This window comes from Thalia democratica, chromosome 3 (assembly GCF_965202585.1).
Source record: "Thalia democratica chromosome 3, ktThaDemo2.hap1.1, whole genome shotgun sequence".
NCBI classification, from domain to species: domain Eukaryota; kingdom Metazoa; phylum Chordata; class Thaliacea; order Salpida; family Salpidae; genus Thalia; species Thalia democratica.
In genome coordinates, this window is record NC_139167.1 from 100293496 (window position 1) to 100365584 (window position 72089).

The following is a 72089-nucleotide window of genomic DNA, read 5'->3' on the forward strand; positions in this document are numbered from 1 at the left end:
TTAATGTTCACTAAAAGTTTGATAGTAGAAACTTCAGCTTATAAATCATTTTCTTTCTATATAATAATACTTTTAAATTAAATAGGGCCACTTTAAAAAAAAAGATTCCGATTTTATATCATTTGTTATAATTTATTGACTATAATTATGTATGACCATTTTCTCAAGTATTTGACTTCTTAAAATATCATTTTATGAGACTTTTTTGGTTCCGTAAGCACCTTGTTCAAAACCTAATTTACTGAAGTTAAAATAAAAGGCTTTAAATAAATCAGTTGAACCGATACTAACACTAGTAAAAAACTAATATCTATATATATGTGCAAACAAATATAATTACTAACCTTTTAATTTTGTCACTGCTGTTTGTTTAAGACATGTGTTTAATATTATTATTTAAAGTAAAATTTTAAATAAAGAAGATCACGTTTTTGAATGAACTATAACAATTTGTACCTGTCAAATAGGAGTAAGTATTCATAAGTTTTCACTAAAATTTAGAGCAGTACCAAAAATACTTTTTAACTCTGTAGTACATGTTTTGTAATTTTGATAGTACTCAAACAGTTTCAGCATAACATTATAAACAAATCATTCAAATACTAATAAAACTAGTAATAATTAAGTACTAAAATCTATGCACAGCTTATTACTAACCACTAATTTAAAAATAAAACTCAAACCATTTTATAAATATTTATTAGTTTAAGTAGCGCATATCTGCTGTTTATAAAGTTAAATTAATATTAAAAAAAGCTGAATTTTGAAGTTTATTAGTAATTCCATTTGGTTACTACAGCTAGTCGACTTAAGAAAAGTAAAAGTTATGTAAAAAAAAAACTGAAATGGCAATAAGATAGCCCTGTTACCAATAGTAATGAGATAGATTTAAAAAGTAGGATATGAAAGTTAATAGAGTAAAGAAGTAAGTTTTCTATAAATTTTTGAATTTTAAAGTTACACTTTTTAAGAGAAGCAGGCCAGATTCAATGAAAGTTTCTTTGCAAGCCTCAGTTTTTTTCAGACTTATACTTAGAAATGAATAGTATCATATAAGATCAATAGATGGCAAATGATGTAAATGTTTCATAGAGTACTCAAAAAAAAACTTTTGAATTTGCTTCAATTTATTTATTTCTAAAAAGCACGTCTTCAACAGAAATGTTTGCAAATTCTGCTTGCGGGCCAATAATGTACTTTTTGACTTAAAAGGATTTTTTGAATAAATGGAAAGGTTTATTATAATAAATTTTATTTCGGCTCTAAATTTAAGTAGATACTTATGCTGTACTATTGATTACTTTATATTTAAACTTTGAAATAGTATTTGGTTTTGATTTATATATTATTTCAAATGACTGAGGCCCGCGAGCAACTTGAAGTAGCCCGCTACTTATTTAAGTATCATTTCCCATGACCATGAGAAATGATTAACAGTGATCGCAAGAAATAAGAGTATAAAAACTAAAAATGATTATTTAATAAAGATTAATAAAGATTCTATGCGCGGGCAGGAATTATTAATATTCCTATTATTTGAACCAGTAGTTTGTCGACCATAAGTGATATCATCAATAAAGAATCAATTCACTATTCATAATCATGTCTCTTATTTACAACTGGATGTTTTATTTACTAAATAATTTAGCAAAACTTGTTTCGATAAACATAGGCTGGTTTAGTGTTTCTAAATAGGGCTAACTTTAAAACACAATTACTCAATATTTTTGTATAATTTTCAAGTACAATAATAATTTCGTACAATTGACACAACTTCTATGTATTATTTTTATTCGAAAGTTTAGGAAATCAAATATATAGAAAGAGTAGCTACAATAAAGATGACATGCAGAAAAAATGCGAAAGACATGTTAAAAGTATAATATGGATGTAGTAGTACGAAATATAATCATTTAATTTTTCATTATTTTTGAATATGTTTTTATTTATAGCCTCTAATTTCTTTAAATGTAAAAAATTAAACTCATTACACAATTTAAAAGATTTTTAATGGTTAACTTGTACATTTTAAATAGTCAACTTTAGCTTTGAATGTGGTTCAGTTCAACATTTTAACTGCAAAATATTTAGACTTATGTGGGTTTTATTAACTTTAACAACGAAATCTTAACACTTACTACAACTAGACAGAATTTATTTTCAGTGAACTAAAAAAATACATTAAGAAATTCTTTTTCAATAGAACGAGACTTTTGTTTAAGATCAGCACCTATATTTTTAGTTTATATTTAAAAAAAAGCATTGTTTAAAATTCTGTATTTTATGGATGAATATTTGTTAAGTATGTTGAAAATTAGTGAAAAAGAAACTTTATTTAAAATGAAAAGTCTTTATTTTACTGATTGCACGAGTAAGTACTTACAAATAAAAATTTAAATCAAAACATTAACGTTTCATAGATTTACAATAACAAGTTGTTAAATAAATCAAGTCTAGTTATCAGAAAAAGTTCTTACACAAAAAAAAAGTAAAACTCTTCAAAATTTCCATAAATAGTAAAAATATTCCGCAAATATATATTTAATTGTATAATATTATGGTGTAAACTTGTTGAAAATATCTTACTTATAAAATGTCTTTTTTAATGCTTACATATGTATTTTATAATAATTGATGAAAATAATATAAAGTTAAAAAAAAAGAAGAAAAGTTTGGAACGGTGAAAAACCGCAACAATAAAATAGAAAGAATAAAAAAAGATACATAACTAATTTAATACTTATAAAATTTTAATGATAATTTTCAAGTTTGTCTTTATGTTTGAATATCTTTTTGCTTATACTTCAGTTAACTTTATTAACAGGCCTTGAAAAGTTTGTAAATAAAAAAAAACTCAATAACGCATCTTAACTACAAAAGACATTATTGTTAACTTTTTTAAATGAAACTTAAATTAAACACAAGAAAAAAATCCAAGCTTTTTAAATTCTATTTTTAAATGTGTGAAACTCCTGTAAATAGTAGGTGGTGATTTCTCCCGCCAATCAACATTTTCCCGCCAAAATTTTCAACGCTCCTGATTGGAGGAGGAGCCCCCGCAGCATGATTTTGATTGGTTCTCTCCCTGTTGGTTGCTGTCGCCCACGTTGATTCCCTGCTGTCTGCCGGACGGTTGGTCGTTCTTCGGCAGTTTCTCAGCTGTGAGAGGAAGATATTTTAATTTGAAAATGAAAATTGGTGTTTAACAAGTTTATTTGTTCAAAATTACAGGTTTTTTGTTGATGATTTTTGTTGAAAATTCCAGGTTTTTTAATGACTTCTGTTCGACATTCTACGTTTTTATACAGAATTTCTTATATTCCAGGATTTTTTCAGGTTTTTTTTGCCTAAATTATTTAATTCCAGATTATTTGGCAACCCTGTAATTAGTGGGATCTAATATTTAGAGTAGTGAAAATGACTAGGAAAGATTTTAAGTTGGAATCTAAATAAAACATATCGATATTTTTTTAAGAACAACTAGAATAGAACGTGATGCTACAAATTTTTTTAAAATTTTGAATTAATTGTTTTAACTTCCATAACTTAGATCTCCCAAGACTGAAAATCAAGTACCAAAATGAACAGATCAATATAAAACAAAGTTTCATTCAAATGCTATAAGTAACACAATTATTTAAATATAACTAATAAATTTAATTTAAACAAATATTATTGTCATCAACAATATTGTTATTTAAGAATATCGAAATTATCATTTACTAATTCAGTATTGAAAATATGTTAATTTAAATATGACAGATAAGGTAGAGCTAAGTATATAATTTATGTATTTTTCATAATTTTTAAAAAGGATTCTTTTCATACGTTTTGACATTTATTGATACTTCTGTTATATATTTGGAGTAAATTGTATACTTTACTTACTCATTATTTATGATATATATTTATGAAATTCAAGCTTTATATTAGGTTGGAAATTATCTTAATCTTATGATACTATAGTTAAAGTGTTTAATTGAGTAACTTATAATGGTAATAGGTCAAATATATCAAAACAACAAAGTTGGTTCGAGTTTATTGACTTTGATGTTAATTGATTTTCCACATAAAGTTGAAAATCTTAAGAGTCGCATTGTGTCAAAGTTTTCATACTAGAAGTTGTTTACTTTAATTCACTTAAAGTATATTTTATTTACTTTGGAGTTTAAGTGTTTAGCTTTTTATAACTTTTCAAATATAGTTTGTTACCTAAAAACGAATCTGAAATACTGTTTTTTTTTTTCATATACATTTTTAGGTAACAAATAAATATTTTCAAAATAAAACTTCAAACGTCTTATCCAAGTAAATGACACTCAGTTTACATGAATAATATGTTTTTAATTTACTCATGTTCTTAGTTAAGGTTAGCAAACTACCTCATACATACATTAATTATAACTACACTTCAAAAACAAGGCAGAATTTCTGTAAATAATAATAATAGTTGTATTAGCATTTGTTTTGAAAATATTGGTTTTAGTGCATGTTTAGCAGATTTGTAGAAAACTGTGGTTTCAACTTTTAGGTAATTAAATTTGAGGGTTTCGCCTTAAGAAAATGTTGACATAACAAATATCATAAGATAAAATTTCTTTGAGTTTAAACAAATTTAATTTTTGTACATATCAGCAACTAAAATTTATGTTTTATCATTGTAACATTAACATTATAAAATACTTAAGACTTAACAAAACAAATGTGGTCAGCTTTATTTTTTTTTTTAAGAATTTTGTTTTTACTATTCACTATTGAAATTAGTTAAGTTTACTTGATAACAAAGTGATATTATTTTTAATTGGCTACTTAAATATAATAAAAAAAACAGAAAATTACCGACTGTATGATTAATTATAAATTATAAGTAATTCATAATATTATTTGAAAAATTAATTACTTTAGTTAAAATTTAAGTTAAAACAACGTTCTCAACATAAACAATAAAACACAATACACAAATATATTACGCATTTCTTTTCAAAATTTAAAAAACACTTTATGATGTCATAGTGTGTATACGTAAGATCACGTTTTTTGGTTAAAAATAAAAAAAATACCACATGTGACGACCAAAAAGAAACTTATAATGCCATAAAAATTTCGACATTTGAAAAAAAAAGTAACTTTCAATTTATTTGATAAATATTGATTTAAAAATTTAAGTTTTTAGTAGTTATTGTCATTCTTTTACATTTTATGTAAAATAGCTTAAGGTACAATTACTTATGTTTCATTTAAAATGTTATAGTATTTATGTATTTAAGATATACTTAAAATTTTCAGTTCTACTTAACTTTACGAAATATCAACTTAGTTTCACGTTGTAATAAACATTTAAGGAAACATCTAAGGAATTAAAAAATACTTTGATCTTACATAAAAGTTTCAACCTATTTAACATTTAACACCTGTAAGCTTACAGTTAAAATGTGTTTTTTCTAGATAAAACTGAGATAAATTAAACAAGATAAAATCATAAAAAAAAAACGTTTAAGTAAGCTGTATATATTTGAAGTACGAAGAAGCAATTGTTTTAAGTACTACTTTTGAACTAAAAATTTAATACAAATTTTAAAAAATTATGTTTTTATCGCATAAATTTGTATTATACTTAAAAACTGCACTAATTTATAAGTAACTATAGAAAGAATATAATATAACAATTACATGTTTTACTGTAAACAATGTTGACACATTTTAGTAAAAATTAACACATTTTATTAATAATAAACTTTAAGCATATAGTGTAGTGCGCTAATTTTTTGTTGTTGTTATTATTTGTAATAATTAAATTTTAATATTACTGCACAATTAACTACATGAGAAGTACTTTATTTAAAAAAAATTAAGTATAAGAACATATCATATACGTGTAATTTATTACATTAGTTACTTTTACCAATATAATTTAGTTATTTTTTTAAATATAATATCATATTATTTTTTTTACAACAAACTATGCAAATTATTGGATTAAAGTCATTGTATTTATTTTAAAACAAATAAACTAACCAATAGCAAGAATAAAATCATTTATTTTTATTTTAACAAAAACTAACCGATAGCAAGAAATATATCATTGACGTGCATTGCTGTTTTAGCTGAAGTTTCCATAAAAAGAAGTCCGTTTTCCTCACTGTATGCTGCTGCTTCCTATAAGAAAATAAAAATATTTAGTTATTTACTTAATATTTTAATAATTGAAGTAGTAGTTCTTAATAGTATCAGAGAAGTTTGCATATAACACTTTTTTTACAAATTCAATATTTATTTTAGTAATAATAATGTTATGTGACATTTTTGCACTATAAACTGCTGATTAATAGAATTATATATTTAACTTATAGTTAAAACTAACAATAACTTAAAGTTTGCACATAATACTTAGTTTACATCACATATTTTTACTCTCAACTAGTGTAGCATATAAAATAAAAAACATATGGAATTGAGTTGATGTTATTCAGTGAATAATTGTTACTTATTATCAACAATAAAATTTGAAACAAATTTACCTTATTTATTGGGGGACATTTGAGAGTATGTTAACTTAAAGAAGCTTCAAATACAAAATTTGTATATATTTGAAACATTAACTTTATATACATATTGAATATTTGATTGTAATATTTAGTATAAATAAGTATACATTTTTTAAATGCTTTAAAAATTAAAGTTTTGTGTTTCAGTTTTTTCAAGTCAATTCAATTATGTACACAAATATCACTTACGTGTTTATATTAGTGCTAATTGTCAATAAACTGTGTGCACTTAATTTTATTTTAAACAAAAAACAAATGCATATACAAATTAGCTTATAAGATTTTTAAGTTTTATTAAGTTTTTTAATACATTCTAAAATAAATATTAGTTAACAGAATTGAATTCAACATGCTTAATTTATAATTTTACCATTATATTTATCTGAATAATGATATATAACTTGCGATAAAAATGGTTGAACCAAGAAGGCAAAACAACAGAAATAATTTAATAAAAAACTGGGTTAATTCAATTAAGATGTCTAGTCAAAAACTCAATAAAAATTTTACGCAAAAAATCAATATGCTAGATTTTTTTCAATTTCGAAAAATGGTTTAATTTATCTTTAAATAGGAAAAACAGCTTATAAGAAAACATAAATACATCAAATGAAAAACTGTAAGAAGCTAACTGAAGTAAAAAAAAATGTTTCGAGAAAAAAGACTGAAGTTTTAACTTCAAAAATGCTTTGTTTAAATTAAACTACAAATTTATGCAATGAATTATTTTATACATGATCAAATCAATTTGAAAAAAGTTCAACTTATGCAACACAAAATAGGTTATTTTCAAAATTGAAATCATAAATAAAATCTATAAGAATAGGAAGAATTTGAATTTCGTCAAAAAAGAAAGAAGTTCAGTTTTTAGTTGTACGAACTTTTGTTCTATGTTTCGATATTTTAACAGTAAAAACTTGTTTTTTACTAAAACAAAATCAACTAAAACAGTTTGATTTGATTAACAATTTGTGTTATATAATTTCAATTTTTGTCCGAAGAATAAATAACAGACTTAATTCTTTTAAACTTTTAAAAGTTTAAAAAATATGTTTTCTAAATTCAACTTTTAGCTTTTTTTTATTTGGTAAAAAATGCAGTTTTTGGTTTCAAATCTCTTTTTTACTATACCAGTAAATAAAAACAAATTGTTATTTAGTTTGAACAGCACAAAAGGTTAATGAGTAACTAAAAAACCTACACAAAAATACTTGATGACGCTGTTTAATTACAATTGTATAAACTTATCTACTTTCAATTTTAACTTATGTGAATTTAATAAAAAAATATGGTAATAGGTTAAAAGGTGTACATTTTAACTCAAAATTACTAATCATGTTTTAATTCAATTTTTTGCTAGCTTATTTATTACAAAATATGAATTTAATATGAATATGAGTTTTGTTTAAAAACATTACTTTGTTTTAAATTTATTTCAGTATTGAAGAAAACAACAATAACCATTTTTTTCTATAATTGAACTTAATTGATTTTAGTTATCACATGTTTTTGCCTTCTGTTGCAAAATAATAAACTTTTGAATAACAGCTTTTTTTATTATAAAATTCATACTTGTTTATAACATAAAAAAAATTACTTAACTTAATTATTTTAGTTCTGATCAGGCACTTAAAATTGTGTTTTTAATTCAACTTGGTTCTTTTTATTTGAATTATTAGATTTAAAGATACACAAAATTGACATATCAACTAATTAAAGAATATTAATAGAATTCAAATATGTCCTATGATTACACTCACTATATTTTTAAATTTATTAGGCCAACATACTACATTTATGAAAAAACAAATAACATACAAAACATGAATATTATTAAAATAGATGACAAAATAAAATGTTTGTCTTGGACTTTTGAAAAAGTAAACAAAAATTAACATTATAATTAAATTATGCTTTTCTAAATTTAAGATTAGCATAAGCTGTTTTTAATTAAATTAATTTATAGAACAATCGAGATAACAGATATTTTAGGAGAAACTATAACACTTTGAATAAACTAAAACATGTTGTACAAATTTTTATTTTTTTCAAAACACAATTTTCAGAAAAAAAACTAAAACACTGTCAACTAAATTAATACTTGCAAAAAATTATATCTCCTCTCACTTTTGAATGTTCATAAGAAAATTAAACGCTCAATTCAGTGCAGTGAAAAAAAAATCAATAAAACTTAAAACTTATTGTGCAATATATACATTATATAAACAGTGGTTTTTGCTAAAAATACAAAAAATTTTACCATAAATAATTTTTAAAAAGAATTGATCATTATTGTATAACTTGAAATTTTATTTTTACTCAAGTTATTTTTTAATCAAATTATTATTGAGCTAAGTTTATTATTGCAAAACTTTATTATTTTAATTAATCTTTACAGAAGTAACCTCTTTTAAAAGGTTCTACTAAATCAAGAATTCTAGAAACACTAGAAAATTTTATCTTATGTAACACTTTAATTTATTTTTAAATGGGAAACTCAGTGATTTTACACAACAGCAAAAGTTAAAAACTGGCATCAAAGTTCATCCTTTCTATTCTAAATTAGTAAAACATGCTTTGAATTATCAGAATAATGAAATTAAATTATTTAGAATTGAAAATAATCTAACAGCATATGTATTACTACACAAGTATAGCATTTAAGTAAAAAAAGATCATATTCTTATATTATTATGTCTTATGTATAATTATGAAAATTCAACAACTAATAAAAAAACTTTTATTCAAAGATACAACAAACAATACTTTAAAATAGTTTTCAACTTGTTTAAGTTTCAAGAAATAATCGAAGCTTATGTTATTTGTTAACTACATATACAACTTTAATTTTTTTTTATATTTAACTTATTATTTTTGGTCTTTTTTGAGAATCATAGTATCAAAAACAATACTGAAGAAACCTATGTTGTTGTATGAAAGTTTATTATCACAGTTTAATTATTCAAAGGTTTATAAAATGACTTATAATTTTTTTTTAACAAACATCTATCATCGATGTCAACTCGTCAGCTTTTATTCTCAACACCTTGATTTCAAATTTTAACGCATAACAATCTATCAAATAACCAACTAAGTGTTGTCAAATCAACATTTTATTTAATTTTTTGTAATTTAAACTAAGGTTAACATGTGTTAACTTATATTATTAGGTCTTTAATGTTTTTGCTAACTTAATAAATACAATACAACAGTGAATTGACTATTATATAAATTTTTATTATTACAAAAACATTTTTAATTGAAATTTAACATTTTTAATTCTTATTTTCTTAATTCAACTTATAAAAAGTATATATATCCTACATATAAAAAAAACAGATTTCCCAAAACCATATTTCTAATCACCTTTTGGCAAATAAAATGTTTATCTTCAAGTTGTTTTTAATTATTTCTCACAAATCAAAACTTTTAAATTAAGCCATGTACATTAATAATGTTATACATTTTTACTTGTATAAATATGATGTTTAAACAAATACTATCAACTTAAGTTATCATCAACCTTTTTTTAATAGAGGTTAGTTTTTTGTAATAACAATTAACAACTGTATTTAAATCAAACTAACGTAATGCTCAACCGTTTTTTAATAGGTCAATTATTTGCTATATTTATTAATAACCACAAAAATTAACATCGTGTTCAACCATTCTTATTCATTTTTTCTAATAATAATATTTATTTTTTTATCTAATTTAACTAACATCATGTTCAACCATTCTCTTTTGCGTGAGATCAGCTCTTTTTTTATTTATTATTTAATTACACTTAGTCAGGTTCAACAGTTTTTTTTCAAATAAGTCTAATTTCTTGTTTATATATATTAATAATAAAACTAACATCGTGTTCAACCATTCTCTTTTGCGTGAGATCAGCTTTGTTGCCAGCAAGTGCGATAACTATGTTTGGTGATGCTTGTCTCTGCAGTTCCTTCACCCAGGTCTTTGCGCGTCCGAATGTGTCCTAGATACGTTTATCAAGTTTATTTCACATAAACATCCATGTTGTTAATACTTTATATTTCTTCAACAAAAAAACTCATTAATATCAATTATAAAAAAATTTATTTTAAATTTTTACATCAAAAAGCTTATAATTTAATTTTATTTTTAGTAATAATTTAAATAATACAGCTTTTAATAAAAAACATTCCTATAAAAATTATTTAGACAAAAAGTGTTAATTTTTTCCCTTATCTCTACTAACAAAATCCTTCTTTTGATAGATATGCGTTATGTAATAAAATTTATACCTGATTAGTATGTCATACACCACTATAGCAGCCTGTATAACATTGGTAATATTTAACAACAAATTACCTGATTAGTGATGTCATACACCACAATAGCAGCCTGAGCGCCTCTGTAGTACATTGGGGCGAGTGAGTGGTACCTCTCCTGTCCGGCCGTGTCCCATATTTCGAACTTGACCGTCGTGTCCGACAAGCAAACCGTCTGCGTCAGGAAGGCCGCTATGTGTGTGGAGAGAAAAGAGTTAGAAAGAAGTTAATGGGACAAAATTGTAACTAGTGTAAAATTACATAAATGAGTGATGAAAGTTTTTGTTAGTTTAGAATTACTTATACTTGAATATATTGTATTGTGACTAAATCAGGTGGTATTATTTAATGTTAATACACGTTGAAAAGTGAAGATAAAATGTATAGTAGAAAAGTTTAAGTTAAGCCAGACAAAATTGTAATTTGTGTACATTTACTTTTACTTGAATAAATTGTATTGTGACACCCATTCAAGGTTACTATTGTTTTACTTTTAACTAGCGAAAGTAGAGCGAGAAAATTACATATTTCAGTGTACAATCAATTTTGGTTAACTTTAAAATTTCAATTTATAGTGTTAATGTTTACCAATATACTTTTAACTAGCTACATTCGCAGCTATACTAAGAAAATAAATGTATTTTAATATTGATATGTATAAGCCGAGATGTAGAAGGATTAACTTTTTTGTATGATACTTACAAAAATAGTGTGTGTACAGTACAACTAATACTCTAGTGAAAATTATATATTTTAATAAGTAGTGTTTAACTGGTACTCTTTGCAATTAAATTTTAGTATAAAGAATAAAAGTTACAAAAACATTTTATTATAAATTAATTAAATATGAAGTTTCAAGTTAATACAACGTTTATATTTATATAATCCAACGTCTTACTAATATTAAAATTAATTTATGTGTCAAGTTAAATAAAAGAATTGAAAATCAATTCATTAATTAAGTTGAAGATCTGTGCAGTTAATGCAGATGTTAAAAACATTTGATAATCAATTGTGTTCATAATGTCTAACTCAACTCAGTTAAATAAAAGTTTCAAGTATGAAATGGTAAGTGTGTCATTAAGTTCGTTCAATAAAAAAATGTAAGAAAAAACTACAAGTTATTGTGCAATATAGAAACATTATTCATCTCAATAAAAAAAGAAGGCTAAGAGTCAACCAGTAAGCTGTGAAAGTTGTATATAAAACGAACATGAGAAATTCAATACATTGTGTACTAAAGAGAGTTAAAATTATACTTTCACATGATAATATGGATTGTGCATGATAAGTAAAAGATGAGAAAAATTACAGCTTGGGTTGATAAATTTCAAACATTAAGTTTTTCATTTATACATGTTGATTTAGGTACAAATTAATAAAAACGTAATCACAGTTTCCCTGCTAGGTTAAGTATTACAGTCAACGTGTTTTGGGACATTGAAAACGTTGCAATTCACCCCAAGCGAATTATTAATTGTCTTTAAAAAAATATTCCTTTTTTTAGTACCAAAAATATATTTATGACAGGAAAAATGAAATCTGACAAGGTTCAACTTATAAAGATTATATTAACAAGCTAAGTTGAACAATTCATAAGAGATATGCTGTCAGCTAGAAAATAAAAAAGGTGTTACAAATGCTGTAACTTTCCATGTCTCATTTTTTCAACCTCTCCAAATTGTATGTAACATCTCTGTGTGAGAGAGTGCTGAAAAACTAATAAATAAATGAGAAAATAGTACTAAAATACCTAAGAAAGCATATATTAATTAAAATAATTGTATTTATCTTTGCTAAGCAAAAACGTATTGTAAGTGTTTAGTTTAAAACAATTAAAACTCAATACTTCACGGGTAGTACATTAGAAACCACTGAATTAATCTCAGCTATAAAGAGAGCAGAACATTTTCCATCCAAAAGTTTGGAAAAGAAAATAAAGAATATGGTTGAACGTAATGTGAATATGAAAAATGTGTTGACAACTTACATGCTGACTAAAGTTTTCGGTTTACAAGTTCTAGCTAAGCAGAATTTTAGCTACATTGAGAGCTGCTTTACAACACTAGCTCATACGGTGAATATAAAAAGCTAACTACTTTGTACAACAACAAATCACAACGGAAAATTAGTCAGTTGGCAAGGCTTTAGTACTGCTGAAATTAATCGAACAAAGATATGATTTAGATATGGAGTCAGTAGAAATAACTAACTAATTTGTATAACAACAAATCACAACGGAAAATTAGTCAGTTGGCAAGGCTTTAGTACTGCTGAAATTTATCGAACAAAGATATGATTTAGATATGGAGTCAGTAGAAATAACTAACTACTTTGTATAACAACAAATCACAACGGAAAATTAGTCAGTTGGCAAGGCTTTAGTACTGCTGAAATTAATCGAACAAAGATATGATTTAGATATGGAGTCAGTAGAAAAAACTAACTACTTTGTATATCAACAAATCACAACGAAAAATTAGTCAGCTGGCAAGGCTTCAGTACTGCTGAAATTAATCGAACAAAGATATGATTTAGATATGGAGTCAGTAGAAAAAACTAACTACTTTGTATATCAACAAATCACAACGGAAAATTAGTCAGTTGGCAAGGCTTCAGTACTGCTGAAATTAATCGAACAAAGATATGATTTAGATATGGAATCAGCAGAAATAACTAACTACTTTGTATATCAACAAATCACAACGGAAAATTAGTCAGTTGGCAAGGCTTCAGTACTGCTGAAATTAATCGAACAAAGATATGATTTAGATATGGAATCAGCAGAAATAACTAACTACTTTGTATATCAACAAATCACAACGAAAAATTAGTCAGCTGGCAAGGCTTCAGTACTGCTGAAATTAATCGAACAAAGATATGATTTAGATATGGAATCAGCAGAAATAACTAACTACTTTGTATATCAACAAATCACAACGGAAAATTAGTCAGTTGGCAAGGCTTCAGTACTGCTGAAATTAATCGAACAAAGATATGATTTAGATATGGAATCAGCAGAAATAACTAACTACTTTGTATATCAACAAATCACAACGGAAAATTAATCAGCTGGCAAGGCTTCAGTACTGCTGAAATTAATCAAACAAAGATATGATTTAGATATGGAATCAGCAGAAATAACTAACTACTTTGAATAACAACAAATCACAACGGAAAATTAGTCAGTTGGCAAGGCTTTAGTACTGCTGAAATTAATCGAACAAAGATATGATTTAGATATGGAATCAGTAGAAATATTTAACAAGACTTGAGTGTTAGCGATCAATAAAATCTCATCATTTAAATATTTTTTAACTTTTTTTTCTTAGAATGTTTACAATCATTATCATTAAACACATTCAGTCATATGTTGTGATAACAATAGAATATTTAAGTTGAGAACCCAATAGATTCAAAAACAAAGGAGTTGATTTTAAAGACGTAATAAGAGAACACATTAAATTTAGATCTTGATGACTTGGCATAATGGGTAAAAGCAGATTTACTTGGATGATATTTCAAAGAAGTGATTATTTTTACTAATTTTGGAAGTTTAATTCTAGTAAAAAATCTTTAGAATAAACTTCCAGGTAAAAAACATTTTTTGAAAGAGTTTTTTCTAAACCTCATCGACTTAAAATACTTGGCGGAGCATTCATTTTCAGCAAGGAGAAATGACTGTCGAAAAAAATAATGAGCTTCAGCCACCACCTTATAGTACGAACGATGAACTCGATGTTTCAAACATGAATGAGTCCATGGCTACATCTTATGCTGACACATCGTATGTTGACCATGCTCAGGTTGAATGCGTGACTGAAGTAATTTCAATAGTAGAAGGGTCAAGATGAAGGAAAAATGGGTAATAACAGTTTGTTATGAAACTGGCGAGCTATAATTTTCAATATAGACACTTAGTTTCTAGGATAGTTATACTGACACAGTAGAATATTTTTAAATTATTAACAACTACCTATTTTTTAACATATTAGCAACTATCGTAACAGTAGATGCATAAAAAAATTCTTAATTAACTTTTAGTAGTTTATGCTGAAGACACTTTTGAATGTCACATTCAGTCTTTTTTCAAGTTTTATTTATTTTATAAAATTTATAATTATAATGAATTTTTAAACATTTAGCTATAATTACAAACACAAGTTTACCAAAAAGAAAGTGTTTGCAAACAGTTATCAATAAGGAAAGCAGCTGACGAAAGAAAAGCTGTTTTTAGCAAGACAAAAGAAGTTATAATTAACCGTTTTTTCGGTAAAATCCTTGACTAGAAAATGGAAAACAAAGGAACACCTTCCAATACCCTTTAAGTTTCATTCCAAACTTCATTGACTTAAAATACTTTTTGGCGAAGCATTCAGTTCTTATGACAAGAAATTAGTAATTTGAAAACTGTTGTAGAAAATTTAATACAAGTGTTGGTTTTGTTGTATTTTAAAGATGCCAAACAACAAAAACATTTGAAAAAAAATTGGAAATCTCTTTCAACAAATATTAACAGTACCTGAAATTATTTTGCTTTATCATAATACGTTTATTTCAGCTACATCTTAAAAAAGCAGTAAAAATGGACTCTAACGAATCAACTAAACAAGAACTTGTGCCCTAAAAACAGTAAATATGCGTGACATACAGAGAATTACTAGCGTATGACTACTTAAACTTACACTTCCGTCGTGTTTAACATTCATTTCCAACTCAAGTATCAAAAAATCATCAGGATTAGAACGAGCAAAAGGAAAGTGAAGAAAGAAATGTTAAGAACAATTCAGGCACCTCAATATGGATCCTTACTAGTATATCAAAAATGTTACAAAAGGAAAATCAAATTGAATAAACAACTTGCTGGGTCTATCATTTGGACGACAAATCGGACAACATACTAATAAGAGAGAAGATAAACACTAAGACTCAAGTCTTTGAGGTGAAATTTGTTGATTTCGGATGCACTCACGTTGAAAGAGTTAAGTTTTATCAAGACACCTAATGCGATATGGAAAACTAGTTGATACGGAAAAACTCTGCTTCGTGAGCTCCAAATTTAACAAAAATTGAATTTACCATCAGGCCTTGAAAGCGGGAAACGTGCTTTATAACAAGAATACAAGAGAAACCAAACTCATTGACTTTGGTCACGCAATTTGTTTCAATTAAACGTCATGTTACTCCAACAGCGGCTAGATAGACAAGTGGCATCAAACTCAATACCCAGACAAGAGTTTTAGGTAATTGAAGATCAGGAAGACTTGTGGCACCATCGATTGGAGAACATCGAAGCGAACAAGGAGTAGTTCTACGCAAGAGACGCCAATTTCTAAGTTGCTATATTGGAAACAAATTATTCAAAGCAGATTGAAATAATTAAATGAAGAATGGATTGTACCGGATCCCGATTTTGAAGAGAGCAACAAAAATTTTGACAACAATTTTTCAGGTACGACTCTCGGAACTCCACAACATCGAAGCGAACAAGGAATAGTTCTACGCAAGAGACGCCAATTTCTAAGTTGCTTTATTGGAAACAAATTATTCAAAGCATATTCAAACAGTTAAATCAAGAATGGATTGTACCTGATCCAGATTTTGAACAGAGCAACAAAAAGTTTGACAAAAAATTTTCAGGTACGACTCTCGGAACTCCAGAACATCGAAGCGAACAAGGAGTAGTTCTACGCAAGAGACGCCAATTTTTAAGTTGCTTTATTGGAAACAAACTATTTTTTTCAGATTTTCAGATTTTCGACTTTTCAGATTCAAAAGAACTGGCTTCCATGCAATCGGGTCGAGACAGTCCTGCGACAGCTTACTGTAAAGGAAATGTTTACGTCTTCGGCGGGTTTAATAGAAATATCGAGCTCGTCCCGACAGTTGAAAAGTATTCATACGTCACTAATGAGTGGATTGAAGTTTAGCAACAAACCCAATACCCAGACATCTTTAAGAAACGTGCTTTACAACAAGAATACAAGAGAAATCAAACTCATTTTGATTTAATTTAACCTAGTTTTAAGCTTTTTATAAATAAAAACAATAAATTAAAAAAAGGCCATAATGGTTCGTGAAATGGAACTTGTGTTTGGGCACCAATTTTGCTTGTTTGTATCAAACACACAATATTTATCCATATTTTTTTGGGCTGGGGGCATGGTATCTCTAAACAACTGCTGAGGCGCCAATTCCCCTCAGCGGTCAAGTTAAAGGTGTACAAAAACCACACTGTTATCAGGTTCTACTCAACCAGAACTGCATTCTATTATGTTCTGGCTGGGTCACTACGTATCAACGGACAGAATGTGAGGGTGAATTGGTCTTACAAGAACCATAACCCGGCCACTCTCATCCAACAGTTGATCGCGCAGGGTGACCAAAATGTTTACATGATCAACAACTGGCCACATTACGTGGTCAAGTGGTCGGGACCCGGTGTACCGTATGAAGCTCACCCCCAGTGGCCTGTTGCCAACACTAATGGTCCATATTGGCCGATTTGTATTAATCTAACATCATGTTTTTTCGACAGCGGCTTGATAGACAAGTAGTAACAAACCCAATACCTAGACAAGAGTTTTAAGAAATTGAAGAACTTGTGGAACCCCAGAACTCTAGAACATCGAAGCGAACAAGGAATAGTTCTACGCAAGAGACGCCAATTTCCAAGTTACTTTATTGGAAACAAATTATTCAAAGCAGATTTAAACAGTTAAATGAAGAATAATTGTACCTGATCCCGATTTTGAAGAGAGCAACAAAAAATTTGATAAAAATTTTTCAGGTACGATTCTGTACCTATGTAAGTCAATAAAATATCAGAGGAAATGTTTTGAAATGGGCACAAAGTACTTATCAGTTACCATTTGAACATCTTTGATAATAAACAAATAGGGAACAACATCTTCGGCACCTCACAAACCTCATTTGAAATGGGCAGACTTTGAAGGAACGAAACTGCTAGGAAATGAAAAGCAACACTACTTTGATCTTATTGAAGCGCTGGAAGACACTATTACATAAATGGAAACAAACAAAAGTTTTCTTCTCAAGCATCAAGTTGTTTCTTTTGCGGAGAAGACTTTGAACGCTGGTATTTTATCCGATGTTTTTTATAAACAATTTCAATTTATTTTTCGGAATGGTGAAATTATTTAACTTTTCAAGCAGATTTTATTGTTTACAAACTTTAATGCTTTCGTAAGATGATGGTTGTTTGCAATCAGACTTTTATATTAACATGGGGATTAATAGTCAAGAGTTAAACAGCTGGGCGCTGTAACGATCACCTGTTATCAAGCTCCTTAGAAGCCAATTAGTAGAAATGACTTTTGGCAAATAAAATGTTTCTTTACTTTAGTTAAAAGGGAGACAAATCGAATTAAGATAGATAAAGTTATTTGATAATATCTCTCTACATCAATTTGTGTCAGAAAATATCAACGTACGTGAGGGCAGTTTTGAAAGTTTTAGTTCAAATCATAACACATCAGCAGTGACTTTTGAAACAATCGTCGTTTCGAAAGAATAAAGGTTTGTAAGCTGCTTCGTGACCTCCAAATTAAACAAAAATGGAATTTACCATCAGGCCTTGAAAGCGGGAAACGTGAACAAGAATACAAGAGAAATAAAACTCATTCACTTTGGCCACGCAATTTGTTTCAATTAAACCTAGTTTTAAAGTTTTCTTTAGATAAAAACAAAACGTTTATGTTTTTTCAACAGCAGCTTGATAGACAAACCCAATACCCAGACAAGGACCGAGACAAGAATTTAAAGCAGAATAAAAATCCGAGGATCAGAAGAAGTTGTGGAACTCCGGAACTTGAGACACCGGAACGAGCAACAAAGAATATTTCTACGCAAGAGACGCGGGTGTTTGGGGCGTGGGACAGTGTTTTTGAAGTTTCTTTATTGGAAACAAATTGTTCAAAGCAACATTAAAAAAGGTTAACTATTAAATCTGTACCCGATTCCAACTTTGAACAGAGCAATAAAAAGTTTGATAAAAAATTTTTCAGGTACAACTCTCTGTACCGATTTAAGACAATAATATATCAGAGGAAATTTCGGTTTTGAAATAGGCACAAAGTACGCATCAGCGACCATTTGAACATCTTTGATTATAAATGAATAGGGAACAACATCTTTGGCACCTCAGAAACTTAAATGGGCAGACTTTAAAGGAGCAAAATTGTCAGGAGATGAAAAGCAACATTACTTTGATCTTTTCGAAGCGCTGGAAGACACGGTTACATACAAATGGAAACAAACGGAAGTTAAGAAAAAAACAGCTATAGTAAACCAGAAAGATGAAGATGAGAGCGTAAAAGAAAGTCCGCCTGAGTATATAATTTGCCCAATTTGCGGAGATATTCCTCTTTTATCTCAAGCAACAAGCCGTTTCTTTTGCGGAGAGGCTTTGAACGCTGGTATTCCATCCGATACTCAATTCTCCTTTTCCAGATCGAAGACTCACCAAAGCCAAACAAGGATCTGTCCAACACTAAGTATGGATATATCCAGTTTGAGAGTGAAACTTCTGTAATGTTTTTGCAAGATGGTGGTTACTCGCAATCAGACTTTTATATTAACATGGGGATTAATAGTCAAGAGTTAAGCAGCCGGGTACTGTCACGAGCACCTGTAATCATGCTCCTTAGAAGCCAATTAGTAGAAATGACTTCTAAATTTTATATTAACATGGGGATTAATATTCAAGAGTTAAGCAGCTGGGTACTGTCACGAGCACCTGTAATCATGCTCCTTAGAAGCCAATTAGTAGAAATGACTTTTGATAAATAAAATGTTTCTTTACTTTTGTTAAAAGGGAGACAAGTCAAATTAAGATACATTAAGTTATTTGATAATATCTCTCTACATTTCAAACTGAAGTTAATCTAAAGTGGTTAGTATGAAGGAGGTTCATGTAACAACAAAATCCTATAAAATACCATAATATAAAATATTTTAGAAAATATTCAAGTACGCATAGTTGTAAGAATTATATATAACACCTTTGAGAAAAACTAACTATGAAAGGAATAGTCAAAAATTTGAACTGGGTATGTTGTTTTCAGAAACAAAAAAGAATACTGGTTTGCGTTGAAGCTTAGTGTTCTGGAAGAGGACCAAAATGAAGTTTTAAAGACCAAACAGAGAGTCTTCTTTTAAAATTTTTAACAATATAGTTTTAAGAATTACCACGTTTTAGAATATAGAGACATTTCTTGTATAATGTTGAGTGAGCAAGTGGTAAAGTATAGAATTACAATCCGGTAAAGGCTTCTCATGAATAAAACAATTAACAATTTATTGTAAGCTCTTTTTGAAAGAGAGCAATCGAAATAGCTAAAAAATACATTGAAAAACAATAGGTTGGAGTGTAAAATGGAAAGTTGGCAAGTGGTTACAGAAAAACAAGTTGAGCAAAAGGCACAACAAAAACAAATCTTTCATGGACCAGGTGTTATTGAAACAGGCGTACAGGTTTGTAAAATGAAATTGGTTGGTAACTTAACAACATATTTTAATAGTTGACTTATTGCCGTCTGAGCCAGGGAGAACTTGCGGAACCATAAAAGCAGTAACAGCTACCGCAGCAAATTGATCTGGAGCGTCCCGTCCGGACTGGACAAGAAGACGTTTGTCAAACTGGTTCAGGTTTGCATCAAAACCAGGAGCCCCGGTCCTTTGGGCGGGCGCTGCAGACACTGCCCAGGAGCAAGGCTGTGGATCAGACACTTTCTCAACAACACTCAGACACTTGTCATACCTCACAAGTCATTGTGTCTCAGAGGCACAAAGCAGTGGTGGCCAGGCTAAAGGAGAGTCTGGACCTCAAACAGTACCTCTACCAGGCAGGTGAGTCCGAAGACATCAGGCTGATTTTGCACTAGCGGGCAGCACAATAGCATTGCCATTGTGAACTCAGGCATTGACTTTAGTGAGTACGCCTGTATGCCAAAAAAATCAAGAAAATTGGATTTAAGAAGCCCGTTCTGGAGGCTATGTCAGTGGAGGTCAGGATAGTAGAGTCTTGGAACCGCGACCCGCAGACGCACATTAAATTTATATAATATCATTTAAATAGGATTTTTCATTATCTAAATGTATAGATGACGTGTTCAAAGACAATAAAATTTATTTTGTAATCATAAATATATAATATTTGATTAAGCTGTATTACACAAATATTTATGTTGATTGGCAGAGCATATACTTTTCATAAGGAAAAAAAAATTGTTTTTACTTGGATCAGAAAAATGTTGATGTCAACAAGGTATATTCATATAAACAAAACTGCTTTATAAGTCTATGATTACAAAAAATACCTGTAAGAAGGCACCCCGACAGAAGTTGTGTCAGAAAATATCAACGTACGTGAAGGCAGTTTGAAAAGTTTTAGATCGGATCAGCTTTGTTGGAACACATCAGCTTTGTTGCTGAATGCAGCAGTTTCAAAGAAAAAAAAAATTGTAAGCTCGTTTACAAATTAAACAAAAATTGAATTTACCCTTGAAAGCGGGAAACGTGAACAAGAACACAAGAAAAATCAAACTCATTGACTTTGGCCACGCAATTTGTTTTAATTAAACGTCATGTTTTTTCGACAGCAGCTTGGTAGACAAGTAGCAACAAACCCAATACCCAGACAAGGACCGAGACAAGAATTTAAATCCAGATAAAAACCAGAGGATCAATAGAAGTTGTGGAAAAACACTGGAGCAAGCCAACAAGGAATATTTCTACGCAAGAGAAGCGGATGTTTGGGGCGCGTTTTTAAAGTTACTTTATTGGAAACAAATCGTTCAAAGCAACGTTGAAATAGTTAAATGAAGAACGGAATGGATCTGTAACTGATCTTAATTTTGAACAGAGCAACAAAAAATTTGATAAAAAAATTTTCAGGCACGACTTTGTACCAAAATAAGTCAATAATATATCAGAGGAAATGTTTTGAAATGGGCACAAAGTTATCAGTGACCATTTGAACATCTTTGATTATAAATGAATAGGGAACAACATCTTCGGCACCTCACAAACCTCATTTGAAATGGGCCGACTTTGAAGGAGCAAAATTGTCAGGAGATGAAAAGCAACACTACGTTGATCTTTTTGAAGCACTGGAAGATACGGTTACATACTAATGGAAACAAACGAAAGTTTAATCTAAAAAACAAGTTGTTTCTTTGCGGAGGAGACTTTAAATGGTATTTCATACTTTAATGCTTTTGCAAGATGATGGTTGTTTGCAATCAGAATTTTATATTAACATGGGGATTAATAGTCAAGAGTTAAGCAGCTGGGTGCTTTAACAATCACCTGTAATCAACGGTTGACCCTGGTGTATTGGCAGCTTTTGATGCAAGCCCACGAGATTCGTGAAAAGTTTTTCTTTAGAACTATTTTAAGACAGTGTTGTAAATTCATATCTCCATAGTAAAGTTACAAACATTAATATTATCTAGTGTTAAACCTTTTTTTATCAGAAAGCTAACAAGTTTGCAATGCTGAACGAATAATTCAACAAATACATGTAGGGTTGCAATAACCTTCATACAACATAATGGTTTTTTAACAAGATTTATCCAGTCTACAATAATATTGGTATAAAATTTAAAGACAAGTAAAATAGTGTTTTCCATGGAACTTTGGGGAAGTTATTTTGACTGAAGGCAAATTGAAACGGAGTCCAGTTCAGTAAGGGTGTTTACCTTTCTTAAAATTCTTTACATCATTCTTCCGTAATAAATTTTGTCTAAAAAAGCAAACTTTTTGACATTTAATTGTAAAAAACATTAAGTATTTTTTGTCATCTTACAGCATGGAAATTGCCTTATGCAGATATTTAGCAATGATATTTCATAAAAGTAAACAATAAGCAGACTGATAACTGTTAGATAAAAAAATGCACTCAATGCAAAAATTATCTCCTTACTGTTTGTCAATGCGTTAAACAACAAATACAAAGTCCAAGTTAGGATGCACAAAAGGAAGTGAAAAAAATACTTTGTTTTGTAGATATGAAAATACGAAAAAGATATGGTACTGAAGTTGGGTATGGAAAAAGCCAAAGTGATGAACGCATTTCAACAACAACCGCTGTTAGAGAAATGCAAGAACATACAGATATTTTGCTGTAAGAGAAATGCAAGAACATACAGACATTTTGCTGTTAAAGAAATACAAGAACATACAGACATTTTGCTTTTAGAGAAATACAAGAACATACAGACATTTTGCTTTTAGAGAAATACAAGAACATACAGACATTTTGCTGTAAGAGAAATACAAGAACATACAGACATTTTGCTTTTAGAGAAATACAAGAACATACAGACATTTTGCTGTTAGAGAAATACAAGAACATCCAGACATTTTGCTGTTAGAGAAATACAAGAACATACAGACATTTTGCTTTTAGAGAAATACAAGAACATTTAGACATTTTGCTTTTAGAGAAATACAAGAACATTAAGACATTTTGCTGTTAAAGAAATACAAGAACATCCAGACATTTTGCTGTTAGAGAAATACAAGAACATACAGACATTTAGCTGTTAGAGAAATACAAGAACATACAGACATTTTGCTTTTAGAGAAATACAAGAACATACAGACATTTTGCTTTTAGAGAAATACAAGAACATACAGACATTTTGCTGTAAGAGAAATACAAGAACATACAGAAATTTTGCACAAAAGGAAGTGAAAAAAATATTTTGTTTGTACAAAAAAGATGTGGTACTGAAGTCGGGTATGGAATAAGACAAAGTGATGAACTCAATTCAACATCAACCGCTGTAAGAGAAATGCATGGAGAGACATTTTGCTGTTCTCAGGTCAGCACAGAAGTTAATTAGATGACAGAAAAAAACAGATGAAGTAAACACCATCAAGCTTGTCATCAATTTTCAGTGAAATTTGAATTTAAAAAAAAGAGCAGACAAGGGAGTTACACAAAGAAACAGGATACTGTTCTCCAATCATATGCACAGAACACAATGGAGAGATGACAAGAAAAATTAGTGAAAATTTTTGCAATTTGCTAACTTTATAATAACAGCTATTTGTGAGTTATACGTACAGCTCCCTGATATTCAAAATAAAATTGAATGGAAGTTGAATTAATTGTGATTTATACATGACAATTTAAATTTTGTTGAGACTATCGATCATTAATTTATATTTAATAATTTTACGCAGTTATATTTGTTTAAAAATGTCTCAACTAGCAGGAAGACCTACTTCAGACGAAAATAATGAAGTCCCTCAAAAGTATTCTGAACTTTATCACTTCAAGAAAGGAAATACACATTTGTTTACAATTTTTAATACAATATCTTGTGAAAAACCAGTTGCCAGTGATTTTAAACAAAGATTCGCTTGAAACTGTGGAGTAATACCAGACTTGCTGCTATTTCACTGAGTAAATTAAAGAGCGAAAATGCTCCAATAGTCGATCACACAAAGGAATTCATACCAAAATTTATTAATGTTTATAAAGGAATTCCAACCAAAGTAACAACTGATGACATCCAAGTTATATACATATATCATTCAGAAGCTTCTCCCGCGCAAAACAAAACCAATCCTGCTTTGGTGGACGATTCCGTTTTAGCTGAGTTCGATCCTTACTACGTTCCTTCAGTTGACGTATCAGCTTCACAGGCTACTTGTCAAAAAATGTTAAGTAACGTAGAAGAACTGAGCAACCTCACGAACGAAGAGGAATGCGATATTTACGAACAAAAGTTGCGCACAATGAAGTATATCATGGAAAAAAAGGAAAAAATTATTAACTGATCCACCTTTTCTGTTGTGAACTTGATGAAATAAGAAATAGAAACAATATGAGCTTATGCAACAATATGAGCTTCCTGCTCGTAGACAAAAGTCCCTCTCCAACTGAATCTGGCAGCATCACTACTGATTGTGAAAGAGACATTCAAAAGACTACTTTAGCAGAAGTTCACAGGCAGTGTTCAGAAAGTAGCGGTTCAGCACTCATTGAAGATCAAACACCTCTCCAAATTAAAACCAAAAAAGTTGCAACAAGCGAAGAGTTTGATGAATCCGTACCCGACTTCGACTTTGAAGCAAGTAACAAAAAATTTGACAAAGAGTTTTGGAAGAAATATTATGAATTTTGTATTAAGTTGGAAAGAATGTTGGACAACAAAAATGAAGAAGATTGCTTCTTTTATGACAAAAGCAAATCTTTTTATGACAGGATAACCTGTGAAAGCACCAACCCAAAAAGGTAAGTTAATTTTTTATTCTTTTATTTTTAATAATAGAGTTTTTTATCAATAAATTATTAAATGAAATTGTTTTTTTGTATATTACAAATAAACTACAAATAAAAGAAACTGTTGTTAATATTTTACTACATTGCAGTGAACGTATGGGTAAGGAAGAACATTGGAGGAAAAATTTATTTGTCTTTGGAGTAACTGGTCCTTTCCACAGCGACGGAAAAGGATACTTTACCAAAGAGGAAGCAAGCGAAAACTCTAATAAATCTGAAGTAAATTCATTCAAGACCGAATCGAGTGAAAACTCAATTGACCGTGAAGCAATTTCTCTTGGTTATGAGTCGAGGATTACATCTAGTGACTCTACACGAAATGATCATGGTTACTTTTCATTACTGAAACCAACTTATTATTCAGAAGCTCCTCCCGCGCAAAACGAAACCAATCCTGCTTTGGTGGACGACTCCGTTTTAGCTGAGTTCGATCCTTACTACGTTCCTTCAGTTGACGTATCAGCTTCACAAGCTACTTGTCAAAAAATGTTAAGTAACGTAGAAGAACTGAGCAACCTCACAAACGAAGAGGAATGCGATATTTACGAACTAAAGTTGCGCACAATGAAGTATATCATGGAAAGAAAAATGTAACTTAACTTGATAACAACAGGTCTAAGTAAGATATCAGAGAAATAAGTATCTGCTGCCTGATCAGTCAGAACAGAAGACAATTAGATGACAAGAGAACAATGAAAGTTTTTGGATGTCAAGTTTATCTGGCAATAAACTCACTACGTACGGGAAAAGGGAAAGTTAATTGATTTTCTTATTGTGATAAAATTTTTTTATATAACTTGTTGTAAGTTATTATATTTATCACAGCTTATTAACAATAATTAAACATTGCCTCCATTTGTAATGACAAACGATGGAATGATGGGAAGATCATCTGATGAAGCAAAATCCGATAATGAAATATCTTATCAACACGTGTAAGACTATAGTAAACAGCTGTGGAAAACAAAAATTTATCAGTTTGAAATGTAGGAAAAATATTTAAAATAATAACTGTTGAACTTTTTCAAACAATAGATAATCAGTATTTGTTCTGACCCTGGATTTACCGCTTACTTTACTCATTAACACAAAAAGTGTAAACTTACACTTCACTACCTTAAAAAATTTATTTTTATTGTGAAAGCCAATTGATTATCTTATGTGTAGAAAACCGGCAACACAATACAAGTTCAAAAACAGTCAAAAACTTGAATATTAAAACAACACTGCCAGAAGTAAAAAGAGAAACTGTAATTTTATCACCAGATGGTAAAAAAGTGTAATTTTGGTGTTTCTAATTAATTAAAACAGACTTTTGGGGCAAGTATCCGCTTCAAGCAAGAAAGAAAATAATTTACAAAAACTAGATAGGTACAAATCAACACCTTTTTAGCAGAATCCACCAATTATAGAACAATTTATAAAATACAGAGTTTTTATTTTGATCAAAAATTCAATGATGTTCATCAAACTCTAGAAATATTTGAAAAGCCAGGGGAAATCATCAGAAACCTATTATTTTTCTTAAAGATGTTTTTGGTTTTAATATAACCAAAGATATTAAGAATTATTGGGCTATTATTGAGTTATAAAAATACCAATTACCAAATGTGTTTTGGTTAGAGAAAGTAAAAAATTAACGTTCAGTACTCAATGTTTTAAGAGTTTAGTTTGTGATCATTGCATTACGCACGAAACACTGTTTAGAATAAAAACTTCTAATTTGAAATGGTCTATTGATGTTTTGTACTCAGTCCAGTTGAAAAGCTTTGCTTATTAAATGGATAGAAGAAAATGCACAGAGTGTAATTTAAGAAAGTTAGATTTCTTTTCAATTTTTTTGTGTAATTAAACATGATTTACAATACAAATTTGAAAAACACACAATATTTTAGGTTTTATCTTTCTTTAGTGTGTTATATTTTGTGATAAAACGTATTTTTTTAACTTAATTACAAAAATACAGACTTATAGTACACTATATAACAAAAAGTTTGATAAATACTTCTATATCACATGCAAATACAATATATATTATCATCAAATTTAGAACTAAAACAAACAAAGTGGTTTGGCATTGAAACGCTTCATTGATTTTTGCACTTAAAACTCAAGTGATCTACAATTTAAATAAAATTTTCTTTTATGATTTCGTATCAAATTATACATATCGTTTGAAATTAACTTTGAACTCTCTAACTTTTTTATAAACACATAAATTTTTTGATTAAAATGTGAATTTATTATTTTTAATAATTTGTTTAACACTTATAACTTAATTTTCGAATTTCTCATTTCTACACACATAAATGGATAAAATATTTGAATTTGTTCAACCAATTACTGTGTTCTTATACTGATAACATAGTTCTTTTAATTTATATATGGATTTAATGGTATATTTAATGTAAACTAAAAGTTATTATATTATAACTACATAGCTTTGAATGAAAAGTATTATCTAATTTAGTTGAGAAATTTAAAAAACAGCTGCTTTTTACTATAAGCATTTGCATGTAATGCTGCATAAGGAGTTAAAATAGTTAAAGTTAATTTTAGGTTTACTTATTTTTTACTTTCCTTAAACTTAAAAACTAAGCTTAGAAGTATGTTATTTATTTTGTTTATTTACTTTTTTTGCCAATGATATCAATTATAAAGTTGTAATTTTCCAGTACATATAAAGTTTTATAGTCATAAACACTAAATGTAACAAAAAAATCTTTAGGCTACTACTACAACTATGTTAACCTATATCAATCACTCATTTTGGTAAAAAAAGTTTTTTTTATTTGAATAATTTATGTTAAGTAAAATTGACAGCAAACAATTAACTTAAATACTCTTTTCATTAGAGTCATAAATAATATGAACAAATTATATATTGGCCTTTATCATCAAATTGAGTAAATCTGCTAATATTACAGAAATATAACATAACATTCTTCTAATATTCTTTTTTATGTGTTATTTTCATTTATTACTTAGTAGAACATTATATATATGACAATCAACTTAAAATTAGGCTTTTTCAATGGATTTATTTTATGTGCTGGACTATAAACTTGTGCACAAATTATAATTATTGCTTTGTCACTAAGATTTAATGCTAACATTGGACAAAATTTCTAAACTATTGTTAATACTTCACAACACTTGTTACAGCACTGTTCATCTACTTAAGCAACCATGATATGCGTTGCTTTGTAAAACATGTAATTAAGATTTTTTATACTGCTAAGAAGGTATGCTTTGAATTATTAAACATCAGTACTTTTAGAATTTCTGGTATACAACTTATTAGGCTGGTAACCTCATTTATAAGTCAATACTTTTTTAATACATAAAATGAAATCTAAATTATTGGTTATGTATTCATAAAAAAAACATTTAACCAACCCCCTAATGGTAAATTTCTAGTTCATAAATTTAGTTTTAGATAATTCAACAAATATTGTTATACATTATTACTCATATGAGTATTTAATTTTAATAACTTTTTTAACAAACCCCCAATAGTAGATTCCTGGTACTCGTGAAACTGTCCCTTGACAAACCTCAGCACAAGAGAACTCTTACCAACGGCAGATTCGCCCAACAACACCAATTTGAACTGGCAAACTTTGCCCGGTCCGCCCTGGCTGTTCCTCTGTCCTGCATTTCTTGATGCCATTTTTCTTTAAACTAATATGTCTCTAGAGGAACGACATTTTGGTTTTTAGCATGTTTAATTAATGTGAGTTGCAAGTTGTTATTTTTTAGAACTAAAAAGTTAACATATATTTGCCTTTAGAAACAGTTACAATGGTGTTTCTCTGCCGTGGATTCCTTCAAGCCATTTTATTTAATTTTATTTAAATTTATATATAGAAGTTCTTTAACTTTTTTTAAAATACTTATTATATCAAACTAACATGCAACTTTATCTTTTTTTATGTCTTACAAAAGTTGTTTTTTATTTGCTTTCAATTGTTATGTTAGTTGCAAAATAATTTTTAAAATTGACTATAATTAAAACTGTGACACCAATAATGAAAATTTTCTATTAATGTGTCTACAGAAACATATTTAGTTGAAATAAATTGAAAATTTTTGTATTAATTCATTTATTTCAACATTTTTATAAAAGAAATAGAAGAAATACACTTGTTTGAAAAGTTATGAAAACTGATAGTGAAGTTTACTTAAAGGCCTCAAATTCTTTAAATTTTAAGCTATTGTATTAATAAGTAGTTAATATACTTCAAGCTATCTTTTTTTTATGTTTAATTAATCAACTTTTATTATTTTATTACACACTTTTAAACTTAAAGATTCTTTAAGTAGTTTAGACCGAATCAAGAAAGTTTAAATATTTATTGAACATTAGTTGATTAAGTATATTTTACCAGGATATGAACAACATAATTATGTTTTTAAATATTTTTATTTAATCTATAAAAATGTTCAACATGGTAAAACTAAACTAAGGAGCTATAATAACTGTAATTTGTATACAAACACTTAATTATTATAAACATTTAAAGACAAAAGAGAGACATAATACTGAACAAATAACATTTATGTAATCTTTATATATTTATTCAATGATAACTATGACACAAGTAACTAATATGGTTTTAAATTATAAGCATAGGGAGGGGGCAGTTTTTTTCACAATTGATTTTGTTTTGTCAAGATTAAACAAGCTACAAGTTTACTTTTACATATTTTAAAATTTCAAAGTAAATTTTGAAATATAGCATGTTGAAGTTGGATAGTACAATAGGTATCTTATGGTAAGAGAAAACTATAACAGCAAAGAATTAAAATCACTAAAAATTGATAGGCTATTTTATTAGATAACTACTTCAAATCTTTAGAAAACTTTACTTCCAGTATTTAGAAAAAAATGTCTTAAATAAAAATAATCAAAAAAATTTTTTTTTTACTTTTTAAATCTATATGTTTGTTTGGATATTTAATATATTTCTATAAGCTTTTCTAAAATAATTTATTAAATCTTGTTATATGACAATTCAAAAAAATTTCAAGGGCCATAACTCAGAAAAGTAATAGATATATTTTATAAAAAAAATGAATGTAAGTTGTTTTATTAAGACTCTTGAAAGTAAAAAAAAAAATTTAATCTTAGAATTCTATAATCTAATAAAGTATTAAATATTATAACTTATTTTAGTCATAACTCCATTTGTTTTTGCAGAGAAAAAGTGTTTTTAGATAATTATCAGACTTACATTAGAGTTTTTTTAAACATGTACTAGTTTTGGAGTCATTTTAAAATTTGTTACAAACTAGAGTTATACATTTCTAAAAAAATTGTGCACTTGTTTAATTAGATAGAGGATGATAAATAATCAAAAATTAATTGGACCTCTTTATTTAAAAATTCAGAAAATCTCCAGCATTTCTACGATCAATTCATCAGCTCAATCCAAATCTCAATCAAACGTTTTGTTCCAATTTTTTCTAAAAATAACAAAAGTAAAAAATATCCATCTCATATTAAAAAGTTATTAAAAGAAAAAGCGAATCTATACAAAAAAAGTAAGACAAACAAATCACTTTTGATAAAATACAAAAACAAGTCTAAAGAATATCAATTAGCTGTTAAAAAATACAACTTTGAATATGAAAACAAATTCTGCAAAAACCCAAATTTAAAAAAGTTTTATAGCTACGTGAAATCTAAATTGAAGTTAAACAATTCCATACATCTCTTATATGATAATGATAAAAACAAAACAGTAACCTCAGATTTTGAAATAGCAACACTTTTTAACATAAATTTTCAAAAAGTTTTTAAAAAAGACGAGAGTTACCAGTCTTTTAAGCTACCCCAAAAGAATTGTAGTAAGATGCAAAATTTTTTCATAACCTATGAAGACATTATAAGTTCAATTAACCACTTAAAAGATAAAATCATAAGAACGCCAGAAAACATTCCACCCTATTATATCAAGCATGTTATCTAATCAATAATATTTCCACTTTCATTAATATTTAATTGCTCTCTAGAACTATCTGATGTTCCTAAACAATGGAAAACATCTTTTATTATTCCTGTGCACAAGAAAGGTAATATACACGATGCATTAAATTACAGACCAATATCTCTAACAAGTGGCTTTTCAAGAATTTATGAACATATTGTATCTGTAAAAATTCTCAATCACCTCTTTGATAACAAATTATTAACTAACAAACAGTTTGGTTTTGTTCCAAACCGCTCATCAACCATTCAACTGTTAACATGCTTACATTCTTGGTTAGTTCCTTATCTCAAAAATGAATTTACTAAAGTAGTTTATACGGATATTCAAAAAGCCTTTGATTCAGTATCACACAAAAGATTATTAAAAATTTTAAATCAGTATGGGCTACATGAAAGCTTAATTGATTGGTTTGATAACTTTTTAAATAATAGATCACAAAGAGTACTCATCAATAATACGCTTTCTGACTCTTTAACAATCTACAGTGGAGTACCACAAGGTGGTGTAGTTGGTCCCCTTCTCTTTTTAATTTATATTAATGATATTTGTTCAAACATTGATATTAAAAGTGAGTTAAGCTTATTTGCAGATGATGCCAAAATCTTTAGTCAGTCAAATACTTCATTACAACTATCTTTAGATAATATTTACATATGGTTAAAAACAAGAAAACTAAACTTAAATCCTAGCAAATGTAAAATTCTAACCATTAACAAAAAAGAATCTTCTCCAACTGACCTCTTAATCAATAACATCAAGTTACCAGAAATTAAAGTTTTTAAAGATTTAGGAATTTATATTTCCAAAGATTTGAAATGGAATGAACATATCAACTATTTATATAAGATTGCAAAAACTACATGTTATCAAATATTGAAAAGTTTTAAAACTAATTCTGCTTCAATTCTGACAAAACTATTTAAAACATACGTTCGCCCTAAACTTGAGTTTAGTACCCAAATTTGGTCACCCCATTTAAAAAAGGATATTAACAAAATTGAATCTGTGCAAAGGAGTTTTACCCGTCATATTTGTAATCGTTGCAACATATCTTGCACGTCATATAATGATAGAATGATTAAATTTGGATTGAAATCACTGGAATATAGAAGATGGGAATTTGATTTATTAATTCTTTACAAAATTATCAATGGCAAATATAAAAGTTTTTTTAACCAGTTTTTTAATTTTTCCCAAAATAAATATCAACTAAGAGGAAATAATTTGAAAATAAAATGTAAACATGATTTTCAAAACAGTCAGTGGCAAGGCGCATTTTTTCACAGAGCAAAAGCTATGTGGAACAGACTACCTCAGGATATAGTATCTTGTGAGAGGGTAGAACAATTTCGTTTAAAGCTAAAAAGATTTGACTTAAATACGATAAATACCAGTAAAATTAACTAATTTTCCACTGTAACAAAAGGAAAAATATTCGTTTCCTTACGCCTCCCCCCTACAAACTATTAGTTTACTTATATATTTTGTAGTTATGAATATTGTTTTATAAGCCATGATTTTAGACAAACTTCTTTACTGTGTGTACTAAGTAATATATAAATTTGAATTTTTTGAACTGAATTTTCAATTTAGTTCATTTGTTTATCATATTGTGTTTAACTTTGTGTTTCCATTTAAATTATGTTGTATATATATATATATATATATATGTATAATTTATCTTAAAGTTTTGAATATAAGTTTATTTTCTTTTTCTCTTTTTGTGTGTCCTGTTTAAGTGGCTCAGGTTTTGATGCCTGAGTCCAACATTGCACAATAAACAATATAATAATAATAATAATAAAAAAATTGTGCACTTGTTTAATTAGATAGAGAAACTTAAAACTGATTGCTCAACAACTGTAATTGGAGATAATAATAATTAATCAACTGGTAGCTTATTAATAAGAGATTTAAAATATCAACTTTTCAAATAACTAATTAACACAATCAATGGCCTTAATTTTTTTTATTAGATTTTGGACCAATTAATCATTGCTACTTAATTTAATTTTAACTGCATTATTACTTAAGATAAAATCTCCAAGAAAAAACTAAAATAGTTTATCTACAAAAATAAATAAATCTTAACAAAATCTGCTCAAATTTTGAATTGGTTTTTATCTAAACAGCTAAATAATGGGGAAATATTTCAAAACATACAAAACAATTCAACTTTGCTTTTATTAACTTGTTAATTCATTAGTAATTTATTATAGATGATGCATAAAATCATAAAAAAATTTCTTTAATTAAATTTGTCTTTTTTTAAATTCTAGTTAAGGAGTGTTTCCTTAAAATTTGAGGCTTTTAGACTAAGTACATTCAAGTACATATTTTTGCATCAGAAACTTTTCACAAAAACTATATTATCTCTCAACTTATACTATATAGACCACTTTAATAACTCAATTTTCAACTTAATATTCATATTTAAATCAATGAGCAGTAAGAAATAAAGTTATCTGATTTTGAGAAATTTCTTCCAGGTTTTTTAAACTTCTTCCAGGCTTTTGAGTACACCTCTGAGTAAGTCTAAGGGTACAAACTGTGTTAAATAGTACAATAACATTAAAAAGATACTGTTAAGTAACTCTAAATGTGTTGTTCAATAAATAAAATTTAGATGGTGACAAAAAATTTTGTCTATACAATACATTTGAATTTTAGTGACAAATCAAAATCTTATCACTTAACATGTAAAAATTATTTAAAATTCCAGTTTTTTTTTTAAGTTCCAGGATTCCAGATTTTGTGGCAAAGATGTACACTTAAATCAATGGGCAGTAAGAAATAATGAAAAACAAAAAAAATCAAATTATTTTGATTTTATAGGAGATCATCTAAACAAACATTATTTTGTAATTTAAGGAACAAGTAATTTTTTACGACTACAACTCAAAACAAAATATTTTTTTTGCAACTCATCTGTTTATTATAACATGATAATATGGTTTGATTCCGGGGTTAGTAGCTTTAAGTTGAAGCTAAAACTATTTAACAACTTTGGTTTAAAAAACATGAAGTAATAAATAGTTAATAGTTTATTGAACAAAAAACGTTCAAAATATTTGGTCTTAGGACATAGTGCACAAAGAACCTTACAGTTATCAAATCGCACACCTTGGATACATTTTTAAGGGGCAAACTTATGGTGGAATCACAACAATAAATAAGCCTTAGTGTATAAAAACAACTCAATGAAGAGTAATATTAGTTGTTAAATCAGAGAAAAGACAATATGATTGCTCATAACAAAGATCAATAAATTAATGCAAAAAGACAATATGGACTTAAGTATAAATCATTTTACTGTTTAGAACTACTTTATTTTTATAAAGAAGTTCATCATAACATAAAAGTTTTTTCAACTGTTTATTTTAGACAATTAGTTTTCTTCTAGGAGAATGATTTTAAATATATACTTAACTGAATAAAGACTCATAAAATTAAACTTTCACTGATTATGTTAATACACAATGGACTCATATTTCAGGTAATGCAATAACTATTTCAAAAATATGGGTTAATGTTAATTAAAATCATCTTCCAATTGAATAGTTATTCAATTAATTACCAGTATGTAGTTTGATTATCAGTTGTACTTTGAACTGATATTTGTACATTATCATACCCAAACTTTCTCAAGTGCTAATACAGAAAATTTTTCTAATATTATACAAAAATAAAACGCTTTAGCAATCATAATCAGCAGAAAATTAATCAAAAACAATCTAATCTCATGATTAGTATTTTGTATGAAACATAAACAACTAAAATTAGCAATTTAGGGAGTATGTTTTTGATAAAAGCCATAAAAGTTGTTTTCATCACAAATTCTCTCCCAACTTAATCAATTCTGACATATCAGGGTTTTAAACTAAGCGAAATTCTTATTTTATTCAAATCAAAAGTCGAAACATATTTAAATATTTTGCTTTTAAAGAACTAAATATGTTTGTTTATATCAGGGTTTTAACTATATTTTATACATCTAAACAAATTTAGTTATTAACTTTTAAAGTATTACTTTGGATAGGTATAACAATTAAAAGCTTTTAAACAATGTTAAAGTTAAGCATTAGTTAGTAAATTCAAAATAAGATTAAAATTAGTAAAAGAAATGGAGAATAAAAAAAAATCAACAATTCTTATCATTAAATATTTTTTTAGTTACTTGAATTTTGAATTTAAAACGCATGTTGGCTAAATTATATTAAAAGTTGACATTGTAATATATTTTGTTGGCAATTAAGAACAAAAATCCATAAAAAATATTTATTGTTAAGAATTTTATATTAATGACCTCTCTTGACACTTCTGTTGTGAAAAAAATAATCTTTTTTAGTTTAACTTTTTAAACTTTAGTAGAACTATAACAGGATTCTAGTCTTAAAAAGCCAAATTAAAAAATATAATAGGCTTTTATAACGACAACACTATAATCAATTTAAAAACATAAGAAAAAATCAACCGTTTGCCCTAAATGACATATTTTTAAATTTTCTATTTACCATTAAAAAATAGAGTTGTTTGAGTTACAAAAAAAGGTTGCAATTCTTTCTCACAAAATAATGATAAGCTTCAAAAATCAAATAATTTACTTTATAATTTTTTTTTAACTTTATAAAAGAGAGAATATTTATAGTTCTTATTGCACTATATATTAAAACTTTTTATACCAAACAAAATTTTCATTTCATATAATATATATATACATATATAATAACAAATTATACAGTATCATTCTTTTATTGCACTGACATGTTTATGTGTATTAAACGAGTTAACACACTTTAACAGAGCTCTGTAAAAAAATAAACACTGTAAGGAAAGAATACAAGCTAAAGTAGGTATATACGTGTGTCCATTTAAAATAAAATAATTGCTATTGATTTATATAGGTTAATAATAGATAATATACTTAATATTAAAGTAAAAATACAAAATAAGATAACATATCATAATATAAACTACTTACATGTAAATGAAGGAAGTACTAATTCTAAATATTTACTGGTTACTAATCAATGAATAAAATGTATCTAATAATTACGTCACAATATATATGAACATTAGGACTAGCTTGTTAATTTATTTTACAAAGTTAGATAAATTATTCATTATGTTTGGAAAAAGTAGTAGAGCTTTTCAATTTAAAAAAGTAATATGTAATCTAATATGAATAAAAAGTAAAACAACAAACATCTATTATTGAATTAATAAATTAAACAACAGTACAGACAATAAAAACCACTGAAACTTGGTATAATAGATATTTTATTATTTGAATACTTTTAATGGTTAAATCTAAATTATAACAAAATTAAAATTAGACACAATTAGAAAACAGATTGAATTAAAAAAAAAATTAAAATAAGTACAAATATCAAACTTGTTATTAAGCTTTCAAAGTCCTGACCAATAATTAATTTACAGCGCCATATGTAAAACCACCATGACCTAAGCTACATGTATATTATACAATATGTAAAATAAATATTTAATTATTGTTTTGAAAAGAAGCAGTCGGATATCTAAATTAAAAATCTTATACAGATTTAAAAATATTATATAATTGAACTTTGTTATAAGTCACGGGTTTGTGTTTAATATGAAAGTTAATATGTAAAACATAAAACTACAAAGTGGTTATATGCTAAGTATAAACCTGCAGTAAAATGACCTCTAGCCGTTCTATTGGGTGTAATAGGTAAAAAATCACGGTTTATCTGTGATTTGAATACAGGTTTCCAATAAGACTTGGAACTTAACACATAAAAAATATGAAGAACTATATTCGAAGAATAAAATGAATATAAAATAGTCGGAGAATAGAAATTGATATGTGTCAAATAAATATATAAAAACAAATGAATAGAACTATATTTTTACTTATAATATATAATTATATATATCAAGACTTTTACTGCGTTTACTATTGTTTAACTTAATAATTGATTAATTAATGTTTGTTGTTTTACTTTTTATTCACATTAGATTACATATTACTTTTTTAAATTAAAGCGCTTTACTATTTTTTTTCTCAAACATATGGAATAAATTATTTAATTTTGTATTATAAATTAACTAGCTAGTCCTAATGTTTCAAATATATTGCGACGTTATAATTAGATAAACTTTTTTCATTGACTAGTAACCAGCAAATATTTAGAGTAAGTACTTCGTTCATTTTCATGTAAGTAGTTTATATTATGATTTGTTATCTTATTTTCTATTTTTACTTTAGTTATTTAACTTAGACTTTATAATTATAAACATTATATAGTTTTTTAACACTCGGTTTTGATATTAAGCATTTATCTATAAAATAACTTATAAAAATCAATAGCAATTATTTTCATTTTTAATGGACATATGTTTATACCTACTTTAGCTTTATTTATTTTTTATAGAGCTCCGTTGAAGTGTGTTAACTCGTTTAACACACAGAAGCATATGTCAGTGTAATAAAAGAATAACACTGTATATTTTGTTATTATTGTTATTTTATATTCCAGTTAACTTGTTTCGCTAGGATCTTTTGTGAACAAACGCTTAAATTAATTTTTTGAATATATATATATATATATATATATATAGTTTATTGAAAGATAAAAAAATGCTAAAAAAATGGTCCTAGGACCTACTGCACGAAAAAACCTTATATTTATTGATTAGTACACCGTGCCGATACCTTTTAAGGTCTATTCCAGGACAGGTATACAATAGCCTCTTATAGATTGTATACTTGATTTAAGACGGACAAAAAATATCTATTTATTCTTAAATTTTAATTACATTCTAAATTTGTTACACCTATCTTTTTAATTTCTACCAAAACTTATTTATTGTGTACAAAAACTAAGAAGGTATGATAAGTGTATTTTCAAGTATTATGGTGTGGTACTTTTTTGAAAAACTTTCTATAAAAGTTCTTTAGAAATACTACAATATAATGCTTAAGACAATATAAAAAACTTGGTTATAGTATTTATCAAAGTATTTGGTAAGTTTACTTCGTAATTTATTTGTACACTACTTATTTTAAAGGTTTTACTTTATGAATTATTAAAACTTATAGCTACAGAATGATTTTATCAGAAATAAATCAGTTAAAAAAAGTTGATGATCTCATAAAAAATTTTAAGTTTGTGTTCTGTTTTGTTAAATTACTGACTTAACGTTTTATAAAATTACTTTAACTTTTAAAACTAAATTATTTATGTCTACACTCAACAGTACTAATACTTAAAAGCTATTTTTATTTAAAACACCTACTTGCTAAATAGAGAAGTTATTTCCAAAAGCAAACCTAGCTTGTTAAAAACCTAGACACAAGATAAATTATTTTGGTACAGAATAAATTTTGGAGTTAGAAATCAGTACAGTTGCTGTAACTTACAATTTTAGTAAACCATACAAAGATATAAGTAAGCTTAGCTTATTGTGAAACAGTTCTGTTGAATTATATAACAACTAAAACAAACTAAAAATTATCATGTCAGTGACCTAATAAAAACTTTTACGTTTTTTTTATACAGCAATTGTTTAAATGTGATACAAGGTTTTTTTCAATTTGACTAAACTATACAAACTTTTTCACTTATTAAATAGATAAACTCAAAATTTGTATAAAGAAACTTAGTAGTTAAAATTATTGACTTCTTTAATATTGAAATATATGTTATATTATTCACTACTTCCATTTTCTTTAACTTTTTGTTGTTCATATACATTTTAGTTTGACTTTTTGGGATTTACCACTCTAAAACTTTTTGAAAATGTTTTTATTTCAGAAACTGTTTAATTTATTTAAAATATTTAATCTTAGTGGTAATTACTTTTTGTTGAAATGCTGAAACATAATTTCCTACAACTTTGAAAAATTTACAGTTATAAAAACAATGTCCTTTGGTTTTTGTTTCCGTCTTTATAGATTGAGTTAATAAAAACAAACGTTGTTATAGATATCTTGCTTTAAAGATACCTTATTTTGCTTTAAATTACAACTTCTTGTAGTACAGATGATAATAAATACAAAATTAATTTAGATTGTTAAGCTTAAGAATTTCAAATTGAAGGAAACTAACACGATTTTCGGCTGTACTACGATAGCTTAAATAAGTATTTTGGCAAATTTTAAGGGGTCAAAGTATTATACCTTCTAAAATCCTTATGAGAAAATATTTCCATTGTAACAGCAGAAAATATTTTAAGATTATTAATAACTTCATAAAAACTGTTCTAATACAAACTATTTCCTTATTTTGAATGATCATAGTTAATATCTACTATTTAATTTTATAAAATATTTGTGTTTCTAGTATAGCTTTTTAAAAATATTTTTCAGCATAGCAAGATGTTTTTTTTTTGTTTTATAAAATTAATAGAAAACAATCTACATATGAAAATCAGTAGTCGATAATTTACATTTTACATTTTTTTGGACAAGTGAATACTTTTAACTTTAAATTTTAATATTTTATGAAATGAACATATCAATTTAACCGTCAATTAATTTGGATTAAAAAAAATGTTTCTTAATAAAAAAAAAGTAGCAAATATTCTTTAAAAGAAAATTTATATTAATTCAGAATTACTTTAAAGTATTATTATATTATATAATTCAAAAACTTTTACTGCCTTATGTATTTCAATAAAATAGTTCAAATTAGATTAAATAGATTTAAATTCTTGCAAATTATTATCTATTGTTTACTAAAAGGTTTTTGTTTACGTAAAAATTTTCAATAACAATAATGCCTTAAAAACTTGTAAATTTATTATCAAATAAAATAAAAACTTTTCAAACGCTTTAACAAAAAATCAATTAGTAGAGACAATTCAGCATATTAAAATGTATTTAAATCAGTGCAATATTTAAACAAAATGACTAAAATTTGAATCTAAAAATTAAAAAAAGTCAAGTCAAATGAACTGAAGCACTTTTAAATAAAAAATTGAACATGTATAATTTCTGTACGAATTATATGATAACAAGATAAAATATTTAATTGGTTAAAAAATTTCATAGGACAATCAAATTAGTCTTAAATTGGCAAGTTAACTAAATAAACTAAACAACTACTAAAAATTTTTATGTTCAAAACTATTCCTTAACTAAATCAAATGTTTAACAGTTTTTATTTAGAAATAAATACATCTTTCTACAATATTTTGAAATAAACTACAAGTTTTCTTTACTCTTCCTCGATAGGGCCTCTAATTTTTCATTTTTTTTAGAAAGTCTGGCCACTTTTAGTTGAAGCGAATTTCTCTCCTGGTTAAAAAAGATTATTAGAAGTTTTGAAAAAATGAGTATTTAAATTATTAAAAGTGTCTATAAAAATTATTTTAATGATGGTTTAAAAATAACATGTAATCCTAATTATAATGATGCTTTATACAGAGTTTACTGTCACAACCACAAGATTATAGAACTTTAAAACAAATAAATTACTATAAATTAAAGTTTTGAAGTGATAAACGTAAACTAGGCCGAAACAACAAACAGTAATTTATAAAAAAGTAGTAAAAGTGCAATTTAGTAAGGTGATGCTTTTTTACTAATTACCATGAATATAAACTAGTTATTGTTTTATTTATGAATAAAATTTTGAAATTTATAAAGTATCGAAATTTGTCATAAATGTGTGTCTTAAATAACATTTTAATTTTTATTACAAGTTGGTTTAATTTAAATTTTCTTGTTAGTTTTTATTAATATAGCTGGTATATTTCAAAAATATTTTTATTTAAAAGTTCAAGAGAGTTTTTGAAAATTAAACTACCAAAACTTCCTGAAATATTAGAATTTGTAATTGTTTTTGACCCGTATTTTAAGGCTGGCTTGATATTAATACTTATATATAACTGAGTTGGAAAAAAACAACAGTTTTTAATTTAATTTAACTGTTATAACTTCATTCTTATAACTACATAAAACATATTTATTCAAAAAAATTTATTAATCAAAATAAGAGTTATTTAAACGTTGGTCATTTGAATAATCGTACAAATCAAATATTTTAAAATAATAATTAAAACAGGATCTATATTCACAAGTAATTAAATTTATATAATTATATAATCTTCAGTTTAATGTCCCAGTTCATCTTCAATATTTTCCATATACTTATTAAAAAAAAAATATTATTTAAATAATTCAAAACTTCATTAACTTTTATAAGTTCATTCTAACTTAAAAAAAATGTTTATTAAAACAATTATTTATAATTTTTATAAAAAACCTCAGTAACTCCAACGAGTTCGTCTTTAATTCTTTTCATGTATTTAATTTTTTGCAGATGGTTCGAGTGGCTCAATAATTCGCTGATCCTTGTTTGAAGTTTTTCATTTTCATCTTTGTACTCACTGATTGTCTTGAATAAATAAAACATATTTATTTACTTTGTTATCATTTACTATTTACTGTACCATGATTGAACTATAGCTCATTTTACTGTGTAGATTATGTATGTGTATTTAAATTTATACTTGTTAATTTTTATTGTTAATAAAGTTTTAAAGTTAATAAGGCAACACAAGTAGGTTAAGACATTTATTAATAAAATTAGTTTTTAGATAAAAAAAGTGACTGATAGATAAGACAAAAATATACAAAACACTATCAACTTGTTAAAATCAGTGTTTTTCAAATTATTTTTCATAATATCCCCTTAGCAGAACTTTTAAAAACAATAGTTTAATTACAAGTAAAATACCAATTTACTTTTTCTCCACCTTACTAATTAGCGTCCCTGATAGCCAAAGTCGCCATTGAAAAGGAATATTCTCCAATTTTACTATAATCTTAATATAAAGTTTTAAAAGTAAAATCAAAGTAACCTTTTCGACACGACTTTTTTCTTCCAAGTCGTTTGCGTTTTTGTTTTGAAGTTTGTAAATTGATTCAACGTGATTCTGGTTTACTTCTTGTAATCTGCGATAAAATTTACTTAATAAAGTTGTTTTTGTTCTATAAATTTATACAATTGTTAATAACATTTGAATATTAACTAATTTAGGCAAACTTGGAAAAAATTAGGCTTACAGATAGAAACACCTATTTTGAAAAATTTATATGTCCATTCTATTAACCTAAATTAAACTGTTATACAATAAAAGTTTAATTATAACTTTGATACAAACATTTTACGACTAGTTTTGCTACGAGTCATTTCTGTATAAAAAATACCACGAAAAATCTTTTCAACAAAAAATGTTTCAGTTTGAAAAATAAAAACCTTATAATTTCTTGTTCATTCTTATCGCATTGTTCCTGTCTACTCTTCAGTTGTTGTTCTAACATCTCGCTTCTGTTACTCCCTAAATCTTGTTGTTGCTCCAACGTTGCCAGTTTGTTTTGCAGTGATGAGATCTTTTCGTTGAAATCCTTCTCCATGCTTGATTGCCTGTTTATTTAAAATAAGTTTTGTGTTTAAAACTTGATTTGGTTTGTTTAAGTTTCATTAAAGGTTAGTTTTGTATTACAAACTATAATACTAATAATTTTTTTATTTAATGATTTGGTTATGTACAAACTTAATTTTTAGAGACTTACAACAGGGCATAAAAAGTAAAATGAATGGAAATTGATTAAAATGACTTAGTTTTGACACATATAAAACAGAAATATTAAAAAATACATTAGAACCAATATTTAATTACTAACAAACATCATTTAACATAATTTGATTTACTAACGATTGAGTGTGTTGAGATTGAATTAATTGGAATGCTTCTTCATGTTTTGTTTTTAGTTGGTTGATTTCCAATGATCTTTCATCTAATTTCTCCTGTATAAGTATATAAAACAGTTTAAAATTATGGTAAACCAATAATGTGAATAGTTATAGCTCACTCGGATTTAAAGTCACAAAAATTAAAACATTTATAATTCATTTTTGTTATAGAACAGCTGTGATAACTACTGTAATTCTGTTTCATCAGATCAAAAATTTTGTAAAGTGTATGACTTTTAAAAATATAAATGTAAGCTCTTCAGACTAGCAAAACTATTATTTCATTTTAAACAACAATTATAAACTTTAATTTAAAAAAAAGCTTACAGTAACCTGTATATCATTATTTCTGTTTCTAGCAAACTGATAATCATTAATACTTTAATTAAACTTATTCCTATTATAATTCTATTTTATTACAAATCGAACCTGTATATTATTATTTCTGTTTCTAGCTAGCTGATAATCATTAATAGCAGTTTCAAGGTAGTAATAAATTATTTGTATATACAAATATATTCGTATTTTAACAAATTTATACAAATTAAACCTGTATATCATTATTTCTGTTTCTAGCTAACTGATAATCATTAATAGCAGTTTCAAGTTGATTTTGCAAAACTTCAATCGAATGACTTTTTTGTTGTAATTCGTTTGTGTAATCTCCTAATTTGTCTATTGATTGCATCTGTTTAATTGTTAAATAAAAGTGTTATAAATGATGAAAACTTTTCTCATATAATGTTTTATGTCTATGTAAATTTCCACTACTTTTAGTAAACTGAGAACTTTTAAAACTAAAACTCTAATAGTAACTAGGAATAATAATAGTTAACTTTTTATAAAACACGTTATTAGTTATTCAGATAACACAATGATAACTTTTACTATCATAAAACACAGTTTCTGTTTAACATCAAAACAGAAACAATCAACTAATAGTTTCAATAGTTTTTAATAATCATTACAAACCGTTTGAGATTTTTCATTGTTGAGTTGCAGTTTAAGTTCTGATACTTCGTTCAAATGTTTTTCTTGCTCCTTATTCAGCTTCTCACCGATGACTTCAACTTGTTTCTGCAATGAGGACATGTCTGTTTCGTACTGTTTACATTTCACACTCAACTTCTGGTACTCTTCGTCGAATGTCGTCAGGTCCGTTTGAAGGTTCTCGTTCTGAAATGTTTTGCAACTTTTAAAATATTTGAATACTTATTTACAATATCAAAACGATAATTTTTAAACATAATTAAGCACAAAATATGCAAAACAAAAACGTTTTCAAATGATTTTTTTTATATTTAAATATTGGGTATTCAGAAAACTCTAATTTAAAAGACTAGTAAAATATAAACTAAGAGTAATAGAAAAATCAATCAAACCTTAAAGTTGAGGTTATCAATTTCAATTTTGCTGGAAAGTTTCAGGGTTTTGAGATCACTTGCAGTTTTTTCATTATCAAGTTGCAACTTTTTGTTTTCCTACATAAAAATAAATAAAAAATACACAAATGTATCAACAGATTTAAAAAAATAAAAACTAAATGTTGTTAATTAGTTGTTAATTAATGTTGTTAAACTTTTTACAAAACAAAAAACCTAAAGAAAACAGTCAAGTAAAAAATTATTACCATCTAGTTTTGTTAAAAGATTATAATTTAATGTAAACTATAATATATAGATATTTTTAACTAACATCCTCATACTGTTGTATTTTCTGCACATTTTCCTCGTTTTCTTTATTAGCTGTTGTGACGTCATAGTTCAATTTGGCGCATTTAAATTCCAACTCTTCAGCTTTCGATGACAAATTCGATATCATCGTCTGAATATTAGTATAAGATAAAGAGATTTATTTTAAGGGTATTAATAAAAACCATAAAATAAGTTTAAATAAACACCTGAGGATTTAAACCTGAGTAGGATTAAGTTAAGCTTTAAATAGTTAATTTCGTATATGAAAAACTTGTAATTAAAAAAAAATGATAAATCTACATTTTTAAACTAATAAAAAGTAGCGTAAAAAACAATACATTTGAATAAGTTTAAGAAAATTAGAATTTTTTAAATTCAATAAAACCCAGGAATAGTTATTATAACAACCAACATCTTTATTAAGAATGGCAGTTTTTTGTAGTTCACCGTCAGCTTTCAACGCATCATGTTCACCATTCAACTTATCTAACTGATCACATTTTGTATGAAGCTCATTCTTAATATCCCTCAGTTCTTCCATCGACTTCTTCAATGATTCGTTGCTACCCTCGCTAGCTTCGTGCAACTGCATAAGTTCGTCTCTGAGGGTCTGTTAGGAGAAAGTTTGTTAGTTACGTGCTTTTACTTAATAATATATTTTTATCTAAATATTATGAAGTTGTATTGGTTAGTTTTTGAGTTTCGTTGCAAACACAAACAAACGAATCACACCCACTTCGTTTTCATTGTGCATTATATCGCATTTGTTCTTCAAACTCGTAACTTCATCTCTACTAGTTTGCAATTCATGTTTGCACATGTTAATTTCCGCTTCACTGCGCTCAATATCTGATTGTAACTGCATCTTGCTCGCTTCCAACATCGACACTTCATCGCATTTTAATTCGTACTGAGGTTTCAGCTTCATCAGTTCGTTGTTCGCTGATTTCATCTGTTTGAAAGAAATATATTTAAAATATGTTGGTTTTTGAAGTAGTCAATTTTTTTTTAAATTTTGAAAATCTGGGAAAATAAGTGCTTCCATTTGCAGATTTAATAATAAAGTTTTCATAATAAGATTTCAGTTTTATCACTTTAAGATATTTCATTTAAAAAAAAATAATGTCAAATCTAGTTGAAAATGATTTTAAATAATGTTTAAGGATGTTAGTGATATTGAAAAGAATAAAGTTTATAAGGAGCTAAGTTTAATTTGAAGCATATAAAGAAACATTAGAAAGTTATTGTTAACATTATCCCGAAATTTTTTTAACCAATAACTTGTTTTACAAACACAGAATTCAAATCTCCATTTTGGCAGTAAAACATGTTTTAATAGTGGGTATAGAGAATGAACTGTTTTTATGACTCTTAAAATACCGGAAAAAGAAGAGCTTCGATTGAAAGGGGGCTTTAAAACTTATTCTTTAAATTTAATTTTAATGCTGCTAAACATGAATTAATATAAGACAGGTATGTTTTATATTTTAGTTTTAAAACAGTCGTTAAAAGTATGTTTGTGTTCAATACGCCATAAAAAAAAAAACAGAAAAATACTAAGTTTAAAAAGATATGGTAGATAAAACTATAAATTTACTAAATTCTTAAGTCAGTAGTTTACATAAACACTTGTTAGTTGAAATTTTGTAGAAATAAACGTTTAAAAGTTTACAAACATTATTTAAAAAATAAAACTGTGGATACCTTTCTCAACTGTTCAACACTTTCTTTTAGTTCGATTTTCTTTTCTTTCAATTCTTTGTCAGCTGAATTCAGCATGATTTTATAATCCCTTACTTCCATTAGTCTTACTGAAAATAACAAATATTGATAAAATTGTAATAATATCATGCTATTTTTTAATTGTTTTGAAAACGCTTTGTAAAAGTTTTAAAAGTTGTAAAACTTGTAAAAGTGCATATGAACAAATTTTATTTGTTTTTTAACTTAAGTAACACTTATTAAGACTTATGCAACAACCTTGGGATTTTATTTAAAAGAATACAAAAATACAATGAAGAATCAACTAAAACTAAATTATTTTTTTTAATACATAATAAATATTTCGAAAATTCAATTTAAATTAGAATAAAATATTTAACTACGAACTTTCTAATTCGCTGTTGACTTCGTCCAACTTCTTTTGTTTTATTCCGATTTGTTTTTTTAACTCTTCATTTCCTGTATTACTTTCCTCAAGAAGCTGTAATAAAAGTAAATTAAATTTATTACAATATATTTATTATTATTGACATTAAAACGCCTTCTTTTTTATTGATATAAAAATGTAATTAATATACTTTTTTACATAAACAATAGTTTTAATGTTGTTTTAATCTTCAACTACACTATAAAAAAACTCTGAATTTTATAATCAAATGAATACATGTTAAGAACTACTTATACAAATATTAAGAGTTATGTTTGGAATTATTAATACCTATTTACGCATTAATACCTATTTACGCTTTCAAACTTTTTAATAGAATCTGTATACACAACTGTGAAAAATGTAATTCCAAACAACAATTATACAAAACACGTAAATAATAACCTTTTTATTAGAATCAGCATTCTGTTGTAATGAAGCATTAGATTGTAGAAGATCGTTGTAATCTTGTTCTTTTGTGTGGAGTTGTTCTTCAATCTGTTTAATCATAATCATTATATATAAAATGTATACTAGCTTAGTACTAACTTGAACTATTTTATTATGAATGAGAAACCTTACAATCAAAAAATAAAAGTAATAGGAATAAAAATACAACAAAAATAAATTGAAAACTTTTAAGTGATTTTGATGGTTCACTAACAACACTTTTTAAGATAAATTTATCTTATTAAATAGTTTCTTTATTAGTTTCGATGAGCAAACTAACTATGACACACAAAAATCACTTTATTAAGGGTATAGGGGGAATAGTAAGGCCATTGTTATTACAAAAGTTAAGATTGGCTTTTATAAGAAAGCTTTAAGTATAAACAATAAGTCACCTATTATAAAATATAAAAAAGTACAATATGATACAGTCATTTTTAAAAAAAGTATCGAATACAAACGTATGGACAGAAACTTTTCACGGTCAACTTACTCATAAAATAAAATTTAAAAAAATATTATATCTTCTCTTTAATTTTTAAGCTAATGAGCTCAAATTTTAAATAAACTTTTTTATTAGAATTATCAAAAAAAACGCTATTGTTACGATTAAAAATACTTAAAATAATTACCAAAAATAGGAAAAATACTTTTTTTTCAAAGAAAAAAATACCTAAAACTTAGAAAATTCTTATTATACTAATAAGTGTTAATTAAGTTAAGGATATACTTAAAAAATTTGAAATTTTTTTTAACTGTAGGATTTTTTTTCAAGAAATAGTCTTTTTTTGCCTTTAAACTTGGCCATTACATTAAGATCATATTGAGCCCTTTAACTTTACCCCCTTATATCTCAAAAACTTATTTTTATTTTAAGAAACGTAAAAAGCAACTGTTTTTTAAGTTAAAGATCTTTAAAATTAAATCAAAGTGTAAAACAGATCCTTATACCCCTATACCCTTAATGAAATAACTACCAACCAAGCTTATTTTTGTTTGGAAGGATAAATTAATCTCTACTCGTATCTCTGAAACTTAAAGATAACGTTAAACTAAACATAAGCTTATTAATAAACCAAAGTAACAAACCGTTTCTTTCTGTTGTTTCAACGTATCAACTTCACCCTGAAGAGCATTGATCTGAGCTGATTCGACTTCTTGAGCTTGTTTCTGCACTACTTTATCGTGGAGCGATGGTGATTTGAACTCAGATGGTGATTTGAACTCGGATGGTGATTTGAAGGGATCAGAAGCAAGCTTGGGTGTGTTAGAATCAGTTTTGAACAACTGTGGTGTTGAAGATGTTGATTTCAGCAAAACTCCGGGACTGCTGTCCAAGCTTATATCCGACATGTCTGTGAATGAAATATCAAAGTCTGTAACAAACAAAAATAAACTTTAATTACTTTTTATACTGAATAATTCATTTATACGAAAAATAGTTAACTTCAATAATTCATTTATTTCACTGTAGCAGTATGTACTAATAAATCATGTATAGGTAAATAATATTTTTATTATTGGAGTATACATCTTTTAATACCTGACATGAATGAAAATAATTATTAACTTATAGTATTAATAGTATAAAAGTAATAGCTTGTAATTGAACAACTTAAATATTTTCAAAATGTATACGACCAGAAGTTTTTTAATAAGTTATTGGAATATTCACTAAGAGAATCTTCTAAAACAAAGAGAATACAACTATCTATCATTTTCAATTTTACGTGTAACAAAAATTTTTTTTCTTGGCACCAATTAAATATATATACATAAAATTTACCTTTCAATGCAGGCGAATTAGTGTCATCCAAAAGCCTCATCTGTTTGGCTGGAGTGCTCACTAATTTCATATTGCTGTGTCTTTTCTGTGTGAAAAAAAATATTCATATTTATGTTCATATTACAAATTTTTGATTATTTGTTTATGTTCTTCCTTATTAGTTTAAATGCTGCAATTAAAAAAATCCTTAAAAGATCATAGACAAAATGCTTGATTATCAAAATGTTATACGTAAACGTTATGTTTTGATATATTTAGTTGTACACATGATTTATGTACATAATATAACTTAATTCAATATCAGTTTTAATTTTTGAGATATACTTATAGAGTAAATATTTGGATCACGTTTAAAATAAAATACATTTCCGTAACTATTTTTGGGTTTAAACTAGGGTTTCCCAAAGTATGCTTATTATGACGTTGATCGTGAAGAGCAAAGAAAAAAGTCTTAAAATTATGTTTTGGGATAGGGGGCTATAGCCTTTTTTTTTAATTTCTTCAAAGGAGACCTTATAAAAAATGTTTGGGAAATACTGGTCTAGACCAGTGGTCGGCACGCTACTTTGAATCCGTGAACCCTAAATCATAAAATTGAAATTCTGTTCACCCCAATTTGCATTCTTTAGCGCCGCTAGTGTTTAAGAATATGTAAACACTTTTAATCGTTTTTTTACTAATAATTGGGTAACACTCAGTTAACTTTTACACGCTAACTTTAAATTTACCACTTTACCCTTTTGTTTTATTAACAACAAAATGGTCAATAAGATATCAAGGTTGAATATGTCTTAAATGTAGAAACACTAAAAAAACTTTAATTTAGTTTCTGAACAAAAAAAAGTTCATGTACCCCAAAATAAGTTTCATGCACCCCAAAAGTCTCGTACACCCTAAAAAAATTTCATGTACACTAGTGTGCACCAGTGTACACCGTGCCGACGACTGGTCTAGACATTATCAGTTAATCTAAATTAATGAATATAACTATTGTCACACTAAAAGATAATAAAACAAATCAGTTAAAGAAACAAACTGGGTAGTTAAACAAGTGTAGTTTATATTTAATACATAACAATTAAAACAAACAGAAGTAGGTCGTTGAGGCGTAGTAATTGATTTTATAGTCGAGTTGTGTATGGAAACAAGGTTTTCAACTTGTATCTTACTTAATAAATTAGTACATAACAATTAAAACAAACATTAGTAGGTCTTTGAGGCGTAGTAATTGATTTTATAGTCGAGTTGTGTATTGATACAAGGTTTTCAACTTGAATTTTACTTATTAAATTAATACATAACAATTAAAACAAACAGAAGTTGGTCGTTGAGGCGTAGTGATTGATTTTATAGTTGAGTTGTGAATGGAAACAAGGTTTTCAACTTGAATTTTACTTAATAAATTAATACATAACAATTAAAACAAACAGAAGTTGGTCGTTGAGGCGTAGTGATTGATTTTATAGTCGAATTGTGAATGGAAACAAGGTTTTCAACTTGTATCTTGCTGCTCTGCCTCGCTGTTTCCAGCATGTTGTTCAATTCATTGCACTCTGCTTTCTTACCAGCTAACTGTGATTCCAGTTCTACTAGTTTCGACCTTTTAATTTATATAGTTATTATAATGATTTGATATCTGATCAGAGAACTAACATCACATATACAGCTAAATTGGCTTGTTTGTTATAATTGAACAAGTTTTAATAAATTTAAAATATTTTTATTTAAGTTTATGAATAAATAAAAAACCTCATAAATAATTTTAAGATTGATTGTTCAATAAAAAGAGTTTTTTAGAATAAAGGCATCTGATTTTTCTTGTTTTTTTTTGACAATTAAAAAAAAAATAATTTGCAAAATCAGTAGCATATTCATTAAGTACACAAACAGTTTTTTTTATTGTATTAAACATTGATGCTTTAAAGTTTTTTTTTAATCACCTTAAAATAGTAGCTGTATTAGTAAAAATAAAACCTTTAACTACATTAAGTTTGTTATTACTAAAACAAAAATAAAGATAGCTAACTGATAATCTTTAATTTTGGTATTGTACATATCTTCTTGTTCTGATAACTTGTTTGTGAGTTCACGATTTTCATTTTCCAACTCAATAATGCGATCTGATAAGTATTAATATTATGAAAGTTACTATATATTGAACTTTATACTAAAATACTTTCTTTTTTATATATATATTTTTTTATATTAATCAAACAATAAATATTTTTAGTAGTGTTTTGATTAATCTATGAAGAATTGCTTTTAGATTTTTTTCTACTTTGTGTACAACTAATAATGAAAAAACAATTTTAACATTTACATTTTCTTATACTTTTCTACGCCACTTGAAAAAAGTAGGAATTTTTCTATTTCAGATTAGTATTTTTTTCTCTTAACAAAATAACAACTGTTTTAACTTTACTTTTATTTAAGTAATCTATAAAGAATCAACTTTAGAATGATTTATACTTTTATACAACTAATATTTAAGAAACAACTATATTTTAATACTGCTTTTTTAATATCATAAAAATCTACCTTTATTAGAATTAAGTGATTCTTCAGTGTCTATTTGCTTGGAAGTTTTCAATTTCTTGTATTCAGATATTAGTTCTTGCTTTTTACAGGCTGTGAACTGTAAATTTTGATTTAATTTGTATAGAAGTTATATTCTCATTCAATTTTTTAATAAGATACCTTAAACTATATGATAAAGTAAAATACAAATACTACACAAACTAATACACATGTTAATCTGTCAACGCTGGTTTGATAAACTTTTTATCAAAATCATAAAAGCTTTTGTGACGCAACAACAACTAAAATATTCTTTTGCGCGACACTTTTTATATATTATAATTTAAATCTACATGCTATTTGCAGTTTAAGCTCGAAGTAAAAATTAAGCTAATTTAAAGGCTTGTAAAAGCCCATATTTGATCTTATACACAAGCTGATTAAATTTATAATCAACCACAAAGTTTTATTTTTTAACGACTGTTAAGAAGTATCGAAGAACTGAAAACTTAAATAAATAATTTAATGTTTTTATTTTCACACAACTTAATACATATCACAACTAGTTTAAAATATGTATAATATTTTAGATTTTATTAACATAATTTAATAATTGTTATAACAAATGTAATTACCTGACCAAATGTTTTTTTTTTATTAACACAATTTAATATTTATTACAACAAACATCTAACCTGGTTAAACATTTCAATATTTTTGTTCTTGTTGACATATTCAAGAGCGTTTTTCAAATTATCAATTGTGTGGAGATGACCACTAACTTCAGGGTGATCTGATATCTGTTAGTAAATATATACATACCTATTTTCATAAAGTTTTATTGTGTTATAAATTTTGTAAAATAAAACTTGATTTCTAGTCTAAAACATATTAAAACCAAAAAAATAATTTTCAATTTGTATGTAAATATAAACACTTAGAAAATAATATTAGTATGGTTATTACAAAATAATACTTTAGAATATGGAAAAATACTTTAATAGGCAACCACGTAAAAATAATTACTTAAAGTTATAAAGATAAGACAAATTTTAATTTAATAATTAAATAAGGAGACTTTTAAAATTTAAAACCATTGAAAGACCACAAACTTCTTTTTGATCATAATAAACAAACATACTTGTTGTTTAAGAAGTGCGATTTCTTGCTTGTACTTTTCAACAGCATCACTCTCGTTCAATTTGTGTTTCTTTTCAAGATCTTTAATCCTGGCATCTCTGAATTTAATTATCATTCTGTTGGTTGCAATAAACTTCTCTTTCTTTTCGCTTTGTTCTTTTAATTGTCTGTAAAAATATTAATATTAATTAATATTAATTTTTTTACTGTTTTAAATAATAGTATTATATGGTACTGTAATACAATGTGAAACGGTTAATTCTTTTACTGTTTTTGTGTAAAAATAGTTTATTTGTTCAATTTATATAATAATTGAAAATTGTTAATAAAAATTTGAATAAATAAAAACTTCTTGCTCAGTGTTTTTGTTTTTAAAGAATTGAGACAATTAATTCAAATGGTTTTTAAAACTATTTTTATTTACCGAACTATCAAAAGCTAAGCGATTTGAATCTACAAAAATCAGACTACCTACAAACCATTAATCATATATTTATTCTAGATACAGACATAATAAAATACTAACCTAATTTAGTTATGAACCTTTCCTTAGAAATATTTTTTGTTTGTGTGTAGAAGTAAGCAAAATTTATTTAATGATAATAATAATCTTTATGGACTGAATTAAATTAATTAGCTTACCTTTATTTTATAAATGCTGTTTTTGCTCATATATTGTGAGCTTTCTATGATCTACTCTAATTCTATATACATACATAATAAAATCAAACCTGATTCTGGCATCTTTCTTGGATAGTTCAGCAAGTTCCATCCTGTATATTAGCATGCAGTGATAAAACATCTCTTCAAAATTATTTTCACTAATACTTGATAACATCTCTTGGTTTGTATCTCCTTGTCCTAATGCTGGTACTGTTATGATAATATTAGGTATTAAAACTTATACTTTTTACAAAATTATATTCTAATTCTTTAATTTGAAATCGACTGCAACTTAATTTTAGGCCAGTAGTTTAAACCAATTTAATGTCTGTAAAATTGAAGATATAATTAATTATAATACAAACAAGCATCTAACAGAGTTACCAAATATTTTTTTGCAAATGTTCTCCGGGTTTTAAAAATTAAATATTTTAAGTTTTATTTTTAGTTTAAAATTAAGTATAAAGTAAAAAACTGTGTTAAATTTTATAACGACATTGAAAAGATATCGTAAAGCTTCTTTATATGTGTTTTTTAAAAATTTTTTGATGATGACAACTCGAAATTTTACTACTTAACATTTAAAATTCCAGGTTTTTTAGTGATTTTTGCTTAAAATTTATCAAATTCCAGGTTTTTTCAGAATGTGTTTTTAATCAAAAAAATTTAGTGATGACAAAAAACTTTTCTATATGATAGATTTTTTGCTGTCAAATTTAAATTTCACTACTATACATGTAAAAATGTTTAAAATTCCAAGTTTTTCAGACTTTTGTTCAAAATTCCTGTTTTTTTTATAATTTTTAAATTCTAGGTCTTTCAAGGTTTTTAAATCCTAAATTTTCAAATTCCAATTTTTCCAGGACTTCAGGTTTTTGGCAACCCTGAGCTAGTGTGACGTAACAAATATATTTATGTGCATAAAAATTATTTGTAAACTGAGTTTTATTATATCAGGTAGTTGTATAGTGTTTCGAACATTGTTAATATTTGTAGCTTTAATACTTAAAACATTTTTTAAGAAGTTGTTTAAGAAGCTTTATCCTTTTTTATATAACTTACTAATATGTATAACCATTCTAAAACTTTGTCATGTTATAATAAACAGCTTTTTTAAGTAAAAGTAAGTTCTTATTTATAATTAGAAAAAAATAGTCACAAATGATCTAAAGTGTTGATTTAAACTTACAAAAGTCACTCATTTTCTATATGAATATTTTTATGTAACTAGAAAATAATGAATAGACATTTAATTACAACATTTGAAAAAAACTACACTATAAATAAAGTTATTTTTTTTAATAAATGTTTAAAATAAATCTACTAACTTTAATTCTCTGGAAAAATACATTAAAAATTAAAATGTATAAATTAAATCTGAAGTTATTTGATATAGAAACACAGTGATACTTTGAAAATGTTTCAAAAATTTATAAACAAAAACTTCAGTCGCCAAAGTTATTTTTAACTAAAATAAAAGTCTAAACAAGCAGTAAAAATTTTTGTATTTGAAAAAAATAAATTTATTTAATAATTACAATTTTGAATAAAAAATATCATCCCCTTAAATAAGAATTTCTTTAAACATACATGTTTCGGTGTAACATGTACTTACAGAGATTTTATAGATAAAAAAATATAAGTAGATCTACAAACTTCTGAGCAGCTAAACTGTCATTATTACTTAACCTTTTCCAAATTTGAAATAAGTAAATTATTTAACACAAAAACTTTTAACAGAATAGTTAATGGTTTTTTACATTATAAATACTAACTAAAATTTATTAGTTTATAGATGGGCTCTTACAAGCCTTCAAAATATGTGTTATGGATGCAAATATTTTTAATAACTTTTAGATTAAAATGAATGTATGTTATAGTTTTCAACGCTTGTAATTATTTTTATCAATTATTACGTCACAAAAGTTTTTGCATGCAATTTTTTCTATTATTATAACAGCATACAAAAAATTTCTAAGCATAATAAATTAAATCATTTTATAAACTAAGATAAAAAAACGCATAATTTTTTTTTCAAGCCTTTAAACTCAATACACTCATTATTATATTTAATTTTTTGCATTCTAACTATATATTATAAACATAAAGACAAACTTAAAAACTAAATTTTAACTGATTGCAATAATAAAAAGTCCAGTATTAAAAAGATATATACAAGATCTTATTAGTAAAAAAAAACATTACAAGATTAAGAAAAATAGTACAACAGTCTTGTTATGATGGCACCACAAAAAGTTAAAAAAATGACCAATAAATAATAAAATTTCATACCGAATCCAAATATGCACCATACCAATGGAAACAAAATAATTTTGCTATAAAGTTTGTAAACTTTTAGTTGTTGAAAAGTTATGTACCACAGTTAATAAATATAAAAACAACGTTTTATTTCAAACAAACAAGCAGAATTGTGATTTATTATGTAAAATAAATATTAAATAAAACTTTATTTTATTTACACATTACAAATAAAAACATTAAACAAACCAATAGCAGTAGAAGGACCATTTTGCATCAGTTGTTGTATTTGTTTCTTCAACAATTTGTTTTCTCTCTAAAAGTTGTTTAATTTATAAAAACTTTTAAACTTTTGGGAGGATTTCAGCTTAAACAATAAAAATAAACTGTAATTTTAAATGAAATTTTCAATACTAATTACCTTGTTCGCTAGATTTTAAATGAAAATACAAAAGAAATCAGTGATCCTAATCTTAACAACAATATACTAATTATATTGTAGTAGAATTTAAAATTTGCTCACAAGAAAAAAAAACTGCAATATAATATTTGTATTTAAGGTATATAATATGCTAAAAAAAACTCTAAACAGTAATTATGTACAAAGTTACAAGTATAAATAAAATATATATCCTTTAAACTAGTATTAATAAGTAACATAAATTAACAATAAATAAAATAAATAACCTGAATATCTGTAAGATTAGTAGCAAAAATAGATTAACAAAAATTTCAATTAAAACATAAATAAAATAAACAACCTGAATATCTGCAAGACTAGAAGTAACAATTAATAAAAATAAAAAACCTGAATATCTGCGAGATTAGTGCTCTCATTCACGGTAGCCTGATTGACGATCAACTTGGCCCTCTGTGCGAATTGAAGTGTTGATAAAGTTTCACCGAAACAAGACAACCCAGGATGTATGTTGGCTATTATGAACGTTTTCGAATTTCCTCCTAGCGAGTCCTGTCAAAATAATAATATAAATAGTATAATCTTACAAGAAATTATAAGGTATTTTGAAACAAGTAGTTGTGAAATACAATTGGTTAACAACTTTATTAGTACTGAACATAACTATTAAATGATATTGACCTGTATGATTCATTTAATTTTTTTTTAAACAATTCTTAAAAAATCAATCCCATTTAACAAACACTGACAAAATTTATTAAAACAAAAATCTTTAACATTTTATACATAATTTTTTAAAGTCCCACCATGCGTAATAAACTTCTTAAAACGGTTTTAAAATACTTAAAACTATAAGTTTAAACATTAATATTCAAGTCCCACAGAGAAATGAAGTAACTATTTTCAAACTTAGTTATTAACTGGTGATTACTTTACTTATTATAAAGATCTTCAAATTACCTATTCAGTAAAAATACATTAGTTAGTATTTGTATATAGTAATTTAATCATATTTTTATCCTTAAAAATGAATTCAACTGATTTTTTAAATTTACTAAGAAATATTGTTATAGATAAAGAAAATTAATTACAACCATTACGAACAAAAAAGTAATAATTTATCTACATGTATTATACTTTATCGAAATTAATTCTTATAGTAAAATCTAGTCTTTAAAAAACTTAAGCCTTTAATTAAAACACCGGACAAGTTACAACAAAAAAAATTAATTCATCAGTTCACAATACTAGTTTCAGTTCATCGCATATGGAAAAATATTAATTGATAATTACGTCACAGTAGCTTTTACACACAGGAAATTTTAAATAGTTTTAAAAACTGATTTGCTTAATTTATTTTTAAAATGTCTTCGGTTTTGATAGGCAATATTTAACAGTTATTTTGTTATGAATAAAAAAACAACGAAATAAAATCAACTTTATTACCTACAACAAAATAGTAGTTTATAAAGTAAAAATTTCATTTATTAATTACATTTATTTTTACAATTTAAACTACTTTATGTTTAATTATTAAAATATGTAAAACTTCAGCTCAATAATTTGTATAAAAAATTAATAATTTTAATCAGCTTTTACAAGCGATAAAATGAAATTTCTTTGCCGTCTTTGGTTTTCAAAACTGCCCAACATTTATCAAACATTCTCAAGTAGAAGTTTTACGCGTACAAAACTTTTGTTTATTCTATGTTACGTCACATAGGTTGGCAGATGAAGAGAATGAAACATATTAATATACATTATGGTCTAAGTTGAAGTCAAAATATTCTTCCTTTTCTTCATGTATATCATAATTATACTTTACTGTTTACTTTTTCAATTGGATATACTAATTATTAATTGAAATCGGTTAATATCAAATTATTGGTAATTATAATATTTTTAAAAATGTTTGAGTATTGGAATTTGTTTAAATTATTATGATTACTACAAATAAAAGGTGAAAATAAAATAAAAATTTATGCAAAATTTGTAGCAGTAAACGGATAAGGTGAAAATGGGCCAATACAAGCCTAAAAATATTTGGAAAAACAACGTGTTTCACAGCAAATTACTGCGAAGTTGCTACACAATTCAGTTTACAAATAAATTGTTTACGCATAAACATACTATATCAATCGTTACGTCACGAGACCTTTTGAACTGCTGAAATTTGCAAAAAGGTTTTAAAAGTTGTAAATGAGGATATAAATTATATAGTAGGCTTGTTTTATATCCAAATGTAAAAATGTAACTTAAGTGTTTATTACTAACATGTAATATAAACGTCAAATTTTTAAAAGTATTTGCAATTTACACTTAATACTTTTGTCAAAAAACTAACATTTTGTATTTAGAAGAAATATTTTTGAAAGATTATTTTAGGGCCAAATTAAAACCAAGGCATATTTTTATTTTTCAACAAAACAACATAATAAAAAAAAAATTATCAGTTGAATAAATATTTCTAAAAGACTATTCAAGTTTTTAAACAATTGCTCAAAACCATAAAGAGATTTTATTTTTTTTTAAATTTCATAAAGAGATGTTAGTTCCATTTTCGCCTTTTTAGTTTGCACCTTCCATAAAGAACCTATAAAAACGCTCTAACTTTCATCGCTTATATCTCAAAAGTTACTTTTATTTTTTAACAATAAAAACAACAAGGGAGCTTAAATTTTTGAGTAAAAATAAGACCTTTTTTTAAGTGATTTACCCCTTAGCCCTTGATTATTAACTGCATGTCTTACTAAAATACATACTCTAGAACAAAAAGTTTAAAAATAAGCCACTATTCGTATCAGTATTAAATTCGAACTATTTAATTGAAGCCCAAATTTTAATATATTTAGTCTACAAATGGTTGATTATTATATTAAAAACACTTTTATTGTTTGTTATTTCACAAAATCTTTTACAAGTACAATAAATTAACTGAAATATTTCAATACTTATTTTGTATTGAAATATTTTTCGTAAGACATTTTTTTTCTAAACTTTTAAACTCTAACAGAGCTAATTTTAGTAAGAAAAGAAAATAATAAAACACATACTCAGTTTTAAAATTTAATATAACGGTTTTTTTTAAAACTTTACAAAACAATTTTTTTTACTTCCATTATGAAATTGTTTTTTTTTGCTTGTAAGATACTTTTAAGCAGTTATTAGTAATTAATTAACACAAATAGAAAGTTATCTGACGCATATTTAAATTAATTGGTAAAAAAAGCTTTTATTTAAACAGTTACAACTAAAATTCCAAATTAAGTTTAAACTCTGCTAATGTTTTTTTTATATGTACATACAAAGCTATACATTCATAAAAACGTTTGTAAAGTAAAAAAGGCTTTTACAAGCCTCAAAATAGTAATTTAAACAATTGTTTCAACTTTGATTGTCATTGCAATGAGATATAAACTGAACATTGCAATAAGTAAAAAATGTTGTTGCAAAATTGAGTTTTTATATATTGTTACGTCACAAGATAAGCAAAACGCGATTAAAACGTTTTAGAATTATCTATGTTGAAATTGCTTTTATTGCACTAATACAGATAAAATACTTATTCAATTTTAAATGTGTTGAAAACTATTTCAAACATTTAAAAGCAAATACAGAATATAATAATTAAAACAACTTTGAATGTGTTCATTGTCCATATCAATAAAACGTAACAATAAAAAAGTTTAAAAATTAAAATTAATTATGTTTATAACGTGTTCTACACAATCTTTTGTACAAGTGAAATACTACACTAGTATTTTTTCTAACTATAAAAACATATTTTTGTTTAGGCTACTAATTCACACTACTTCTGAATTATGTTTATCACATAAATTTTAATCACATAAAAAATAAAAATTATGTTTATATTCAGTAATGCGGTCGTCAACTTACCCAATAATATTAACAATACAAATTTAACACCTTAAAAGAATAAGTAAAAGTGATAGCATATCAAAAAACAAAACAATATTATAAAAAAATCTGGAATTAGTCCTCCTCTTAGAGTAATGATGACAGAAAGTTTATAACTTTTTAAGAAAACAATTTCATAACATTATTTAAATTATCAAAAAGTAAACTCAACTTTTACTGATGGAATCAGGTAACAGTAGAACTTTTTTATAAACTTGAACAGTTTGAACTAACTTTAACACTAATTAATTTCACACATTTTTACTTAAGCAGCTATCTTAGAAATATTAATATTTTTAACATCATAATTATATACAGCGTGGCCACTAGTTTATGAGAAATTTTTTCCAGGTTTTCTAAATTTCTTCCACTTTTTGATAGTAAACGCTTTTAGGTCTATTTCTAGTTTAAAATAAGCTTAAAGTAAAAAAAAATATGTTAAGTAGTATAACAACATTAAAAAGATACTTTAGAGCTACTTTGAATGAGTTTTTTAATAAAAAAGTTTGATGATTGATTCAAAAATTTTGGATTATATGACAGAATCGACATTTTACTATTTATTATGTAAAAGTTGTTTAAAATTTTAGGTTTTCAGTGGTTTTTGTACAAAACTTCCTGGTCTTCAGGGATTTTTTTCACAATTTCTCAAGTTTCAGGTTTTCTCAAGTCATTTTTAGCCTTAATTGTCAAATTCCAGGTTTAGTGGCCACTCTGTATAAATATTTTAAATTAAAAAAAGTTACCCAACAAATTTTGAGTTTAAATCCCAGGTTAGAGCTCCTAAACAATTTTAAAAAGTTATAAAACAAAAAGCCGAAGCAAAAACATCACCTTTATAAATGATAACCAACAAAACAACAAACCATTAAGAAAATTATTTATATAGATCTGTTAAACTATAAAAAAAAGTATATAATGAGAGGATTATATTCCATTTAAAACTAAAAAATCTAAAATTTTGTAAAGGGTGTTTTTATGATATTTCCAAAGCATAAAAATCTCTAGCTGGAAACTTAAAAGTTGCCGTAAAAATTACTGTAACTTATGTAAGCACCCTATTGTATATTAATTAAAATTAATACAAACTTTTATTAGGTATGTATTTATACTGAAAATATATATTTAAAAAAATATTATATTAAAACTATACGAACTCTCAACAGAAAAGTGAGTTTGGAGTCTCTGTAGGGAATGTGTCTGCTTTTACCCTTGTTGCTGTTTACGAGCGAGTTAATAACATTTCCGAAAACACTCAATGATTTGTTGATGGAACCAGCTTCCCTCAGTCTTGTACCTGTGTGTTAATATGTGAATAAAATGTATAATATGATTGCAGAGATGTTGCATTTGTACCTTTATTTCTTAATTTTCTACCTGTGACATGAAAACGACAAGAAAAACATGTTAATTAAGTGATATAGCAATACAGAGTTCTTGTGGTATATTATGGAATATATGTTGATCAAGTTTTAAATTTTATGAAAAGGGTTGAAAATCCACATCATAACGACTATAAACACAGTATATAGTTTGAAAATTAAATTATCAAAAACTTAATAAGTGTAATAAAATATTAAAAAAGTTTTATTGCCTGATATCAAAACAAGTAAATATAATCAGTTTAAAAATAGAGATAAAAGTTCTCACAAATTACAAGTTAAATGTGAACAACCAGTTAACAACCTTAAATATAACCTAAATAAACAAACTTACTTACTACGGATACTTACATTTGACTAACCCTTTAAAATGTATTAACAATACGCAAAAACCATATAAAAAACCCTTTTATATAAATGTTAACTTCTAAACTTTGTAAAGAAAGAATACAATACATATTTGTTTGCATAAGTTCGAAGACTGATATAAAAATAATTAATCAAAATTTAATTTCTTTTCAGTGAATGACTACCAAACTTCGAAAGGAAGTGTTGAAAATTTATTTTGTTTCAAAACTTCATATAAAAATAATTAAAAATAATACTTTACCTGTTGTCATTGCATCTTTTTGCCGTTCAGATCCAGCAAGATCAACCATGTTTAACAATGACTTCAGTGTTTTTCCTGTTCAAATAATTAAAGTTCTAAAAAAGACTATAAACATATATTCCACATTGAAACATGTTAAGCAATGACTTCAGTATTTTTCCTGCTGAGAAAAAAAACAAAATTTTAATAAACTATGCTGTTTGAGTAGACACCCTTTTTGTCAACCCTACTGATACCAATAACTAATACTATCTAACCATCTTTTTGCTTGGTCTCAATGGTCATCACAAATACAGCGTGGCTTCTAGAAGATTCTCTGTTCATTGCTGTTCCAGCCACTGTACGATTGTGCCATCCTTTACTCAATATCTGCAAATTGTTTGATCTTTTTTAATATGTCAGCTTGTTCTTAAGAGTCTTTATACAAAGCAATAAACAGAAAATACATACAACCATTTTCCATTTACTTATATTTTTGTTATTTTCAGTCTTAAAATCAAATAATCAAGCTTTGATTAAAAAATAAGTAGAAGTAAGTAAATGTACCAAAACAGCAAAAAATTTATCATTGAATTTCATCAATGGCAAATTTTTCCACAATAAATTTTTCGTAGTAACAACCTTTATAGCGGATGAAGGATTGCTGGCAACTTGTTCGATCAGATGGTCAACAAACACTCCACGTTGTATGCACTCCCTAATGTTCAATGATGCAGTTTTGTTTGTGTCTAACAGATCGTAAACTTGTTCATTGTATATTTCTATGAAGGAGCATTTGCACAAAAACTGGAAGTCGTCTCCTTCCTGTTTATTAGTTATTTAGTTCTTAAAAGATAGGGTTTAAGTTTTATTTAAAAATTTAGATTTTCAATAACTTATAGTTGATTTCATTGTAAGTATTAGTACAAAGTTTTTTATATTTATCTAGTACAGCTATCAGTTGTTTATATTTTTATTGAATTTAATCAATGATTAGCAGCCTAACAGATGTTTCTCATTGAGTATTCAAATATTCAGTAACTCACCAATTGTTTTTTGTTGAAGGCCAACTGAAACAAATGGTTAATGGTCCTGGGTATCAGTCCCTGGTTTTTGTCAAATTGTTGTTCTGAAGGTCCAAGCATGGTGTATGTCTTTCCTGACCCAGTTTGACCACTGTTGATATTTAATACATAAATAAAGAATTCAAAATAAAAAAAAGTTCAAGTTTATATTCTTGACATTTAATACATATTTAATGTATTTGTATATAAAGTTTAAAAAAAAAGTTAGGTTCATTATTCTATGTTTCGTTGCATTGATTATTCAGGTACTAAAAGATGATACAGCTGCTGCTTTATAAATCACAGAGCTTTATTCAAAATATAAACAAAATAAAAAAATATATAAAAATTGTATTTGTTATATTTCATATGTTTTAAAAATTGTCAAATGAAACTTTGTTTGAGGGTAAATGACAACAAAACTAAGTTAAATTCTTGGTAGGATTCTTTGTCATGTTGCATTATTTATTTAATATATATTGTAAAAAAAAAACACTTTTTAACAAACCACATTTTTGAAGTTAAAATTAATAATGTAAACAATTATCATTAAGTTTTACAGAATCAAATTAAAAATTTACAAGATATATAATAAATAATTACTCACTAAGCAAATATGGTGCCATTGTATCCTTGTATACAACTTTCTGCAATTGGTTTTCCAACACTTTGAAACACTTCTTCCTATATTTGAAGATTTTATTATTATTTAAAGTATTAAAATGAGTATTTAAGCACAACTTTCATCTGGATATTAGTAAAAAGGCTAAACTAAAAACAAAAAACAATTACTGTTTCAGTATATTTGAGGTAAAGATTACTTTTATCTTAAACTTTATTTAAAAGTTTTAATTATAGCTTTAAATTTTTTTAATACTAAACTTTTTTATACTGAGTATGCTTACTTCAACGGTTTATTTATTATAACTAGAACACTTTTAGAATTCTTTTCTACAAATTATCAATAAAAACAAAACAATTCAAACCTGAGTAGTGTTCTCACCGGCAACGCAATCAAAAGTGAATTGTTTGCTGTTGGGTTTTGAGTTGAGGAACAAGGAGTTGCTGCTCATCACTTGCACACATGTCGGTGTTTTAACAAGTTGCTTTGATGGTGGCCTCACTCTGCAATACACCTTGATTGCGTTTGAAGTTTCATCTGTATCAACAATTGTACTATTAAATTAATTGTTTAGATATAAATCAATTGCTTAAATGCAAACCAAATTTACACTATGCATGAAACAAATAAACATTGTTTAGGATCTACAAAAATATTTTGTCTTTAAACACCACCATCATTACTTTTAATGCTTTGTGTGTAAGATTTATTTTTATATCTATTACTTTCGAATAATATAAACAAAAAAACAAAAATTAACAATTTTATAGTGTAAAAAAAAGTAGTATATAACATAATCTTACATAATAACCTTGATAGTGATTGATACTTAAAATAAAAGGTAGAGTAAAACAAAAGTAAATTATAACTCACCCTTACCAACTAATAAATGATTAAACAACTTGCTTTTTCTTCTGTCAATACTTTTTACTACTACATGGCAGGTACAATATAAAGTATAATAACACTTTTATAAATTAATTTTTTTGAATATTTTAAATTTAACTCCAAACTTTATTACTATTTTTATCAAAATATTTATAGCCTTATTAGACCAAAATAGAGAAACTAACCTCTTTTGGTGCATTCAAAATATGGAAAATAAAAGAAAAGTAAAAATTATATAAGTTGAAAAATAACTATGTTTATATTTGTTCTTTATTATTAATTTAATCTAAACAGGTATATCTAAATTTTTATCAATATGATTATTTATGACGGGTTGTCATGACCTTGAACATTTGTTGGTAATTAATAAATGATAATTAATGTAAATAATAATTCAAGTATAAAAACATGAATTAAAAACTTTTTAAACTTGACTTAAAACTTATCTTTCTACTTAAGCCTACAATATTTGGTTTAACATTATGGGTTTAGAAAAAAAGCATTATTATATTCTATTTATTTAATTAAACTATGCTTTTGATACAAAAGCAAAAACATTGAAAGCTTAAACTAATATTTAATTTCAAACAAATAAAATCTTACCATTTGGTACAGGATTCAGCTTTTTCATGATATTTTAAATAAGTTTAATTTTCATTTAAACTGTAAAAACAATAGCAATTATATATATGAAATATATATATATATGTATATATATACTTAAAATTTTTATTAGATACAAACAAATTCAAACTTATACTAGGTTTTACATATAAATTTAATGAGTTTCTAATAAATTTAATTGTGTATGAAAAACTTTTAAGAGCTTGTATTAAATACAAAATTTTTACATATCTTTAGTAATAAACACTTAATTTAAAGTATACTAAGTTTTGAAAAATGTAAAGCATTGTAAGAGTTTTAATATAAAAGCATAAAGTAGCATACACTTTTTTACAAGCTGATCTTATTCTAGACATCTTTAACTTGGATAACAGTTTTTAAAGCGTTTTTTAAATTTAAATTAGCTTTGAAAACTTACAAACAAAAGTTATTTTAGCACGTTTCCTCAAACTAAGCAAATATTTTTACTTGTAAATCTTGTAAAAACACCAGTAAACATAATATTGACTTTTAGTGTGTTTTAATTGTGAACTACAATATGATCAAATTTTTATGAAACAATATCAGCTGTATTAACTAACAATGTGTGTAAACAATAAAAAATCTAACATATATTTAAAAAATTCATATTTATTTAAGTACAATTAATACTAATATAAATGAAATAACTATCAGGTAAAAAAATTACCTAATAGCCCTACTGGGTTTATAATAAAACTTAATATAAAACTATATGTTAAAAGGAACAAATGTAGTTTGAACAAACATTCTGTTCATTTTGAAAAGAATTGATTGATATCTAACATTCAGATTTATTTAAAGCTTATTAAAAAAAAACTTTTTCAATGAAAAATAGTTTTTTGTGCAATAAGTAAAACTTGAAATTTTTATTGGTAATTAAAGTCAAATTTTTTACTAAAATAATTAAGCTACTAGTTACTTTGTTTTTATTGTTGTTAACTAGTTGTTACTACTTTTTTAACACTAATCAAAATTTTGAGAAATAATAAACCAAAGTTAGTGATTTTTTAAGGTGCCTTATGGAATGGACAAACTTAAAAAGCAACACATGATTAATTTTTTTTAATTTTTTCAAAATTTAAGAAAGTTGCAGAGAAAAATTTATTACTCTAACCATGTATAAATTTTTTTTTTTTAAACTTACTCTATCTCAAAAGTTAATGCAATTTATTTTAATCTATAAAAAAGTATCTTCTATCACATACTTCAAACTTTCAATATAGGCCAATAATATTTTTTTGTAAGAAAATTGTTGGACTGTTATAGACTTAACTTCTAACTAAACAAGACAATTTTTTAAGTTAACATTATTATAAGTGGTTTTATTACAACTTTGATTAAAGATATGCTTTATAAATTTCAGAAGTTGAGAGATAAAACAATTTATAAAAACCAGCTTTTTTGGCAACTGTTTTATTTAAAAATTTACAATACATTTATTTCAATATTAAAATTACACTGGAAAAGTTTAAGAATGATTAAAAAAAATAGATTTTTAATTAAATCAAGTTGGCCATTTAACCTGGAAAAAACTGCAATTTGAAAAACTAAGCAAAAAAGACCTTAAAATCTTGAATTTGATGCTTATTGAAAAAAATCTTTCTTTTTAGACCTAAAACTTTGAGAAATTTTTACATGTAAAATTTCAAAACTTAGAGTAGCATTACAGTATTTTTTCAATAGTTTAATATCATTTAAGGCAGGGTCTTAAACTTTTTTTAGAAAAGGCTCCCTCAAACAAGATTACTCAAAAAACTACCATTAAAAACAACATAAGAACTTTTTTTTTTGCTCTTCATCATCAACTCCAGAATATCTTCTGTAGGTTTCAAATTATGACCTCATAGACCCCTGTGGCTCCTTAAGTGCTCATGCCCCCCTTGCTGCTCATGGCCTTCCAAATTTCTGTCCTGGACCCCAAAGGGAACCTTTTGCCCCACTTTGGGAAACCCTAATTTAAAGGCATAAGGGGTTTAAAACACTTTTTTTTTAAATTTAGTCTTGTGCTAAACGTAATTAAATATGCTAGCAGTTAATTTTTATCCCTTATTAACTTTTGAGATATAAGCAATCTCAATCAATGCAGTAGGTTATTATGGGAGGTGCAAAGTAAAAAGGCAAAATTAGACTGTTTCACTAAAAATCTATCTCCTCCTTTGTTTTTGAGCAACTTTTTCAAAATATTCAACGAGTAATTTTTAACAAATTTTAAACAATTTGTAGGAAACAGATTTTAATTTTTTTTTTTGGATATGAATTTAATATTATTAATTTTTCTTAATCCCCTTCTCACAAGTTGTTTGTAATATTGAAAAGTTAATTCTTGAGAATTTGAAGTAAATTGCTTTAAAAATGGAGGGGTTTAATAAAAGGGTTGGTCATACTTAATCAAATCGGTATGATCAACTTGAGCTTGTCTTATGGCATAAAAAAAGTCCACGGTTCTGCTTTGTAGACTTTTGCCAATGTTTTTGTTGAAAAATTAAGAAAATAGATTTTTCAAATTTTGGGATTTAGTTTTTTTAGTTATTAGTTTTAATTATTGTTTTGTCTCCATTAACAATGTGGCTAAGAAAAGGTTTGTTAAGTTTTTATTTTATTTTACTAACTTAATTATTATATCAATTCATGATTTAGATGAATAGAGTTTTTTTTTACAGAGGTACAATGTTATATTTATTTATCTTTAATAACTTGAAATTTATTTGCTCATCATATTACTAACATTATTGTTTAGAAAAAAAAATACAGCTGATGAGTCCACAATACTAGTAAAGAAGTTTTTAAGTGTGTACAGTATTATTTGGTAGCATACTTATTATTTTTTTATTGTGTTTTTTTTTTTTTTGACTAATATTATTTTATTATTCCTTGATCCATTACTAAGTTTACTCTACAAATTAAAATTTACTTTTTAATTTGTTTTTATTTAAATTTTATTTGAAATTTGTTATGTTTTCTTCAAAATCTATTTGTACATTAAAAAGTGTGATTGCTTTGTACGTAGATATTTATATTATGTAGTTTTTACAACAATTATAGTTATGAGAATTAGCAATTATAATTGAGTTATAACATATATTAGAAGTACTAAAAATTTATTTTATTTTGTTTAGAGAAATTTAAGCACATACTAAGAAAATTTACAGATTTTATTATAGTATAGTATGACTTGCAGTTTTTGTTTTATACTGAAGTTTATTCTTATTTATATATTTAAAGATGAGATTTATGTTTTTATTTTTCACAGCATTTTTACCACTTCTACTTTTTATGTTATCATGGAACTTGATATTGCATTTTTTGTTGCTGTTCTTGTAAAAAGAGCAACAAAAAAATGTGAATACACATGATTGTAAAAATTGAAATCTAAGGAGAGGAGACGACGTGGTGCCCATGGTAGACTATGATAGGACAAAAAATTTTTAAAATTAAGAAATAGAAATTTTACGACAAAAAATCAAAAAAAAAAAACTTCTTTAATTTTCTATAAAAACAAATATCTTTTAATTTTTTTAAATTCCTTGCAACAGGATTTTTTAATATTGCAAGGAACATTTCCTGAAATTTTGAGGTATTTATCTCACAAAACGTAGAAGAAGATAAATTTTTAGTAAAAGCTTTTTTTTTGCAATTTTAGTTTGCGCCTTCTACAAGGAACCTATTATAGCTACCAGCTTTGATCTGCTATATCAGAAATTTTTTTGTACTTTCAAAATCTGTAAAAAGTGACTTGTAGCTTAGTTATAACTCTATAAAATAAGATCAAGCTGTAAAAAAAGTGATTTACTGCCCTTAAAACAACCCACTGTTTTTGAGTTAGTCTTTAAAACTAACGGCCTGATGGGTTTGGGGATCTTATGAGGGTTTTAAAAACAGTCTAAGTTGAAACTAGATAATTGACACATATATACAAAAAAAAAAAAGAACAAGCAAAAACTTCACAACTATAAATACTTTTTTGTATATGTGTTGACCATGGATTTTGAAATATAGAGTTTTAAAAGCCACCATTAGGACCCCTACACAATCAGAATACTAATCTTTGATGGCAAGATAACTTTTTTTTTTGGGTAGAAATGCAGAAAACTCAATTGTTATTGTTCAAGAAATTGAATGACGATTAAAAAACAAATGCCTATCAATTTGGAAATGTATAATTTTCAGAATTGATTTATTGAAAAAAAGCATAACAAGACAAATTACTATAAATAAAGTGTGTTTGTGTTGCTTATACAGGTATTAATGTTAATTACATAACTAATTCATTGTGAATAATGCAATGTATTACAAAGTGGTTAACCTACAAAAATATATCTTTAAAATGTTCCAAGTTAAATTATTTCATACTTATGTAATAAACCTATTTTATTTAATAAAATGAACATGACATTAAACTGTATCCTGGTGTATGACTCCGAAAGGTTTTTTGTACACCAGATCCTTGTACCTAATTTTTGAGCACTTTTTTTGTTGAATAGACAAATATCACAATATTATTTTTTTTTTTTTGGCAAATTAGAAGCTTGTATTTCCATGTTTAAATTTCCCCCATCAAAGCTTTGTACCGAAGTAGAGAAAGTAAAAGCCAGATTAGAAAAATTTAAAGTACTAAGAGGATTTTGAAAAATTTTAATTTAAAAATACACGAAACAAAATCTTTAAAATAACAATACTTTTTAAAAACAGTTACGATTTTTAACCTTAAAATAATTCTTAAAGTTGTTTTACTTGGTTTTTTTACAATTCTACTTCTTAAAGAGTAAAGTTTTTTTTTTAAGTTTCAAGTTTTACCTTCTGTATCTGCTGTGGTACATAATACTGAAAATAATTAATTAAGAACCTTGAAAATAAGTATCGAGGGTACAAATCATTAAAAAACAATTAGTACATGGTGCAAATATAAAAGTTTTTAAATGTTCTTAAATACAAGACACCTTAAATTAAATTTAAATTAGAACCATTTTTTACTTGACGTAAAACGAAAAAAAAACTGTTTTTTTAACTTTTTAAAAATACTAAAACAAAAAGTTTTAAGTTTAAAATTAGAGATAAGGTTTAGAAGATTTGCTAATTATTTTTAAACCCAGCTGTCGTTATTTGTATCTTTTCTTACAGTTAGTTTTTCATGCATTTAATATTAATAATTTTAATACAAAAAATTAAAGTTTTACAACTTAGGTCTTAAGACCATATATAATATAATAAAACTTATAAAATTGTTTTTATTTAATTTTTTAACTTATTCTTTTACACTGATAAAAACAACAACAATTTAGATTGTTAAAAAAAGTATTGTATATTTATTTATACGTAGTCTGAATTTTTTTACTATTTTTTGATATTTGCTGTTCAACTGTAATTAGTTTTTAATGTATTAAAACTTTTTTATGGTGTAGAATCATAAAAAATAGTGATAAAAAGTTGGAAAATATATTTTATGTTCGTATTAAGTCACATACAAAATAAAACTACGAAGAAATAAGTTGGCTACTTTATTTATACATGCAAATAACAATTATACTTAAAAAAGTTGAAGAAAAATCTTTTCTTATCTTTTCCGTCTTACGTACTCTAATTTCTGAATCAAAGTATCTTTTTATCTCCTTTTAGCTTTAACTTTTAAATTATTGAGCTTTTGTATATAAGATAAGTTATGTCCCTATTTTTATGTACTTATCATTAAAATAAAACGACAGACTAGTATCTTTATAAATATTACAGCTTATCTAATATATTTAGATAAAAGTATATTTAATCTATAAACATATAAAAAAGAATAATTATAATGATAACAACGAAAAATAATAAACAGTTTAAATTTTAGAAACTATATAATTGCAAAAAAGAACTTTTTGCATGTATATTATTTTAGTATACTAAAACTTTTTGGTACATAATGTATATTTAAAAAACCCAGTCTTCTTTGGTTAGGTGTTTAAAATAAGTTATAGATCTAATTAATAATTTCTCAAAATTAAAAATGTACAAACCTGAAAGTTTTGTAACAGTTCTTTACTTTTTAAGATTTTAATTATATAAAATATGCACTGTTAATTTTTAAAAAACTATAAGGCACACATTAAAACAACAAATATTTTAATTTAAAAATAACTCTAATTTTGTCTATCTAAAGACTATATTTAAGTATAATTACTTCTTATTCCTTTTTAAAATAAAACATTATAAAGAAGTTTAGATATTTTACAAGAAAAATTGAAAACTCTTACAACTTTTCAATTATTTTTACTCACAAAAGTTTTCTTGTATACTTTTGAATAATACTTCTAATAATTAAATTCTTTTACAACTATTTCTGATAGGTTATTAAATGTCTCTAATTACAATCCTTGTTTTTAGCATTGATGTTAAATTACGATTAATAGTTTAATCATTTTCTTACTTTAGTACTTTAGTCACATAATACTTAATTTTCTTTTACCCATTTTTTTTAGATTTTGATATTTTACATCTACTTTCAATTTAAATCGTTATTAAAGATCTTTTTTTATCACATACAAGCCTAAATTAAATGAATATGCTCCTTTAACAGAAGCTAAAATGGGAAGAAGGTAGTCTTCCTCTTTTGATTTTAAAGACCGGACAGAATTGAATTTTAGATAATCAAAAATAAAAAATGGTTAAAACCATTAAAAAAATCAGTCTCAATTTATGGTATTTAATTTTCTAAAGTTGCTAGTATATTTTTTGTTTTCTACAAAATTGAAAATGTTTGTTTTTTAATAAACGAAAGTTCTCTTCAAAGTGTTTGTATAAGACTCAGACTAATTTTTTAATGATTCTTACCATTTTCATTTTTTTATTAACAGAATTTTAGTTATTGTGAAACAAGACTTTTATTTTTGATAAAAACAGATCAAACAGTTTTTTGTCTTCTACAAAATTACAGCTAATATGCTTACCGCTTAAACAGGTATTCGAAAAAACTGAAAGGTAAACATTTTGATTTACTCCTTAGAAGTCAAAAATTACATGCTT

At 25.8% G+C, this 72089-nt stretch overlaps 3 protein-coding genes across 3 annotated transcripts; all 3 read right to left on the reverse strand.

Annotated features, from left to right (window-relative positions):
* Window positions 1–1828: 1828 nt before the first annotated feature.
* On the reverse strand, window positions 1829–28854 carry LOC145832005 (ras-related protein Rab-5B-like). The gene is made up of 5 exons (XM_082939366.1): window positions 28674–28854; window positions 10884–11035; window positions 10405–10527; window positions 6063–6156; window positions 1829–3159 (listed from the first exon to the last, which is right to left on the reverse strand). The coding sequence occupies exons 1-5, from the start codon at window positions 28834–28836 to the stop codon at window positions 3029–3031; spliced, it is 663 nt and encodes a 220-aa protein (XP_082795492.1). The 5' UTR covers window positions 28837–28854; the 3' UTR covers window positions 1829–3028.
* Window positions 28855–40171: 11317 nt separating this feature from the next.
* LOC145831938 (uncharacterized) lies at window positions 40172–45423 on the reverse strand. Its single transcript, XM_082939292.1, has 11 exons — window positions 45337–45423; window positions 45013–45210; window positions 44602–44730; window positions 44289–44387; window positions 43879–44082; window positions 43457–43594; window positions 42869–42960; window positions 42409–42576; window positions 42011–42104; window positions 41413–41544; window positions 40172–40442 (listed from the first exon to the last, which is right to left on the reverse strand). Exons 1-11 carry the CDS (start codon window positions 45418–45420, stop codon window positions 40350–40352), a joined length of 1431 nt encoding a protein of 476 aa, XP_082795418.1. The 5' UTR covers window positions 45421–45423; the 3' UTR covers window positions 40172–40349.
* A 4428-nt stretch (window positions 45424–49851) lies between these two features.
* On the reverse strand, window positions 49852–65109 carry LOC145832680 (kinesin-like protein KIF15-B). Its single transcript, XM_082939982.1, is given in 17 exon segments — window positions 49852–49878; window positions 50414–50585; window positions 51012–51105; window positions 51524–51620; window positions 52198–52302; window positions 52644–52809; window positions 53374–53515; window positions 55814–55880; window positions 56373–56534; window positions 61058–61197; window positions 61893–61953; window positions 62118–62261; window positions 62514–62696; window positions 62918–63047; window positions 63543–63619; window positions 63922–64094; window positions 65049–65109. Coding segments are annotated over 17 exon segments (1968 nt in total). The 5' UTR covers window positions 65077–65109.
* Between the last annotated feature and the right edge of the window lie 6980 nt (window positions 65110–72089).

Bases quoted from the DNA above. Each gene is read 5' to 3' on its own strand.
- LOC145831938 (XM_082939292.1), bottom strand. From the start codon at position 45,420: ATGTGCAAACATGAATTGCAAACTAGTAGAGATGAAGTTACGAGTTTG. The intron at 44,388-44,601 runs GTTAGTTAAAAA...ATTTTTATGTAG, and splicing joins AAATACAACAGTATGAGGAT to GAAAACAAAAAGTTGCAACT. The intron at 41,545-42,010 runs GTTACTTTGATT...TATTTATTCAAG, and splicing joins AAAAAAGTCGTGTCGAAAAG to ACAATCAGTGAGTACAAAGA.
- LOC145832005 (XM_082939366.1), bottom strand. From the start codon at position 28,836: ATGGCATCAAGAAATGCAGGACAGAGGAACAGCCAGGGCGGACCGGGC. The intron at 10,528-10,883 runs GTAATTTGTTGT...AAACGTATCTAG, and splicing joins TGTATGACATCACTAATCAG to GACACATTCGGACGCGCAAA. The intron at 6,157-10,404 runs GTTAGTTTTATT...ATTTTCTTATAG, and splicing joins AGAGAATGGTTGAACACGAT to GAAGCAGCAGCATACAGTGA.